Here is a 72,089-nt window from a genome sequence, read left to right as displayed (position 1 = left end):
ATTAAAATCTTTTGACAAGGCGACTACAGTACTCTGGGAAAAAACAATAACTCTTTTTTTGGTACGGCCATTAACAAATCGTTTTGCAAATTCCCGCACGGTCGCAACTACAGAAGACGGACTCAATTAAAAAGAGTTTAGAGAAACTGCACATGTTTCACTTTGTAGAAGGTTCAATATTCAAAATGGTAATAGTGAGATTTCTTCAACTATGGTATCATCATTTTTGGATCCAAGGTATAGTAACCGCAATCATGACAATATTGAGTTGAAAGTCGAAATGTATTCGTTTGTAAGAAATATTAGGACGCCACGTAAAAGTTGCTTGCATATACAAAATTTTAATCTCCCGCATTCACCAGACATTGACCCTATTGAACACATCCGGGATTTATTAAAAAAATCGTATTCGTAAACATCGAATATCATCAAGAGAGTCCCGAAAGCTGCCTTAGCGAATGGGTGGAAATTGAATGGAGCATGTGCCGACGTGTGGGGACAATAATTTCAACAAAGATGGTGGTCAAAAATATAATAACAAATACATCTAAAACTATTTTAATTACTTTTGATTTATATAAATAATCACTGGTGTATGTAAATCTTTTTGATATGAATTAAGCGCATTTTAAAGTTTTGTATTCTTTATTCTATTTATGATAAAAATATGTTCGCATGACATATTTAATGCTAAATATATGTACATTTTTTGAAATAGATATAATAAAAAACCACAAAATATGTATATTAATTTTAAAACGAATAAACGTGTCATAGATGAATAGAACTGTACACATTTCTAATTCACTGTATATCCCATTATACTTTACTTTTTATATTTCCAAATGTTATTGAAAAATTATGATAATATTCCTTACTGTATTAAAAATATATTTTAATAAACAGAAAATTTCATGGAACGAATGATTTTGCAAAATTATATTACTTAAAGCTTCACTTTTTTCAATAAAAATAAGAAAATTAAAAAACGCTTACAACTCGAATAGGCAACGAACGGTCAACCGGAAAGTCGTAATTGAGCGGCTAATCGAATAGTCGACGACTTCCGACTATCCGGATACTTCAAAGCGTATATTCATTATTCAACGTAAATTGTATTAAAATCATCCTCAAATAAGATTTTCGTATTTCTAATCAAACACCATTATGGAGTCATGTGTAGAAGGAGGATGGAGTCATGTGTAGAAGTTCACGCAAGTGAGGAAAGTTCTCTGATCGCCATTCACTTGGGAGTGGTCAGAAACGATTCTTTTACACATGGCTCACGCAGCTCACTACTTCCGGTCTTTGACCAAGTATCCTCTGTCTAGCCTAAGAACATCCGTTTGAAGGCGAGCTAAAGTGAGAAACATCCCTGCATAGGTTTGTGTGCTGGGTTTGGGACCCGCCGCGTTAAAAAACACTCCAATGAAAAACCAACAACAGCTTCGGATAAGAGACCCCCATTTTGATGACGACCATGGTAGAAGAATGAAACATCAACTTATTTTTTTATATTTATAATAATAAATAGATAAACAATAACGTACTATTTTGGTCGACCACTTTTTGCAATTATTCCGCTAGAGACATTATTCCATCAGTTTAAAACTTTCATCGGTGTATAGTACATCGAAATTTCCAGAACGGAAGCGAGCGAACCATTGTACAAGGGGCGTTCCAAAGTAAACAGGACTTGTTGAATCTAGCCATCTATATGTCGACTGGTGCGTTAAAATTTGCTATCTCTGTCGATTGTCCAGTGAGAATTTCATGACATTTCATTGATTGGAAGTGAAGTTATTGCGTTTTAAGTGTCAGTATGTTTGTGTTATCCTTGCGAAAACAAGCTTTGAACAAAGAGCCAACATTAAATTTTGTTTTAAAATTGCTAAAACTTTTACCGAAACGTTTCAATTGATGAAACAAGTTTAAAGCGATGATTGCCTATCTCGTAGCAGAGTGCACGAGTGGTTTCAACGTTTTCAAAGTGGTCGTGAGAACATAAATGACGATCAACAAGTGAGACCATTTAAAAGGCTTGCACCAGCATACTGGCGGCCGTACCGGCCAACGAGCTAAAACATGTTTTTGGATCGTGCAAAAAGCTGTATTTTGAATAAAACAAATTGATTTTGCCGAAAAAACAATTTGTTCTGTTTTTTAAAAGTCCTGTTTACTTTTAAACTCTCCTTGTATATCCCCCAATATGTGAGTTATCGCAATGAAAATAAGAATAAAATAATTCATAAGAGTGTATCTTTGTGACAAAAATAGATAAATCTGAGTGAAAACTTAACGGATATCAGGATTTTTGTATTTCCCTGCTTATGATTTTTGCAAGTTGCAAGAGTATAAAATGTTCGGTTGCACCCGAACTTAGCCCTTCCTTACTTGTTACAAGTAGCTTCGCGAAAATGACAACTCAAGTTGTATTCCTTGCTAACAGTTTGGTCGGTCGGAAAGAATTCGGAGTGCACTACACCTCGATAACTGAAGAAAGCTGTCAACATAACCTTGATTATTGATCTGCTTTGGGCTTTTTGGCTTCGGCTCACCTTTGCCACCATATTAGGCTGATTGTTCGTCTGTTTGCAATATAAGATCACAATAAGATCTCTGACTATAGATGGTCAATTCTCAAGTACCAATTTCTCTATTTTATTGATGTGTTGGTCATCGGTTGATGTTGATGGTCGTCCTGGACGTGGTTAGTCGACAATGCGTTCTCGACCCTCTTTGAATAATTTGTATCAATCAAAAACACTTGTTCGCGACAAACAATAGTCACCGAAGGCCTTTTACAACATTCTGAACTTTTCGGTACTAGAAATTTGATTCCGCACACAATTTTATGGAACTTCTTTTTTGAATAATTTCTCTCATCGTAAAAATCGCCGAATGCACTTTATGCACTTCAGAAGGACAAGCATATACATACTAAACACTAATAATTATTTTCATGGGATATTTGGCTCAGATGTCACCGACAGTCATACCACCTAGAAAAGAAAATAATTTCACTCGTCGTAATGATCAATTATACATACAAATCTGCATCTACTATATCCCTCCTGACCCTGTGAATGCTGTTTACGAATTTTGCCTTTCTTTTCATTTCTGCTACAAAACACAGACGCTTCCGTTATAGTCAATCTAGCACTTTCACGTATTGACAACTTCACTATATTATGATTGTTATAAAAAAGAACTTACAACACTTTTTTATTCGATGGTAGCTTTGCCCCAAGAATTTGAGAACACTCCGTCCCAACTAAATAAAATTTTAACTGATTATTATATCCCCTCATTTTCATATAATGTGTGAAAATTGCTTGGACGTCGCATTTTCTTTTGACGTGCTTCGACAGCGTCATAAGTGAAAAGCAACACAAAATTGAAATTTCAATAAAAGTAGTGGCGTCATAATGGAAAAATATAAGCATGTGTCACTTTGGATATACTTACATATGAAAGTCTTAAGCATTTGCTCGAGTTATGTAATTTAATGTTAAATATTTTGCTCTGTAACTCCGTTATCAATTGACCAATTTGTAGGGTTTAAGTCATTTGGGAATGGTAAGAGACTTTTGATCTTTGAATGGCATCAATGAAGCTGCAATAAACGTAATATTAGCGGCTAAAAGTTAAATAAAGTCGAAATTCATCGTTTTTCAAATGTTAATCGCCGTGGCAATGTTACAGGATATTTTCAAAAACTATGGTACAAAGCATCCCATGCATTCTTCATAATAATGTAAGTATTTTTCGTTCAACTATACTGTTAGTTAAGAACTATTTTTCACTTTTTGGTTTGAAGTGCTTTAAAAGCATTTTTTATACTCTTGCAACCAGTTGCCACAGAGTATAATAGTTTTGTTCACCGAACGGTTGTACCTATCACCTAAAACTAATCGAGATAGATTTGGGATTATATATGTATATAATTTAGCAGGACCAAGAGACGAGTTGAAATCCGGGTGACTGTCGGTCCATCCGTGTAAGCTGACTTGCGTAAACATTGAGATATCTTGATGAAATTTGGTATGCGCAATGCTTAGTAAAAAAAATTACGCGTTCGTATATGGGCGTATTCGGTGTGGACGATTTCGTCTATTTGCTCTCTGTGACATGAGAATATAACAAGAATTCACGTACTAAATTTAGACGGTAGAGCGGATCCCGAGATATACGATTTCGTCATCCTATTTTCACACTGACTCTTATAAAGCCCAGTCATACCATCTCGGGTGTAAAATTTAATGTCTCTGGCGTGTTTATCAACTAAAATATTGAGATTTTAGTAGCTTTTAACAGTACTGTTATATTGGAAGTGAGCGAGGCTTTGTTCCAATTTTATCAACTTTCACACTGTCGGTAGGAGGTTTTATAATATTTGTACTAGTCAAATTTGGTGGAATGAATAAAATCGGGTGAAAACTCCTCCTATACCCCATATAAATAACAGACCTTATGTACCTGAAAGTGCTTCCATGGCTTTAATCCTTGCAAGTAACAAGAGTATGAAATATTCGGATATAACTGACTTTAGCTCTTCCTTATTTGTTTCTTTCTGAAATCGATTCCGATGGTGACCCCTTGCTATTGAAAGTATCATGTAAATTCATTCGTTGTATTCTGTTTTAGACTCTTTCCTTTATCAGGATGTACTGCTGACCAAAAACTTAAACTGCATTTCGGTAATATGTTTGTAATTTTTTCCATTGGAAGTGACGTTCTCACAAAATTTACGATAAGACTGCAAATGTCAACAATTTATACCTTCAATGACACATTTTGATTGCTGAGTCATTCAGATTTGTTTACAATTGTTTTAAAATATAATGGAATGTATATTACTGCTAGAAAACAGTTCAGAAAAAGCAGGACTTTCAAGATACAAGATATTCGTAAATGTAATAATTAATATTTTAGCAATTTTAGTAAGATCATTTTGTAATGGTATATATTTTTTCAATTATTCTTTATTTATTGGATCTGCTTTTTTAAAGCCTAAAATAAGTTATAAAATCTTAAATCTACTTAAAACTAGAAAAGCTTAAGCACGTGAATTAGCTGTTTTAATAATACATTGCACCTTAGTATGCAGGCATATTATCTTCTTTTTAGGCGTGTTTGATAGCAGGAATGTCCTTAAACATTAGGTATTGAGTTTGGGTGATCTCGGAGCTTAGGTATACTATATATTTCATTCTGTTGTCCTCTACTTCTTTTTTTACCATATAAACGGATAAGTTTTAAACGTTTTCCATTGGAACCTTTGTATTATATCAATATTAGTTGCACAGGTCGTACCCCACAAGTGAATGCCATACATCTAAATGGGTTTTATAACCGCACTGTATAAAACACTTTGTTGTGTGGGCTAAGTTTAGAGTATTTATTTAAAAGCCAATTTCAATTTGCAGCTCTTATCTGCAGTCTGACCAGTACTCTCCGTGCTCAAATATTTTTTTTATTTCGTTAGTAATTCTATTTACTTGCTCTATCGTGTTTCGCACGAAACCCGAATTGGTGCGTTTGTATTATATTGGGTAGTCGAAAAAGGCGTTTCGTATGTCTAATCAAATTTTAATTTATTTTCTTTTATATTTATATTAATAAATAAATAAACAAATATGTACCATTTTGGTTGATTTCTTTTTGCCATTTTTCCGCTAGAGACATTATTCCATCAATGTAAAACTGTATTGTGTAATTTGAGAGTGTATAAAAATTTTAATACCTTACAGCGCGGTACCCTCCTTAACGTACCCTTTCTACTTACTTTTTTCTAAAATTTGTAGTTGAAAAAACTGTCCCACACATTATAAGACAATGTTTTGTTTTCAACGTAACTGAAATCTCTGCCAGACTCTTATATGTATATTATATTAACACATATGTATATTTATAAAAGATCATAAAATATAATGCATTTTAAAAGAAGTAAATTGAACTCTTTATTTACCGTAAACATATTCAATCTCAGCGCTATACACGCTTTCCCATTACTTTATATCACCCTATCAATATTTCCATTGAAAGCCTTAATATAATGTGATATTCCGAATAAAAGCAATTACCATTAAAAAGCCTACTTATATTTCATTATTATCAGTAACCGGCCATATCCCAGTATTGTCACTTGAAAATTACATATATAAATCTACATTCATACCAGTCCATGGTTATCTTTGTATATGCATATAAGTGTATGCATATAAGTAAACCCAAGTATTTACTATTTACATATACAATAAGAATTCGCATATCGGAGTAATTATGGATACGTATGTATGTATATTGCCAATTCACCAACCATCAGCCGCCTCAACTGTGAAATGAAAAAAATTTACGTTCGATTTAACGAAATAATAAACCCGATTCCAATAATGTCGAAGAGGAAGCTTTTCGTTATTAAGGTGTGCCTCTACTCATATACAGATGTCCTACTGTGTCGTTTTCAAATGTAATTTTACACAAACTCTATGTGCGTCCGCTTTTTTTTTGTAAAACGATTGATTTACGATGATGTTTAGATAGAAGATTGCAAAGTCTTTACATTAAAATTACCAAAATCCTTTGCGTTTCTTTTCGTTGTTATTCATGTCATCAATGTGTAAAATAAGGAATTTAATTCAAAACCTCTTTTTTTCAACGAGCCTTGTGCTAAATCGAAATCTGGAAAATAGATGTGTGGTCAGTAAACTAATTTTCTTATCATGCTTTAAACGGAAATTGAGATTAAAAAAATTTAAATAATTTTAAATAAAATAAACATTTTTAGAATTTGCTTAATTTTAAATAATATTTAGTAGCTTATAGTTAGTACCACTAGTACAGTAACCATAACAATTTCCCCTAATTAAAAAAATGGCAGAAAACACAAACCGCCAAAATTGTATCGCTTTGTACAAGGTCATCGGCGTATGGATGTTCCTGGCAGGATACTCTTCATACTGCTCTCATCCACAACTTTTAGTTTTTTATAATTTTTCACTTCAGAATCCTGTCAGTAATTTATAGTTTTTTCACATTTATCTTAATCATTTACACATATGTATGTATGCATATGCATTTTCACATGCTGTCTCATAAAGCTCCAAAATATACAATACATACTTGTTTCAATTTACGCACATAGCACATAACTATATCACACATGCGAAGTGTTTTTATACAGTACACTCAGTAAAACGTCAACGCAACCACAAAGCTCTAAAACGTCAACTCTGAATAAAACAAAACTTTGAATTTAGCAGCAGTTAAGATACACAAAATTATACATACATACATTTATTTTATGAAATCAATTCTGAAAGTGGGGATTCCCCTTATAAGTAGATCTTTTTATTTATGTTCAGTTGCTTTTTTGTTCTCATTAGTATCATATTACCAAAATGAGCTCAAAACAACCGAAAGTGCTAAAATTACAAGAAAAAAAGAAAAGAAAAAAATAAAATTCTGGACTGTGTTAATAACACATTTTCCGGTCCAGGAAAAAGAAAGACATTAATTAAGAGCATCAGAGTTGCCGAAAATGGAGAAACATCTGTACCAGTGGTTTGCTAAGCAGAGAGAAAGGAAAAGCTAAAGAGATCCATCTAAAACTGAAAGAAAAATAATGCTCGTTCAACGCAAGTGATGGATGGTTGCAGGGATTTAAAAAATATTTGGAGTTCGTCTGCTTAAAATGACTGGGGAAAGCTATCTTCGCAACCTTCGCTTATCGAACCATTTAAAGTCAAGCTGAAGCAAGAAATTGAAGAAAAGGGTCTATCCTATGATCAGCTAGACAATGGTGATGAATCTGGAATTTTGTCAGAAAAATCTTACCTACAAATGCCGAAAAGACTGCTCCGGGCGCAAAACCTGAAAAACAACGAGTCACTTTTTTATGTTATGCTAATGCTTTCGGAACTCATAAACTTAAATTATTGGTGATGGTTACCACACTTAACCAACTAATAGATCAGAACACAATCAGTATAACGATGCTGTACTACAGAAATAGCCTCTTAATAATGGTAGCGGCAAAAAATTTATATCTAGTTGATTTAATGAAAAGTGTTACATTAAGGGACGCTGTTACAATTCTAGAATCCGCATGGAATAAAGTAAGCATAAGAAATTATGAACTCAGACGTTCAGCATCAAATAGAGTTTGCAGTTGATCTGCTTGACGAACTAAACCCTCGGGTTTGTCGATTTTTAAAATTGTTTCAACAACACAACAGGTTATTTTTAATTTTTTCTTTAGGTTAACTATACAGTATCATGTTTCTAATTCGTGTGAAATTGAGGAGTTAGAAGAGCTCGATGATGAGGAGAACGATTTATATACAAAACCAAGCGAAGTCGTCGAAATATTTAAAAGGGCGTTGTATTGGGCTCAATGCGAGAATATTGCGCAAAATGACTTAAATGTATTATATTAAGACGTTTAAGAGAGAAGGCTCTCTTCCAAAGATTAGAACGGAAAAAACAGCAGAAAAAAATAACCGGCTTTTTTTTAAATGCATTTGCATGCATGTACAATTAAAAATATGATCTATTTCAAATGTATTCTTTTGGTTCTGGTTGTCTTCTATGTTTTTAGTCAGGTTGAATGACTTTTTTGTTTCCTGTTTGAATTTGTTTAGGTTTGGTTTTAGTCTATAATAAATAAAAACTTTTAAATGCAGATATGTTTTTTATTTAAAAATTTTACATTCGCAAACGTCAACAATTTGTTAAACGTCAACACCCACGGTTTTAATTGGTTGACGTTTTCCTGAGTGCATTGTTCTCTAACAACATGTTGCTACAGAGTATAATAGTATTGCTCACCTAACAATTGTATGTATCATCTAAAACTAATCGAGATAGATATAGGGTTTTAATATTCAATGTATAAATGATCTGGACGACGAGAAAAGCAGAAATTCGGGTGACTGTCTGTCTGTCCGTCCGTGCAAGCTGGAACTTGAGTAGAAATTAAGATATCTTGATTAAACTAGGTAAGGGGATCGCAGTAGCAGGGGACACTTGTGGATAGAAAATCTTAAAAAATGGGCGTGGCCCCTCCCTCCATTAAATATTTAATGTGCATATCTCCTAAACTATTAAAGCTACAACAACCAAATTTTTAGCGAAATCTCATATCTCGGGACTCGACTCGAATTCGTATTCTTACCGAAAATGTGGAGATATACAATTTATATTAAGATAGAATCCTTTACTGACAATAGTAATATTATCAAAAATGGATTGAATCTAGTTTATACTTCCCTGAGCCTGCATATACCTAATGTAAAGATTTTCGAACTTGGGGACTTTATGCTGGATATATCGGCCAATATTTGAGTTATCTCTATCAAAATTTCAGAATGTGTTACACTAATGACAGTACATCGTTGTGCCTAAAATACATTTGAGCAAAAACTTGACATGGCCCTCATAGTATAACCATTACCAAGATTTTCGAACATCCGGCTGATTTTATGTAATGACTACGTATAATGATATTGGGTTTTCTAACTGTTGAATAATGCGACGGTTTAGTTTCAAGTATAAAATAGTACGCCGCTCTGGTTGCCCAGTGCTCCTTTATTTTTAGATTTACTTATCCTAATTCATGTATGCACCACAGAGTATATACACTAGGGGTGTCCCTATTTTCAAACATCGGTTTTCTATATATTTCCGGCCAGAAATCGGTTCCTTTATGTATTTAGATAAAACGGTAAAAGTTTGGGGTCAATGCGATAACATTTAGTAGACCCGGAAGCCAGCTGAAAAATTCAATAGGTCAGTATGGGCAAATATCAATGTTCATACATTCGCCTTATATTAGACGCAGTTTTTATAGTATATTTAACAAAACATATATGTATACAAAAATAATTATTCCATTTTTGTATTCTTATTCGGGAATAACATTTAAAATAATTGTGATAATTTTGCGAATTTAAAAAAAAAGGCATGCAACACAAGCTTGATATTTTGCAAATTTACCGAAATTTGTTTCTACATTTTGAGCGCGCTGTTTGTAGGCAAACAAATTTCCTGAGAAAAAGTGAACTGTGTGGCGACAATAAGTCGTTCAGAAAATAAAATAGTAACTGCTCATAACAGGACATTTCTGCTGTGAAATATTTCCAAAAGCATGCAAGAGGTTCTTGTGCATATTGTGATTTTAATAAGTAAATATAATTGTAAGCGTTCACAAGCAAGAAATAACAATTATTTTGAAGAATAATTATTTGGTTTAATAAATAGTACTTTAAAATTGTTTGAATTTCGGTGGGCGGTTGTGTTTAAAGTGTAAAAAGTGAAGTAAGTATATAAAATAAACGAATATGTCTAGTTTAGCAACACGAATGACAGTTGCCAATTTAAGAAAAGTTAGTTTGATTGGATACACAATGCATCAAATTACAGGTGCAAAACTTCCATCTAATCGGCAGGTTTTAGAAGTTTTGTTTTACAATATGAGATTTGTAGATCTTTCAGCAAAGGAAAGCGCAAAACTTGCTATCAAAGCAGCACAAATATTTTGGGAACAAGCACGAATACCGATAAGAAAAGAAGATAAATGTGTTGAGAAGTTATTGAAACTGTACGAAAGTTGGAAAAAAATCCTGAAAACAGTTCCAGAAAAGAGATCCAATTCACAGGAAGAAGTCGTTGATATGTTTGTTGGAAGTTTGGATGATTTATTTGACATCGCCACCGCTAATGCGCTTGAAAAAATGAAGTTAGTAGAAGATAAGAAATTTCTTGAAATGCAACGTCAAAAAGGACGGCCAGGTTGCATAATGGGTGTTGATAAGGTTTTGTACGATAGTGAAGTGCGTGCACAAGAAAGACAGGAGAAAGCAGCATTACGAAAAAGGCAGTATGAAGAACAAAATTCTGAATGTTCTAATATAATCGAGGAAAGCAATGAAAATGATATAGTGGAAGCTGGAAATGAAAATGTAGTAATTCCGTTGGTAAAAAATTGTTTGCAAACTGAGTGTAAAAAGCGACGATTCACTAAAAGTATCATAACACCACGATTGTTAGCAGCATTAGACAATGCCAAAGTGTCAGATGGTATGGCCATACATATTTTAGTAGCCGCTGCTGAAGCATTGGGTCATTGTGTGGAAGAACTTGTTATTAATCGATCAACAATTCATCGTATGCGTCAACAAAATCGACCTGCAGAATTCAAAGATATTTCTACTGAATTTAAAGAAAAGGTGAGTTCCCTATAGTTGACAATGCACTTTTATTAATGCTAATTTATTCAAACACTTAACAAGGCCAATGCAAATGGAGCACTAGTTGTTCATTTTGATGGGAAGTTCATGACAGATATAAAAGGTCGTAGTAAAGTGGAAAGAATTGCTGTTTTAATTAGCTACGATGGAACATCGAAATTTCTTGGAGCACCAAAGATACAGTCGTCGACTGGTGCAAATATTTCTGAAACTGTTTATCAGAGATTAGTCGATTGGAACATTGTTGAACTTGTTAAAGGCATATCTTATGATACAACTGCTGTCAATACTGGTGTTAAAAATGGAGCCGCAGTCCTTTTGGAAAAAAAACTGCAACGCAATCTCATGCACCTACAATGACGTCATCAAATGTACGAAATTATTTTGCGCAACGTTTTTGAATCAAAGATAATGTCAAACTCAGCACCAGAAATACTCTTGTTTGAACGATTTGTGAAGGCCTGGCCAAACCTTAAGAAAACCTTGTTTAAAACTAGAGTTGATGATAAATTTGTGCCATCAAAAATAAGCCAAGTGGAACGGGACGCTCTTGTAAGCTTCTTGCAGGACCAATTAAAAAAATCGCATAGCCGCGATGACTACAAAGAAATGCTACAACTTGCTTTAACTTTCCTTGGTACAGATTGCTTTAATTTATGTGCTCCAGGTGCAACCAGCAACGCACGGTGGATGGCAAAAGCAATCTATTGTCTCAAAATATATTTATTACGTGATCAGTTTAAACTTACAACCAGGGAATTGGGTGGCATCCGCGATATTTGTATTTTCATTGTTAAAATGTACATCAAAAATTGGTTCGGAAGTACAAATGCGAATTCAGCACCTAATCAAGATCTTTTCTTTATTAAAGACGCTCTAAATTATACAGATACAGATTCAACAATTTCAGAAGCTATTATTAAAAAAATTTCTAACCACTTATGGTACATCGCCGAAGAAACAGTAGCGTTATCATTTTTTGACTTATCAGTTACCCACGCAGAAAAACGTAAAATGATAAAACAATTAAAAAGCAAGGAACCAGTTGTTCATTTAAAAAATAGCCGAAGCCACTTAAAATTGACAGATTTTCGAACTTACGAACTTAGCGATTTTAATTCAGAAAAGACAATTTTTTTTTCAACAATTTTGGGTTATCTTCAGCCTTTTTGGGCGTGGATCCATCCCAATAGGAAAATAATTCAGATTTCCAAAATAATTGGACTTTTTGCCGCAACTTACAAGTTGTTAATGATCCCGCTGAAAGAGGAATAAAATTTTTGCAAAACTACAACAAAATTTTAACGAATGATGAAGAGGAAAAGCAGTTGGTACTCCAAATTGTTGAATCGTATCGCAAAAAATACAAATCATACAAAAAAATTGATTTAATGTAAAATATAAATTTAAATATGTAATATGTATGAAAAAAAATAAAAATATACAATATTTGCCCATACTGACCTGTAAAATTTTTCAGGTGGCTTCCGGGCCCACTAAATGTTATCGTATTGACCCCAAATTTACTTACTTTAAATACATAAAGGAACCAAATTCTGGCCGGGAAACTGTAACATAAACATTTTGAAATTTCCCCTTACAAATAAGGACACCCCTAATATACACATATCTTAATCATAAGTGTTATTTTATTTCTTATTTGTTATTAGTTTAGGATCATTTGTGATCCTTTACATAGACAGTACAATATTCGTATTGCATACATTAAATATTACTATCTGTATTCAATATACCCGAAATGAACATTAATTACAGCGTTGATAAAAATTGGTATTTGTAAATATACAAGTATATCTACGCTTAAGGGGGTATTCTGGTCTAGAAGCATGAATTTCAGGTAATTTTTAAAGTGTCGTAAAAAAGGCAATTAATATTTTTACTATCCATTTTTATACTCTCGCAACAATGTTGCTAACGAGAGTATTATAGTTTTGTTCACATAACGGTTGTTTGTAAGTCCTAAAACTAAAAGAGTCAGATATAGGGTTATATATACCAAAGTGATCAGGGCGACGAGTAGAGTCGAAATCCGGATGTCCGTCTGTCCGTCCGTCCGTCTGTCCGTCCGTCTGTCCGTCCGTCCGTGCAAGCTGTAACTTGAGTAAAAATTGAGATATCATGATGAAACTTGGTACACGTATTCCTTGGCTCCATAAGAAGGTTAAGTTCGAAGATGGCCCACTGCCACGCCCACAAAATGGCGGAAACCGAAAACCTATAAAGTGTCATAACTAAGCCATAAATAAAGATATTAAAGTGAAATTTGGCACAAAGGATCACATTAGGGAGGGATATATTTGGACGCAATTGTTTTGGAAAAGTGGGCGTGGCCCCGCCCCCTACTAAGTTTTTTGTACATATCTCGGAAACTATTATAGCTATGTCAACCAAACTCTACAGTGTCGTTTTCTTCAGGTATTTCCATATACAGTTCAAAAATGGAAGAAATCGGATAATAACCACGCCCACCTCCCAAACAAAGGTTATGTTCAAAATCACTAAAAGTGCGTTAACCGACTAACAAAAAACGTCAGAAACACTAAATTTTACGGGAGAAGTGGCAGAAGGAAGCTGCGCCCAGGCTTTTTTTAAAAATTGAAAATGGGCGTGGCGCCGCCCACTTATGGACCAAGAACCATATCTCAGGAGCTACTAGACCGATTTCAATGAAATTCGGTATATAATGTTTTCTTAACACCCTGATGACATATACGAAATATGGCTGAAATCGGTTCACAACCACGCCTTCTTCCAATATAAAGCTATTTTGAATTCCATCTGATGCCTTTTCTGCATAATACGAGTATAAACATTAGGAACCAATGATGATAGCGGAATAAAACTTTACAAAAATACGGTATTTGAAAAATATGTATATGACGTATTATGAAATCTCGATTATCACTTTACCATGCGAGAGTATAAAATGTTCGGTGACACCCGAACTTAGCCCTTCCTTACTTGTTTTATTAGCTATTTGTTAATTTTAGAAAGGTACAGAAAAAAATTAAAAAACTAAAAACAGGAAAAAAGGAAAATATTAAAAAAAAATTGTGAGCTGACGAAGTGGGGGTCTCTAAAAATTTCCACGTGACCATACCCATGATTTCAACTCTCCTAGTTATCTGAAACCAAAAAAAAACAGATTATTAATATAGATTCTAGAATAATGTCGCAATGGCCGGAACTACGGAAAAGTGGGAAAACTTTTTTTTCACAAAACGGCGACTGCCTGAAAAAAAAAAGTTTTTTTGGATCACTTTTTCTGACTATTTCGAATTTTTAAAAATAATAAAAATAAAAATTTGGGGATGGGGCTAGTTCCAACCATAGACAAGCTTATAATGAAGACTCTATAAAAATTTCAAGTAAATCGATCCAGTAGAACCTGAGATATCGTGGGTATCGTTCCGAAAAAGTCAGTTTTGAGTAAAACGCGTTTAAAGTTTTGCGTAATGTCTTTTGTTCGATTAATTTCGGCCGAACCAATTTGGATGCCGGGTCAGAAAAATGCCTATATCTCCGAAAATAATTTGAATTTTGAAAAATCCTCTTGTACACGTATTCTTGAATAATTAAACTTTGAAAATATAAAAAAAAGAATTTAGATTTTTTTATTAATTTCTAGACCAGAATATCCCCTTAAGACTACATTTGTATGTTCTAGCGATAATGCACATAAATATCTGTAATATGATAGCTGTTTATGTACAGATTTTATTTTATTTACAATTGTAGCCGTTAAAAACTGTTCACAAATCTGAACATACTGCCCACGTTGAAGTGTTTACATTTCAAAATAATTCAAGTATTATAAAACTTGGGCGTTTTAATTACATTTTTCTTTACAAGATTATCGGGTCGAACTCATAATCATTTTTCTTATTCAAGCTATTTTTTTATTGTACTATAATACATTTTAAATTTTTAATATATTTTAAATTAACTAGTATTAATAACTAATTTCAAAAAATATCCTCCTACCGGATATACATACGTTCCTTGCTGCATTACAAAAGCGTCGTAGGACTATTGTTATGATTACGCCACCAGCAATTAACAGGATTAAGTTGGTGGTATTCATGCCGTAGAGCTCCATATGATAATACTCTAAGTCCAATGAAAGTCTCCAAATGGTAGTTGGTCGCGGGACGTCAGGTATTTTGAATGCCTGTATGGATTCTTTTAATTTAAAATGATTTAGGGGAGGAAGATGTGTCGTTAGGTTAGTTCCTGGTATTTCGAATTCAATTACGGAACGTTTTAGATCGTATGCCCAAAGATTTACACTCTTCGTCCTGCAATTGGTGTCTAATTTTATTATGCCTAGTCCGTCTAAGATGGTAGTTTGATCACTACCATTACAGCTAGTTTTGGTCTCTATCTTTGATGGCATTGAAAATATCCATGTATTAGGTGAGGAGAGCTGTAACCAAAATTCTTGCGTTGGCATAATATTGCCTTCACAGTTAAGTGGTATTTTTAGTGATTACATTTGCAAATGTCCTACGTTAAAGATAGGATGCACTTGTGGACATATTGTCATTTTTACCATACGTTGACATCTGTACATCATTTCATCAGTCAGTCATGCTATAAAATTATAATTTTCATTGAAAATAATGCTCCGGTTAAGGTTGTTTGAAATTAATTTTATTTGGCCTTCAAACTTTTTTTTCGGCATCAGTATTTCCATGAAGTTCCCTCTAGAGTTCCAAAGGACGCTTATAATATCTCTTTGAAGCAAAGGTCTCCATTGTTGTACTGAGTTTGATGGCTGCTTCAATGAATAACTGGCGTTTTAATTGCTCATTGAGAGTTGAACTCATTAAATAAATTGAGTCGTTTAAGGAGTAGTATGTTGACCCTATAAAGGGTAACACTGACCTATTCTTCCGTTGCATCCTCCTCCCCGGGAACGCGATGATGTCGTGCAGCTGCTGAATCATTGAACTCATTTTATCCTCTTTTAAAATCGTTGAGTCTTTCAAATACTTCAGTAAATTTGAAATTTGCTGCTTTTCAACCGAGTATTGAACTAGATCGATGTGGACAATTATATTCCACGCTGTCCTAATCAGGCCCTATTTTCTGCAGAACTATTTTTAATATAGCTCACATTTAAGATTTTACAGATGGTAAAAGTAAGCTTAAAAAAATGAATATATGTACGTTTTTGCTTTTCTTGTTTTATAGTTCGAGTCGGCCGCATCTCTCTTTATTGATTATTTACATATTTTTTCTTCAGTAGGAAAAGGACAAGCATTGTGCATCGCTCTTTTCGATGTGTCATTGCTTATCCTTACGTCTATATTTCCAACTTTCCTACTGCCCGCAGAAAATTTTTAATTATGACGAAAGTATTTCTCGTACTGTGTTTTGTTTTCAGTTTTATTAACACACAAAAATTAAAATTACAAACTTCAGCGATGCTACTCAAAATTGTTTTTAGTACCTAAGTAACCGTTCTACAATGAACCTATTAAATGAATGACTTTCAGCCCGCTAAATTGCCACACAAGTAGTCGAAACCTAGACTTCGTTCAGAATGCACGTGCTTATTCGCGAAACTCTCTATTGTTCTCGAAATTGGAAGTGTTTTTTTTTGTGTTTCGTGAAGTGAATTATGGAAAATATTTTTTATGGATTCTGAACAACATGGTATGTATTTAATATTGATGATATAAAGATTAATTTAGTTAATGTATTATTTTGTTTTTTCGGAAAAACAATGAAAGCATTTTTTTTTTCATTTTTTTAGAAATTAGTGTGTTTGTTATAGTGTCGGGCGAGGTCGAGCTTTCAATTATGTTTCTTAGTAAACTTCAGGGTTTCTACTTAACATATAAGCTTAAACATTTTTCTCGTCTTCCCCCCTTTGCAAAAAGCGCGTTGAATTAGGTTGTTCATGAGTACTGTTTTATTTATTTTTTTTATTTAAATACTTAAATCCTGCTACATTATTACATACGGGTGGTACATATATGGTATAACACCGACCACTTTCTTGTGAAATACCATATCTCGGGGCCGGACTGATCCATTTTGACAAAATTTGGAACATAACATTCCTTTCATATTCCTATGTTAATCTGTGAAAATGAGCGAAATCGGACTAAAACCACGCCTACTTCCCATATAACTCAATTTAAAATTCCATTTGGTTCTTTCTCTTACCAGTACACTAATAAAGAATTAATTAATATAACGGAATAAAATTTTGCGGTAATAATTCTCTTAAAATAAGCCACCTTTGACCAATAATTATCCAAATCCAACCAAAACTGTTCAAGCCCCTAGGTACCGAACATGTGAACCCCATACCAATAGTTGACTTTTGACCGAATATATCGTTCAATGTGCGAGATATGAAATTGAAATTCGCACAGAATCCTTTTCTGGCAATAGTATTTCATTCTGTCAAAAATGGGTTGAATCGACTCAATACTTTCCTGGGCACCCATATACCTAATATAAAGATTTTAGAACTTCTAGGCCAGTTTATGCTGGATATATCCTCCAATATTTTAGTCATCTCAATGAAAATTGCAGAACATGTTTTATTCATAGCAATATATGCTTGCGTCTAAAATAGATACAATTGCGCGAAAACTTGAACCCCCCATATAACTATTACCAAGATTTTCGGTACCTAAATGAAACCGAGTTTCCTTTTTTTGAGTATGTGGCATATTAGTAGTATGTGGGATGAGCAAAAATAGATAAAATCTAGTCGGCACTACCTCCTACTCAAATATATTCAATATAAAATGCTTGGTTGCTCCCGAAATTAGCCCTTCCTTACTTGTTTTATTTTAATTATTGCATTATTATATTCAATCATACATTTTTATTCATTATCATTCATAAAATCTCTTTAAATAATTTTGTCCGGTTTTTGAGAGCAAATGCTCCTATGTGCGCTGGTGGGGGACAAGTAAAGATCTTTCTTGAGTGAAAATATGTTAATTCTGATTTTTATTTTGTATTTTTATTATATATTATTTTAGGAAACTATAATAAATAACTAAATATACTGTGTGTATGTGTTTGTATGTATTGCAGCATTTTATTTATGCTGCATGATATGGGGTTGTTTTCAAGTGTACAATTCAACACATGTCTGTATGTGTGTGTTTAATAATAATTTAAAATATATATATTTTTTTTATAGTATTTCGGCTTTGCTGATACTACATAAATAAGTAAGCATGTTCAATGATATTTAAACATATTGCCGAGGGAAAGAAAATATTATTTAAAATTAGTGGACTGTGTGTTTCCATGATCGTAAGTGTAACATACATGTTTCTTATCTTATTTAATCCTGGTCGAGACCAACGGTCTGATACACTTAGTCGAGACCAATGGTGCTGGGCTAGGCCAAGTGGTGTTTACATACATTTGTATAGAAATACGTGTTGTATTTACGCTCATACTCGTATATGTACAATAAATATACATTTTTGAAATTTCTTACCTCTCGACTTGGTTGAAATCAAATTGACTGCCTTGTTCACGCTTGGCGTGGCAGTAGCGTTCACAAAAAATGTAACATTTTGAGAAAAAATTACATTTTTTCTTAACCGGTAAAAGGCTCTAGCGGCTAAAGTAATTGACCTAGATAAACATACAAACCAATTTGGACATGTAACGAACATGAAAACAGATAAATCAACCGTGCGAAGTGATAGAAACATACCAAAGTTCATATATTTTCATACAAAATATATGGGGTCTAGCCAAGCACCATTGGTGCACTAAGGTGTAATATTATAATATCCTTTTTTCGTCCTTTTCGATACGATTTCCTTGAATTTTTTTTCTGAATTCTATAGACAATAAAATTCTAGGAAGCTACCTGGAAGCGCAAGTCGTTTGCTACACTCTAAATATATTTAAATAACATTTAAAAACAAAATATGCCTGGCCAGACCCGAGGGTCTCGATGAGGGTTAAGATAACGGACATGTTCAATTTTGAACATTCTCCCGCGCAGCGAAAGTGACTGCTGGAAAGATGACCACAGGTTGCTATCCCGTCATGGTCGTCCACTAAGTGACTATGCGCCTTCCTGTGTTGTATCAGTGATAGTTGGCTTGTAACTAGTTGTTCATATTCGTGTTCCGAGTGTTTGTATACTCTTCTGCACTGATTCGGACCTTCGGTAATTGTTGTATATGTTTTTTCGGCGGACATCCCACCCTTTTCTTCGTCTTTGCTTTTGGGTTCCGTTCTGGATCTTCTGCTGTCATACCCCATCGTCAGCGGCTTTAATTTTCACGTCAGTATTAGTATTTCACATTGTGTTTTAACTCCAAAGTAATTGATATAAAATCCTCTGCGGCAGTGGCCACGGTCGGATATATTTTCTCAATTTGTGTATTGATAACCTTGGAAGAACTGATTAGATCTTTCTTGCTGGTATAAACAAGATATTGTTTCTCTTCAACTTCATTTTCTTTTCTGTCTTCCTCTATTACATCTGCTGTTTCTTCGGAAGATAGATGTATAGAAGATAGATAAAAAGTTTAAACTTTTGTAATTTTTTTTTTTAATTCAAGTCAAAGCGGAAAAAAAATTCTGGTTCTTCTTCTATGATAAAATCTTCTACCAGCACATCACGCTGAAGAGAACTAAAAGTAATTTCCGTTTCTTGTTCTTGTAATCTCGTTTTACAATGTTTAAGAGTCGAAATACTCCGCCGTTATTATACCCTGAGCAGGTTATATTTAGTTTGACACGAAGTCTATAACACCCAGAAGGAAGCATCGGTGACCCTATCAAGTATATATATAGATGATCAGGATGTCGAGCTGTGTCGATTTAGCCATGCCCGTCTGTATATATATGAACTAGTCCCTCAGTTTTTAATATATCGTTTTGAAATTTTGTACACGTTATTTTCTCTTCGTGAGGATGCTCATTTGTCAGAACTGCCGATATCTGACCACTATAACATATAATATATCTGCCATACAAATTGAACAATCGGAATCAAGTTCTTGTATGGAAAACTTTCACATTTGATGTGGTTTCTTCACAAAAGTTTGCACAGGTTATTTTCTAAGATAATAATGTAATCTCCAAAAAATTGTTAAGATCGGCTTACTATAGCATATAGCTGCCATTCAAAATGAATGATTGGAATCTAGTATGGAAAACTTTTGCATTTGACAAGCTATATTCACAAAAGTTTGCACAGGTTATTTCCTAAGGCAACAATGTAATCTCCGATGAAATTTTTTCAGATCGATTAACTATAGCATATAACATAAAAAATAAAACAATGCGTTTTTATAAGCAGCACTATGTGCTTCTGTTGAGCTTTATTACAAAACTGACTACACTTAACTTTAAGGTTTATAATCTAACCTATGCTTGAGCCGGCCTACGTGACCAAAGATGCTTGGTCAGCTAAAAGGGTTTGCGCGTGTAGCGCTCACCTGCAGCTATTTGGTTTTGGGGGAGAAGACATGGTTGCGCGTGTTTCGCTCACTTAAGAATTTAGCGGATGCGCGTTTAGCGCAGTTGCACTTTTGGTTGTAATAGGACTCCAAAGTATGCAAACGGTTTGTATGTTTCTAGCATATAATGTGGGAATGGAATTTATGTAGAAGTTCATAAAATATTGTGTTAACTTATAGCAGCCATACAAAATGAATGATCGGATTAATCTTATATCAACCACCCAAACACATTGTTCTGGAGTTTGTAATTAACATTTTCAATAGTTATACTATTTTCTTCTTTTAACAAATCAAAGAATATAACCACACCTAATAGTGAATGATGAGTAAATGATCTGATTTTTCGTATTTTTATTGATTGCGCTTTTTGCTTTAGAGGATTTATCTCTGTGGAGTCATAAATGACATGTGAGGCAACTTTTGCCATTACATTCTTTTATATTGTGCCCTGTTTTAAGACATTTGGTGCATAATTAGTTTTTCATTACTGCATTCCATTGTACCCAGGACAGGAAGAACTTTAAATTTATAACAATAAACAAGAAAAACGTTAAATTCGGTTGCACCGAAGGTAATATACCCTTCACCGGTGCATTTCTTTTAGTAACTATGTGTCCAGTTTGTATGGAAGCAATATGCTATAGTAATCCAGAAGCTTTATGTTATAGTGGTCCGATATCGGCAGTTCGGCAGCTTCTTGAAGAGAAAATAACGTGTACAAAATTTCAAAACGATATCTTAAAAACTGAGGGACTAGTTCGTATATATACAGACAGACGGACATGGTTAAATCGACTCAGCCAACATACTGATCATTTATCTATATACTTTATAGGGTCTCCGACGCTTCCTTCTGGGTGTTACAAGCTTCGTGACAAACTTAATATATCCTGTTCAGAGTATAAATATATTGTGTTGAGTATTATATTCCATTGTGCTTTTAAATACTGCATTTTGAAATTTTGGTTATGTGTTTGAAACTTGTGCTGCTTCTATTGCATTCCCTTCATGATTCAGAAACGAGTGTAGTGAATTTAAGGTCGATGTTTCCTTAGCATTTTTAAGGGAATTTTCATACCTTAGTCTTAAATGGTTGTCTAATTTTTGCACATGCGTATAGTTTAATAAAGCTTGTAACAAATTGTCTGCAGACAAACTAAACCCTTCCAGTGCTTGTGTACTTTCACACATTCTTGAAATTTGCGTACACTAAAGGCAGTCTCAGTCACTCATTGTGCATCTAAAATTTGTTTGAAATAATTATTTGTTAGTAACATTTTATTTGTGGATTTTTCATCAAGAAGGTTCCAGGCAACTTTTTTGTTCACACTATCCTAGAGTTTTTCTAAATTTATTATTTCTTCATTTAGATCCATTCTCATGGATCTTAAATGAATTTTTGTAGTTCTTCTGCCAATTTTGATTAATTCTCCATAGATTCTCCCAACAACAAAAATTGTACATAAGATAGTAAAATATTTAAGTAAAGATTATAATAATAAAAACATTTCTTACCTGTGCGGATGTGAATTTGGTTTTTTATTTCGAAATTTATTATTTAATTTTTTATTTATTTTATTATTATAATTTAATTTTTTCTGTTTTTACACACACTTTTTTATTTTCACTTCACTCGAGTGTTTTAAAAACGTCGGGGTCACCAATTTGTTAAATAATACAACGGTTTAATTTCGAAAGATTTATGGTCCTTTGCGCGTTGGCCACGCCGAATATCGCATTCGATGGAACGATAAGCTGTACGAGATATACGAAGGCATTGACATAGTTCAGCGAATTAAAAGACAGCGGCTACGCTATGTCATGTTGTCCGATGGATGAAAACAGTCCGGGGGAAGCAGAGGAAGAGGAAGACCTCTACTCCTTTGAAAGGACCAGGTGGAGAAGGACCTGGCTTCACTTAGAATATCCAATTGGCGCCGCGTAGCGAAAAGAAGAAATGAGTGACGCGCTGTTGTTAACTTGGCTATAATCGCGTAAGCAGTGTCTACGCCAGTAAAGAAGAAGAAGAGAAGTAAGTAGATCAGTCACAAGATCTTTCACATTTCAATGAAAAGTTTTAAAAAGGCTTTTAAAGGCACTCCAGGCTCGTATTTCAGTTTCTTGGAGCATTTCCTCTAATGTTTTATCTTTCATTAGACCTCTTATTTGCGGTCCCACAAATATGCCCTCCTTCATTTTTGCTTCACTGACTCTTAGAAATTTTTGTTTCAGTTACAAGAACCCTCTTCCATTTCTTTCTTTTGCCTTAACAAAATTCTTCATGAAACCCACTTTAATATGCAAAGGTGGTAGTAATACCTTTTTGGGATCAACTAGAGATTCACTGGTAACGTTCTAAAAGAACTCTCATATTCTCATATGATTCCTTCATATGAACCGCATGAGTTAGGGGCACTAATGGATAATTGTAACATAAATAAAAATTTTTTAGTAGAAATTTCGTATGAAAGCTATTATTTTTAGAACTCTTCTGAGCACACGTTTTGATGAAATTTAGTGTTTGCGTACTTTATTTTCTAGATGGGCCTTTGTTGCGGTTTTGCCAAATGCTTTTTTGTAAAAGAGAAAACACATTTTAACGCCGTGGGCTGTATGTTTTGGTTCATTCTCGTGTTGAAATAAAAACTTATTTTTTGACATGCCCATTTTTTCAGCTTTGAAATAAAAAATTTCCTTAAAAATGGATAAAAAACAAGATGCTTGTCCATATTACGACCATCCGATCCAAAAATGTTATATTTGGTTTTGTCACTAAATTTTAGTTTTCCAAAAGTCAAAAACTTTAATTTTATAGGTATTAGGGAACGATAATATCTTATGTTTATTTAACCGATATAAGTGGCTTTTTCTTGCAACACGGGTATGTAGGTATATTGTTATTCTTCAATAATATTTAATTATTCAATATAATTCATTCTGCGCACTGTTTCATTTGACAGTTTGGTGCGAAACACTACTCCGAGTTCATCGTTAATTTTTAGGACTGATAAATAATGATTTTCACATTTTTCCTGTAATATTTTACTCTCTTCCCTTACTGCCAATAAGTTTGGTCGTCTGCTACAGTCCGCGTTTTCTGGGTTACCGCGTTCTTTGTACTTTTTTTCAACAACTTTCTATCGTTTGGCGACATAGACTAAACATATCAGTAATCTATTATGTGGATTTCCCTTCATTGTGAAGGTGCAAAATAATTTGTTTTTTTTTTTAGAAGTAGTTAATTCTTTACCTTTAGGCATTGTTAAGTGGACAAAACCATGATCACAATCGAAATGAATGCAACCAAAACTAAATTCAATTGTAATATGTACTAGCAGCCATAATATTATAAAAAAAAAAGAAAAACAAACAAAATCCACACCAAAAACTAGAAATGAAAACAAAATCAAAATACTTTTGTGAGCACAGAATTTCGCCGAAACGCATATTTTTTGTTTGATCTGCATAACGGGACAATATCTTTTTCATTATTTTCTAATTTTTCTAAAGAAAATTTTGATAAATAAACATATGTACATCGCATTTAAATAAAAGAAATCGCCTACTTTAACCACTGAAAAGGGTTATGCATAAATACTTCTGTGAGCTACTGTATATCACGCTTAATTTTAGGTGATACATACAGCCGTTAGGTGAACAAAACTATTATACCCTGTACCAGCAGATTGCAAGAATATAAAAAAAACAGACTCGATTGATGATTGAAGCCATATCCGACGAAAAGTTCATTTAACTATATTCTATAAAAACTTCTTCTAAAACTTCTGAAGAAGATACTATTGAGGACAACTTATAAGTAGAGTGTCAGCAAGTCCCTCTGATTTAGTTTGAGTTTTATTTTCCCCGATCACCACCAATTGTTAGCTTGGGTTTCATCCGAAATTACTATTCTCCTACTAAATTATTGTGAGGATTTCATGGTATTAGACGCATATCTACAGAACAGTTACAGAATTTCTAAGGATAAAATCCAGAGACATACTTTCAATCTTAGGAAAATTTTTATAATAAACAAGTAAGGAATAATTAACAGAACATATCATACTCTCGCAATTTACCATGGAAATATTTTCAGGTGTTGACAAAACTTAATATTAACTAGTAAGAAAGGGCTAAATTCGGGTGTAACCGAACATTTTATGCTCTTGCAACTTTCAAGAATCGAAGCCAGAGACATACTTTAAGGAATAAAAGTCAACCAGAGGATCGAAATCCAAGCATATATGTATATATACATATGTATATATATTCTATATAAAACTCATATACTGCCAGATACATAAGGTTTGTTAAAAAAACAAAAATCTTTTTATGTGGTATATGGGAATTGTGGTAGTATCGACCCGATATTATCTTTTTCCCCAATACCACTATTACATTACATTACTTACTATTAACATGCCACATACTAAAAAACCAATCACGTAGCGTAAAGCTAGCGGAATGTTCGAAAATCCTCATATTAGTTATATAGGTAATAAGTTTTTACACTCAATTTTATTTATTTTAGACACAAAGATACACTGTTATGAGTAAAACATTTTCATTGGGATAACTCACCTATTGGTCGATATGTGCGGTACAAAGTTCGATATATGGGGCTAAGGAAAGTATTGGCCCGATTTAACCCATTTTCGATATACAGACAATCCTTTGTCAGAGAAGGATTATTCCTGAACTTCAATTACATATCTCACACATTTACCAATATTTTTGATCAAAAGACAACTATAGGTACGGGGGTCCAAATATTTGGTACCTAGGCGATTGAATAGTTTTTGTCGTATTTGAACAATTTTTGGTCATAAGGAAGCACACTCTGAAGGCATAAGAGTGCAGTTTTATTCCATTATATTAATTGCTTCTTGATCTGGAAAGTGAAAGAATCAAATGGATTTTTAAATTGTGCTCCATGGGAAGTAGGCGTTGTTGTTGTCCGATTTCGTCCATTTTCGTACTGTGGCAGAGAGATAAGGATAAATGTCACGCATCAAATTTATTTGAAATCGGTAGGGTGCCGAGATACGAAATTTAACCGAAAAGTGGGCGAGGCAACTCCTATCCTCACATCGGCTCCCATAAAGCTCTATTACACAATCTCGAAGGTAAAACTTAATGTCTCTAGCGTATTTACTTATTGCGCTTTCACTAGTTTTGAACAGTACCGTTATATGGGGAGTGAGCGGGGTTATCTTCCGATTTCAGGAGTTCTTATAATATTTGCACTGAGCGAATTTGCTTGTTGTACCTTTAGTTGAGATATGTAAATTATAATTATTAGGGGCGGGACCACTCCTCCTTATGCAATTTTTTTTCCTACACTTGCCCCTTGCTTCTGTTTCTACAGTTTTATATCTTACATTATTGCTTAGTTTATATGTTTTCAGTTAATGGCGTTTTGTGGGCGTGGCAGTGGTCCAATACGCTCATCTACGAAGTCGATTTTTTTCACCAAAGTATTTCAAATTTTACTTAGACAAACAGTCAACCGTGTTTCAACTCGTCTCGTCATCCCTTCGTTTTTATATATATCACCTTATATCTATCTCGATTAGTTTTAGATGATACGTAATACCGTTAGGTGAACAAAACTAGTAAACCTGTAGCAACATATTGTACGAATATAAAAACATGTTACGTAAGAATTGAACATTCATTATTCGACGTAAGTTCATCTTATCGTATTAACTTTAGTTATAGGTCATGGAACCACTTGCATTCAAAATATTTGTCTTAAAATTAACCTAATTTACTGAAATAGGAAATATGTTATACATACATACATATACATCTCAAGGGAGTTAAGGGGCTATACCAGTGTGACACTTTCAAAAAAAAAAATTTTTTTTTGCTTTTTTCGATAGCTTATATATTCAAAAATATCCTGTGAAATCGGCGAGGTCGTATTTTAAATAGTTTTTGAATGGCAGCGTTCTAAATAGCGACCGCTCAGAGGTGCAAACATATATAAGTGAAACTTTAAACGCGTTTTTCTCGAAACGACATTTTTCAAATTTGCTGACATTATAACTCAACGAGAAATTAACCGATCGACTTTAAATTAAAACTGGATATAGTTGAATACATTTGCTATACAATAGACTACGATCTTTTTGATTGGCTGAAAATTGTCAATTTGGCATTAAAAAAACGACAATTTTTTTCGTAAAAAAACGATTTTTTTTTCAAAATGGCGCCATTTTCTTAATTTTTGATATTTTTCAAAGATCGTAGTCCATTGTATAGAAAATATATTTAAGTTTAATAACCATTTTGATTTTTTTTTGTTTCAGCTACTCAATCGACCGGAATCATGCCAGCAGTTGAGGCACTTTTTTTTTTTGGCACTTCCGCAGACAGCACATTACTCCGTTATTTTTCAATATTTTTGTAAATTTTTTTTTTTTAATATAGCTAAAAATATACTTTATTACGTCCATAGAACGTCGAAACATTCAATCTAGTACTTTCTTTTAAAAAAATTCACGAAAATCGCCTAATTTTTCATGCGTCACACTGGTATAGCCCCTTAAATTTAAAATGCAAAGAAAATGTCGGCCAGAGAATTGTGAATAATTGTTAGGGATTTGAGAAATAGACCAAGGTTTAGATTTATTTCATTAGTAAGAACTTTTCATTAAAACCATAATGAATTACACACTTTAACCAATACAAATGGTTTTAAGTCTGGAGGCAAATAGGACTATATCAGATCTAGCTGAAAGACGAAAAACGTAATATTATGAAGTTAACTCACGCGAAAGAATAACGAAAATCATTACATGAATATATTCTATGGGAGCCGGAAGCTTTATGTATGTAGTGTACGGGTCTTATATTATATACAGGAGTCAAAGGAAGTATTGAGCATCCATTTTTTTCATTTCAGGCATCACGGCATATTTTTATTGGAAAAAGTTGATCTTTGAGTTCCATTACCCATATACACCCGTTTTCATGTAAACTGAGGTTGTACTTCTAAGATTTATCTAGAGCAAGCTTGTTTCAAATAGCTTTATTGGCATTACGAGGCTAGTCCGCGAGTCTTTTTAAAAAATTTTAAACCCCAAATATCTCTTCCAACTTAGATTCGCTATACCAGTTTTTATCAACTTACCTTCTTTTTCACTTTTTGAAGTAAACTAGACCTATCAAATAATATATTTCACATCAAAGAATACATTTTACCCATTCTTTCAAATTTTAATAAAATTGTATATGGCTAGACTGAGCTATACTTTACTTACTTTATATATATGTACATACGCTTAGAGTAGTTGTTCTTTGCACAATCATGGTATTTTAGTCGCATAAATTATAAGCAAGAAGAATAGATATTTTCGCCAAGATCCAAATTCTTGAAAAAAAGCAAAGTTACCATAATTTGGAAAGATTACTTCTTATAGTTTACATCATTTTATATAACTTATATAAATATCCTCTTATATTAGTTTCAGGGAGAAAAGATCCTGCAATGGTATAAGAGTAATGAAACGTTCACGTAATTGCTCCCTTTAAGTAAAATGTTAATTTGTTTCCCACTCATTCAATGTTTTTATTTGTTGGCCCAAAAGGGGTTATCAATCAGCCACGTTGGCAACACCAGTTATACGACTATATAAGAGTTGAAGACGAAAGACTGCCCTAATAACCGCTGCTGCCATCAAATTGAGTAGATAATAATGTGGTGGCCGGTGCAGTATGTGTAGCAGTGAGGAAAAACATACTGCACCTGCAACAACAAATTGGTAGCGAAAAAGAAACAGAAAAAGTGATGTAACGTGCGCCGCATTCAATTCAACCTCACAATCCATATTTTCCCTGCCAAAGTGTGTTTGTAGTCATGTTGGAAAAAATCCGGACAGCCGATAGCGCGGACTGTCGGAGCGCTGCAACGCATTCGACTGGCAGCTTCATATGTCAAAATTTTTGGCGCTTGTCCAAAACAAAACAAAGAATTACAAAAAATAATAATAACTAAACCAGCGCCGTACATCTCTCAAATTTCTTCAGTATTATCTTTTCGTTTTTGCACGAGCGCGGCCACCATCAGAGGCATAACCGTGGTTACCGTGGACTTTGTGTTCGTAACGTCAATGGGCTTGTTGAAGGCGATTCATTTATCAATATGCAGTATGTGTTTATCTGTATAAGTGTTCGTACTTTATGCACACTATCAAATACAAAAACATGTTTTATTTGTTATTGTTGAACGACCGAGTCGCCCACTTGTGCGCGGGGTTGATCGGTGAAGGTGATGGCAGGTTTTAGCCCTTGCGACATATGTTTGTCGAAATTTGAAATGAAGTGATGCAGCGGAAGCGGATGTTTGTATTTGCACTTTTGCCGATTTTCGCTAAAATGCGCAAATTTTCTTCTACCTCACCAACTCCAAAACGTACAACAGCAAAAAGAGAAAAATACAAAGTCAGAATACATGAATAAAAAATGCATATGCTCTAAATCCTTGCCAAAACCAACTAAAACAGCTAAAGAAGATTGGCGGAACGAAATTTCATGAATAACAGCTTTGTGCCACAACTGTGCTTGTTTTTGTTTTTGTTAAAACTCATACCAAAACTATTTAACAACTACCTAATGCACGGCCCGTCTGCACACATCGGAAAATATCGAAAACAAAGGCCACAAACCGTTCAGTCTGCTTATCCAAGCCCGGTAATATCCGCCGGCCCTCTGAACGGGTTTGCTGCTTTCTAATTAATTGAAAGGGTACTTTTTCTTGCACCACTGTGATGTGCTTCATGCTCTACAGTGCTTTGCTCACAGTCTGGAGGGCTAATAAAATTGGTGATGTCGATTTGTGGCGGCAGTATCCCATAGTAATGATTGTGATGCTAGTAACGGTAATGGTAATGGCAATAATGGCAATGGTAATTACTACTGCGATGACGATGACGATGCGAGGGCACAAGTAAAGACTGTGACTCTGACAGTGTTCACCATCAATGCGTTTGTGACGCGTTGTGTCAACACAGTCACTAGACCGATGCGTGTGATGTTGGCTGATTTCATTAGCCTCTTATGTCAACTGTGATTGAAAATTTGTTCGAATATTTTCAATATCGAGGAGTGGACTTCCCGTCAATCTCTAGTGGTTATGACATTATTTAGTAATTATGAGGCGAGGTCTGTACACCTTATTGTCTATGCACAAAGTCAAACAAATTTCTGTAATGATTAGTTGATTAAATTATCTTGTGCAACAACTGGGACAGCATTTACCAAAAACAATTTAAAACATGTATGTACCAATGCGCACATATAAATGGACATACACAAATAAAATTGACTTATTTATATTAGGAAAAGATTTCAGTAGCTGAAGGACAAAGTTATGATTTACAAGTCTTACAAAGTAATAGACAATGTGCAATATCGCATTTATTGAAATTATGTAAGATATTTTTAAGAACTATCCGACTTTCAAGTTACCTTGTACCTCCTCTTGGCTTTTTCGAACAAAAGTATAAGCCATTGTGCAAAGTTAATGACACCTGAAAATACTAAAAGTAATCAAAATCTTAAAATTTGGTGTAAAGGATATAAAGTCGGAAATAATGAACATGAAAAATTATGTTCGCTCATACATTCTTAGTGATAAATAACCTTAAATGATAAATCCTGACAATGAAATATATGCTACATTACTTCCTTCCGAAATCATTTTTAATCATTAAATATGCATGTAAGGAAAACGACAACCAGAACATCGGAATCCAATCAATTGTATATACCAAATACAATTAACATGCCACACAGCAATAAAATGGTTTTTCATTAAGGTACCTCACTTATCACCACAAATCATGTGGAGTAAAGTCAGCCGATATATTCGAAAGTCCTTATATTACTCATGCACTAAGATACCCTGTTATGAGTAAAATGCGCCGATATATACAGTATAAAAATACCCAGAAGTCCAAAAATCTTTGTATTAGGTATATGGGAGCAGAAGGAAGTATTGGCCCACAGACTTACCTTGGGAAAGGATTATATCTTAATTTAAATTATATATTTCACATATTGATCGATATTTGCTTGAACAGCTTTAGTTGGATTTTGACAATTTTTTCACAAGGTGCCAAATATAGGGAGCAAAAGGAAGTATTGCCCCACAGACTTACATTAGGAAAGGATTATATCTTAATTTAAATTATATATTTCACATATTGACCGATATTTGCTCGAACAGTTTTAGTTGGTGCCAAATGGGTGGGCCAAAAGGTGCCAAAGACATTATTCGGGTTAGGTAACAAGTTTGATTGAAATCGGTCGGGCGGGTCCCGAGATATGTAGCTAAAACTTGCCGGTGCCACGCCCATCGTCCAATTTAAACTCCGGCTCCTATGAAGCGTGCTTATATCATCTCGGGTGTAACATTTATGTCTCTGGCGTATTTAGTTATTGATTTGTCGCACTTTTAGTAGTTTTTAACAGTACCATTATATGGGGAGTGGATTGGGTTATCTTCCTATTTCTTTCCTCCGTCCATAGATGCCTCTGTGTCAAATTCCAGTTCAATATCTTAATTTAGGACCTAGTTTTGGTTAAGTATAGGTTTTCGCGTAATGGCGCTGCTACGGCGCGTCGTATGAACACGTGTACAATATCTCAATTTTTCCTCAAGTTACATCTTGCACAGGTTTTAATTCGTCTCATCATCCTGATCATTTATACTTTGAATGAACAAAACTATTATACTCTGTAGCAACATGTTGCGACAGTATAAAAATGTTAATTTCTGTTACAATTACAAGATATGAAAGATAATTTAGTTATATCTTAGCCGTAATCAACCGAAGAAGAGAAATGAGATAGTTTTCACGAAACCTTAAAGACGTGGAAACTTTATCAATTTATGTATGTATGTATGTGAGTATGGTAATTATTTAACAACACTGCTCAACAAATCTGAAGTAAAAATTTGCATAAGAGATCTGTGGGGTATTGAAGATATCGTCATTACGAATTTGAGTTCAAAAATTTGCCATTACGTATTCTATTTTTTGCTGTTTTATTAAATGACGGTGGACCTCTACACTGCAGCAAATTTTTTTATTGCTGTTTTAGTAAATGCTGGTGGTTGCTCTACACCACTTTACTATCATTTTTGGTTTTAGCAACCCAAAATTAGCAAGAAAATGGTGTTATTTATTTGAACGTCGGCAATTTAGTGAAAAATTTACTTTCGGTGTTTTTATTAGGACGATAACAGCATTTATCTACTAGGTAATAACACAGCTTTACAAAAATAAAAGATTTTTGTACTACCCTAGATACGTAATTTAGCTAATTTTGATGTCCTGATTACGAACTCATTTATGAAAATATTGGATGAGCTTTTATTTTTAAGATAATTGCTTATCTAATCTAAATAAATATCGGATTTTTAGTCACAAAAACTTGGTTTTACTGTCATAATTAGGGGTTTGCGCACCTTTTTCGCGCAAGCAAATGTCAATGATCGTTATTGTCAAAAACCTTACCGAAACAATGCGTCAAATTATTAGGAAAGTTTTAATATTTTACTACAAATCAGACCTCTAGATATCTACAAAATGTCCAAAAATACTGGAGTGGCCAGAAACAAGAATGTCGGCAATTACCCAGATATCGGTATAACCTACCAATCGATGTGAATATGAGGTTGAAACATCTACACCAAAGTTAGATGTGAGGTGAAATATTTGATACAGAAAAGCTAGAATTTGGAATATTTTATACAGCAAATACTATTATAAAAGATACAAATTTTATCAAAGATATAAAGCTATGACAGCTCTGGATTTCGATATTCAAAACTTTTCCAGCTGACCATTAAGTTTCACATTATGAAGAAATTGTGCCAAATATGCAATCTGACTTTTGAATCACGTATCACGTTAGATTATCTATTCCCGGATAATTTTGGAAACTATGTATAGTGAGGAGCAGAGTGGTTCAACCAGGATCTAAAAGTGAAGAATGATATCAATGTTGATGGGATCGGCAAAAAAAATCATTGTGGAAGAGTGTTATCAAATTTCCTTTCAAATCAATAAGAGGATTACAATTGTCTCGGCTTGACTAAACTCGTAATTAAATTGAATTGTGTTCACCAACGTCAGACGTTTTATACAAAAACACTCCGATACACCAATTATTTTCCATGGCCTGCAGAGTGAGGGTGGGAATACTAGAGGAAGATGATGAAAAACGAGGGTTACCACCTCCGTAAAATATGAAGTTTTTTTAAGTCCTCAACAATGACCACGTCACGACAGTACATTGAGACCGTCGTGGAAATGGCTAATTCTCAGGAAGATCGCTACTGAATAGCTGTTTTATACGGAACAGTTGAGAAAGACCTCGAAGCAGCGTTCTCGTAGCATTTTATTTTACTCTTGCTACCGCTCTCACTTTGTCGGGAGCCACAACGTAGCTTTAGCATAACAATGTAAAGTATGTGCTCTACTCTGCTCCGAGTTTTGTTAGGTAAAAAACTATAGCTGGAGCGGGAACAAAAAATTAAATTCTGCGCTATGCTCTGGCGTAGCGGTAGCAAAAAATTGGGAGCGGTAGCACAGCAAAGCAAATGAAAATTTTCATGTGCTACAGCTCCCGAATGTGTTTGTTGTTTTTTTCTTTCTGTCATTTACAAGTATGGTACAAGTTGGTATATAAAAGAAAGTCGTTTATAACTCAAGAACGGCTGAACCGATTTGGCTTAAAATTGGTGGGGAGGTAGTTTAGAAGCAGGGTAAGGACATAGGATACATTTTATCTCTTTATACTAAATTTCAATACAGCTCATAAATACAAAAATTATATTTCAAATCATAAGCATTTGTTCAAAATTTATGTAAGAATCATTTGAAAATTTTAGTAATTCAAAAATAGAAACAAATAAGTAAAAAATTTTCATTTCCAAACATGCTTAGTATTTGGGTTATACTGATTTTGCTTCTTAACCAGGTATTTTTTTTTTAAGACGAGCCCGTCCGATATATTTAATATCACAACGAAAAATGGCATTGGAATTTTCATCGTCAAGGCACTGCGGATACTTTGCTGGATTATTGGTCAAGGACGCAAATGCATTCATAACAAACCAAACGCGATATCTAACATAAAGATATAACGGAATAATTGGAGTGTTGATAAAAAGGTTTATTATAATTTTAGATATACAGAAATCTTTTCGATTCTTTGCAATATACATTGAAGTATGTATATGCGAAATTACTAAATATTGGGAATGGTAGAATAGAACTGCAAATACGCAGTGCAATGGATTAAAACTGGTACTGGTAATCAGTAGATGAATATTAACCACGGAGGAGGGGTCATGTGTAGAAGTTCACGCAGGTGAGGAAAGTTCTCTGATCGCCATTCACTTGGGAGTGGCCAGAAACGATTCTTTTACATATGACTCAAGCAGCTCACGACTTCCGGTCTTTGACCAAGTATCCTCTGGGTAGCCTAAGAACATTCGTTCGAAGGTGAGCTAAAGTGAGAAGGCGAAACACCCCTGCATAGGGTTGTGCGCTGGGTTTGGGACCCGCCACGTAAAAAGCTCACCCCAATGAAAAACCAACAGCAGCCTCGGATGAGAGACCCCCCTTTTGATGACGACCATGGCAAACGAAAGAAGGACTACGAATTAAGGGCATGCGAGGTTCTTCAACATATCGCTGATCTGCGCCCACGCTCCGACGTATGAGAAGGACGATGTGACCAAAGATGACTTTTATGAGTGCTTGGAACGCACTTATGAGAGATGCCCCCGCCACGATGTCAAAATCGTGCTTGGCGACTTCAACGCCAGGGTGGGCAAAGAAGGTATATTTGGCACTACGGTCGGTAAATTCAGCCTCCACGAGGAAACATCCCCAAATGGGTTGAGGCTGATCGACTTCGCCGGGGCCCGAAATATGGTTATCTGTAGTACTAGATTCCAGCACAAAAAAATTCATCAAGCTACCTGGCTGTCTCCGGATCGAAAAACTACCAACCAGATCGATCATGTTGTGATAGACGGAAGACACGTCTCCAGTGTTTTAGATGTGCGTGCGCTCCGAGGTCCTAACATCGACTCGGACCACTATCTTGTTGCAGCCAAGATTCGCACCCGCCTCTGTGCAGCAAAAAACGCACGCCGACAAACACAAGGAACGATTTTCTACTCGGCTTGCACTCCTGCTCTCTGAGAGCACTCATCAACAACTCGGTATAAGGGAACTGTGGGACGGCATTTCAAACTTACGTACAGCTGCATCCGAAACCCTTGGTTTTCGGAAAGTGCAAAAGAACAACTGGTACGACGAGGAGTGCCGCGCCGCAGCGGAGAGAAAACAGGCTGCCTACCTCGCAACGTTACGATCGACCACAACACGTGCGGGATGGGATAGATACCGAGAATTGAAGAAGGAAGCGAGACGCATCTGCAGACAGAAAAAGAAAGAGGCCGAAATGCGTGAGTATGAAGAGCTTGATAAGCTGGCCGACAGGGGTAATGCTCGAAAATTCTACGAAAAAATGCGGCGGCTTACAGAAGGTTTCAAGACCGGAGCATACTCTTGTAGAACCCCCAAAGGTGATCTAGTCACTGATGCCCAGAGTATACTTAAATTATTGAGGGAACACTTCTCCAGCCTGCTGAATGCCAGTGAACGCACAACACCAGGAGAAGGAGAACCCGATTCCCCAATCGATGACGATGGAGCAGACGTACCATTATTACCCAACCATGAAGAAGTTCGAATAGCAATTGCCCGCCTGAAGAACAACAAAGCGGCAGGGGCCGACGGATTGCCGGCCGAGCTATTCAAACACGGCGGCGAAGAACTGATAAGGAGCATGCATCAGCTTCTTTGTAAAATATGGGCGGACGAAAGCATGCCCAACGATTGAATTTAAGTGTGCTATGCCCAATCCATAAAAAAGGAGACCCCACAATCTGCGCCAACTACCGTGGGATTAGCCTCCTCAACATCGCATATAAGGTTCTATCGAGCGTATTGTGTGAAAGATTAAAGCCCACCGTCAACAAACTGATTGGACCTTATCAGTGTGGCTTCAGACCTGGAAAATCAACAACCGACCAGATATTCACCATGCGCCAAATCTTGGAAAAGACCGTGAAAGGAGAATCGACACACACCACCTCTTCGTCGATTTCAAAGCTGCTTTCGACAGCACGAAAAGGAGCTGCCTTTATGCCGCGATGTCTGAATTTGGTATCCCCGCAAAACTAATACGGCTGTGTAAACTGACGTTGAGCAACACCAAAAGCTCCGTCAGGATCGAGAAGGACCTCTCCGAGCCGTTCGATACCAAACGAGGTTTCAGACAAGGCGACTCCCTATCGTGCGACTTCTTCAACCTGCTTCTGGAGAAAATAGTACGAGCTGCAGAACTAAACAGAGAAGGTACCATCTTCTATAAGAGTGTACAGCTGCTGGCGTATGCCGACGATATTGATATCGTCGGCCTCAACACCCGCGCCGTTAGATCTGTTTTCTCCAGGCTGGACAAGGAAGCACAGAAAATGGGTCTGGCAGTGAACGAGGGCAAGACGAAATATCTCCTGTCATCAAACAAACAGTCGTCGCACTCGCGACTTGGCTCTCACGTCACTGTTGACAGTCATAACTTTGAAGTCGTAGATAATTTCGTCTATCTTGGAACCAGCGTAAACACCACCAACAATGTCAGCCTAGAAATCCAACGCAGGATAACTCTTGCCAACCGGTGCTACTTCGGACTGAGTAGGCAATTGAAAAGTAAAGTCCTCTCTCCACGAACAAAAGCCAAACTCTATAAGTCGCTCATAATTCCCGTCCTGCTATATGGTGCAGAGGCTTGGACGTTGTCAACAACTGATGAGTCGACGTTGCGAGTTTTCGAGAGAAAAGTTCTGCGAAAGATTTATGGTCCTTTGCGCGTTGGCCACGGCGAATATCGCATTCGATGGAACGATGAGCTGTACGAGATATACGACGACATTGACATAGTTCAGCGAATTAAAAGACAGCGGCTACCCTGGCTAGGTCATGTTGTCCGAATGGACGAAAACAGTCCAGCTCTGAAAGTATTCGACGCTGTACCCACCGGGGGAAGCAGAGGAAGAGGAAGACCTCCACTCCGTTGGAAGGACCGAGTGGAGAAGGACCTGGCTACGCTTGGAATATCCAATTGGCGCCACGTAGCGAAAAGGAGAAACGACTGGCGCGCTGTTGTTAACTCGGCTATAATCGCGTAAGCGGTGTCTACGCCAATTAAGAAGAAGAAGATTCCAAAAGATAAAGGCGAGGTATCTAAACCTGATTTTTCCACGAAATTCGCATTTTTTTGTATAACTGACAAGAGCTACAGCGTCTAAAGTCAAAGCGATGCCATAAAATACCTCTGATCTGTAGGAATTTAAAGATAAAAAACCAAGATTGTAGTGTATTTTCTATGGTAAATTTTTACATGCCTCGGTCCAGTTCTTAATGTTAATATGTAGGGCTAAAATTTTCAGGGAATTCTTTTTTTGGGTTATTTCCAAGGAAATTTCGTAACGGGACCGAACAAAATTAATAATTCAAAAAAATAAAAACACCCTAATGTATATAAATAGGGGGAAAGTACTATATGTAGTTAAAATTAATTTCGAAAATTCATAGCATTGTAATACATTTGGAATAGATGATGTTCTTGGTAATATAAAAATGGTAAATATTTTACATAATAAAAAAAAATTTATAATTCATTCAATTATTATCTAATTCACTTTATTAATATATTTCTTAAAATATTTGATTTTAGATTTATAAAGGCACTTGACGCAACAAGTGCCAAAATGATTTGCATAACATTGTTTTGTTTGAATTATTCAATTAATTCAAATATTATGCCAGAAAATAGCAAAATGAAACAAGTAAGGAAGGGCTAAGTTCGGGTGTCACCGAACATTTTATACTCTCGCATGGTAAAGTGATAATCGAGATTTCATTATTCGTCATTTAAATATTTTTCAAATACCGTATTTTTGTAAAGTTTTATTCCGCTATCATCATTGGTTCCTAATGTTTATACTCGTATTACACAGAGAAGGCATCAGATGGAATTCAAAATAGCTTTATATTAGAAGAAGGCGTGGTTGTGAACCGATTTCACCCATATTTCGTACATGTCATCAGGGTGTTAAGAAAACATTATATACCGAATTTCATTGAAATCGGTCTAGTAGTTCCTGAGATATGGATCTTGGTCCATAAGTGGGCGGCGCCACGCCCATTTTCAATTTTTAAAAAAAGCCTAGATGCAGCTTCCTTCTGCCACTTCTTCCGTAAAATAGTGTTTCTGACGTTTTTTATGAGTCGGTTAACGCACTTTTAGTGATTTTCAACATAACCTTTGTATGGGAGGTGGGCGTGGTTATTATCCGATTTCTTCCATTTTTGAACTGTATATGGAAATGCCTTAAAAAACGGCTCTGTAGAGTTTGGTTGACATAGCTATAGTAGTTTCCGAGATATGTACAAAAAACTTAGTAGGGGGCGGGGCCACGCCCACTTTTCCAAAACAATTGAGTCCAAATATGCCCCTCCCTAATGCGATCCTTTGTGCCAAATTTCACTTTAATATCTTTATTTATGGCTTAGTTATGACACTTTATAGGTTTTCGGTTTCCGCCATTTTGTGGGCGTGGCAGTGGGTCGATTTGGCCCATCTTCGAACTTAACCTTCTTATGGAGCCAAGGAATACGTGTACCAAGTTTCATCATGATATCTCAATTTTTACTCAAGTTACAGCTTGCACGGACGGACGGACAGACGGACGGACAGACGAACGGACAGACAGACATCCGGATTTCGACTCTACTCGTCGCCCTGATCACTTTGGTATATATAACCCTATATCTGACTCTTTTAGTTTTAGGACTTACAAACAACCGTTATGTGAACAAAACTATAATACTCTCGTTAGCAACATTGTTGCGAGAGTATAATATGTGAACAAAACTATAATACTCTCGTTAGCAACATTGTTGCGAGAGTATAAAAAAAACAACATACACATGCGGGGGCTGTAGCACATGAAAATTTTCATTTGCTCTGCTGTGCTACCGCAATTTTTTGCTACCGCTACGCCAGAGCATAGCGCAGAACTTAATTTTTTGCTCCCGCTCCAGCTATAGTTTTTTACCTAACAAAACTCGGAGCAGAGTAGAGCACATACTTTACATTGTTATGCTAAAGCTACGCTGTGGCTCCCGACAAAGTGAGAGCGGTAGCGATAGCATAGCAAAAATTTTAGAAATTTTGCTGCTACGGAGTAGTAAATGAGAACCCTGCCTCGAAGTACTCGGAAAAAGGTCTTTCTCCTACGAATACAGGTAACACCCTGTAACAGCCTGACCTTTATCAATAACTGCAGAACGGAAGTCCAAGATTTCACCATTCGCAATAGAAGCGCGTTAAGCTATTTATCGCAAAGTCAGGTCTCATTATGATCACAGATACTTCGACCTCAAAGTTAACGCCAAAGACTTAGATCAACCGATTTATAGAAACAAATCCAAAACCAACTATGATGCATATGTATGTATGAATGTTGCTGAAACGGGTCGTTTTCTAAGGGAACTAAATACCCTTCTACTAAATTCTCGCAGTAGAAAGTATATCGGATTACATCTTGTGAACACACATATGTAAGTACAAGCTCAACATAGCCCAACGTAGCTCAGCTTCATTTTCCTGAAGAACAGATAGCATAAGCGGAAACAAAAGTAAAAAGAATGCAGATCACATTAATGTGTCGACAACCAAGGTTGCAGGGTACTTAACATGGCGGATTCAATAAAAATAGTATTCTCAACTTAAGGAAGTATAATATACCAAAAGTAAATACATTGGATATTAAAATTAATGCCTTCTAAAGCTCTTCGAATTTGGAACATCTATTGAGGAGTTATTAACCCAATGTAAGTGCTGCGACGACGATGGGCGCTACGAAATCCACTTCAACAAACTCTCTGAAGATTATCCTTGATATCAACTGAAGTAAGTCGGCTCAAAATTTAAGTCACAGCAAGAAATAAGATCTATGTTGAGATAAAATCGATTATTTCTTCGCAGAATGGAAGAATGAACCTTGGTATCAACGCCGCTTTCTATAAATTTAGGTTACTTCCGTCACAATAAAAGCAGAACAAAATGTATATATAGTATATTATTTTATTAAACAAAATTGACACATTATAAGCCAAAAAAAAAGAAGTTCGAAGTATAAATTTCAATTAATGCTCAATTCAAGTAATAACTTCATCAACGTTGCCTGGAACTGGTAATTGGATCACATATTTTATATCCGTTGTAAATGATTTTGGAATACTCTATAAGACATGCGGAAAACATTATATATACATATATGTATGGAGTGCCCACAACTTCACAAAGATAGATTTATGTATATTTTACTAAGAAATATATTCGGGTAAATGTACTATTTATAGTATGTCTGCTTAAATGTAAGAATTTCACTTTTGCATTTATTACATTTAAAAATTTTTTAGTGCATCTGCAGCACATAACTAAAATAGAGTAGCAAACTCCTTCTCCCTTCTTCTTATACTTTTAACGGCGGCCAAACCATTTGTGCCTTTCATGCCAAAGCAGCTTGAATACTACTTAAAGCTGTCACTGAGTAAGTTAGCCCAATAGGAGGTGACGAAGTAAAGGCATTCAAAGTTACAAGCCACCATAGTTAAGCTGATGACTGTTTGCCAATGGACTAATGGCTTGGCTACGTCCCTAAGTTCTAAGTACTCCTGCAATGTCGCAAAGACGGCTTTTGTAAGCGATATAATGCAAAACTGTAAATTTATTGCCTTTATTCATATACATATATAGTATGTATTTGTAACAGCGCATTTATTCGTCATAACTGGTTTTTGGTGGGTTTTAAGGATCAAAAAACGACTGCAGTAAAATTTAAAGAAATAGGAATAGTATTTCTTAGGAATCTTTTCAATCAGAGCATTCTTTTCAATAATAATATCAGCAGCTTACTGAAACATTTTTCTGAAACTGTTTATGGTGGAAATGTATTTGGAACAAATAAGTGTGGAAATTTATACGAGTATGAAACCGAAACTATGCAAATTTAAATGAATAACTAAGCATTAATTTCACGCGACAATTGTAGCAATATAAACGCCAGCCGTTAACCACTCTGAACTGAACATAGTGAGAAAAGTTTGTCACATGTACGTACATACCACACTCAGAATAGTAAACGACATGAAGGACGAGAGCAACGAAAAAACTCACAACTGCTACATTTGAAAACAAGTGAATCAAAAAATTACTGGGGTAATTGCCGAAGGCAATCATACTCAAAAAGAAAAACATACTAGTATAAACTCATATACACACATACATTCATTGTAACTTTTCGAAATATTTGCTTAAGCGAAACGCTATGTCTTGCTTGTTTGGGATTCGTGTGTAGTGTTAGGGCTTTCGCAAGGCAAATTGTTGTGAAAAAAATTGTGACTCATTTAAATTGGCTTGAAGGAGAAAAGTTTAAGGGTTAATAAGACTTTGCAGTGACAATTTTCATGTTGCAGAAATTTAGGCGCAAGGCGTGATGTATACACAAACGTTTAACTTTTGCATTCCTGTCTCTAAAGCTAAAGTGTTCCGAAAAGCGCCAAAAGTTTTAAAACTAACAAGGAAGAAAGGGCGGATTTCGGGTCGAAGCAAACTTTTTATTCTCTCACAGTTTCCATGGATTCAGGTGTTTGGCAAAAATTTAAAATTAACAAATGTTGCGTAAGATATGAGAATTTATAATTGAAAGAAACCGCAACCTTATTAACTTATATTAAGGGTTATAAACTCACTTAGTTTCTTCACTACATTTTACTTTACGACATCGATATTTTTATTTAATTTAATCTAACAAACATAAATATTAGTCGTATTAGGGCAATACTTTTTTAGTATCGAATGACTTAGTACTAATCTAAATATTCCCGCTTAATTTTATGAAGACTCCTTCCATTCATATGTATGAAATATAAACTCAATCAGAGAGACGAAATCAGTTGTACTTATATACATACATAGTATATGGGAGGACGGAGATATACAAAATTTAAAATTGTGTTATAAGGGAAGCTTACATAATGTAAAATACGAAATGTCAGAATAACTCCACGCATCAAATTTAGTTAGAATTGGTCAAATAGCAATTTTTTGAACTTTCGCTTAAATCGGGATATAAAATTTGTTTACCTTTTTTACTAGAGGCATTTTTCTTTCCACTAATTGGAACGATGAGGAGTAAGCAGTTTATTTTTCATAATGTTTTGAATATATTCAAGTATACATATATTCAGTAACGTTCAACTTGTTGTAAATTTATCTATAGTATTTACTGTCTAATTTGTCCGGACTTTGATCTACATAATCGTTTGAAAATCACGGACTGCCAGCAATTCGGAATGCAACTCGTCTTGTCATCCTGACCGTTTTGGAATTTTTCGGTGAGCAAATTTATTAAATTCTATAGCAACAAGTTGCGAAAGTACAACAAATTTCATGGTTAATATATTTATTCACAAAATCCCCCATCATTTATATTTTTATTGCCTACAATTATATTACGAGTCCTACATATGTATGTATGTATATCTGACAAAGATATGAGCATAAGTCTGAAACACAAAAACGAAAAGAAATGGAAACCAGGAAGTCAAATGAACAAAGAGATCACCGAAATTCCTAGACCAACTTCGATTGCCAGTCGTGAAAAAACCCAAGGTTTGCGCAAATATTTTTTATGTGTAGAGACTTCTAAAATGTCCGAATGTATCCGAACTGGGTGTTTTCAACTTTACAAATCGTGATTGAAGTAACAAACCTCGCACACAGGAAAATGCACTCGTGCCTCAGTTGTTGTGCGTATAAGACAACACTTTTTGTGTGCTTCATTTTGAACAGAAATAGCGTCCTTTTAAGGATTAGTGATGCGCTTTTTATATTTAGTGTGTATTTCAACTTTTTCGCTTGTCATAATATTCTTAGTGATTTTACTACTATTATGATGCTTTTTGAACACATATATATTTTCGTATTTTTTTCAGTTTGTTAAATTTGGACCATCCAGACTTACTTAACAGTTGACAACTCAGGCAATTAAAAGTTATGTGTGGCTTGATGCAACTGTGTTGCCAACTTTCTTTTTTGCCTTTAATTAAAAGATGTTCTTTGTACTTAAAGTAAAAACAAAAATTTTTTTTCTTAGATATCGAAAGTCAAAATAAAACTTCAAATATTTTTTCGCATCTAAAATTTTTTTTCAACAGTGCTAAATTAAAAACGAAATTTCTTTCAATTTATCAATAAAGACAACAAAAGTCATAAAAAATTATATTTGGAGACTTTATTTTCAGAAACAGAGTAAAAAAAAATATTTATTTAGTTTGTCTTGCAAACTTAAAAAAATGTTGAGATGACAAAACTTTAATTAGAGTAACTTTAATTGAGTAAATGTTAGTCTTACAAGGTGCGTTCCAAAGTAAACAGGACTTAAAAAACAGAACAAATGGTTTTTTCGGCAAAATTAGTTTATTTTATTCAAAATAGTCTCCTTCTGCTTCAATACAGCAAAAAGCACTGTCCAAAAGCATGTCGAACGAGTGTTTTAGCTCGTTGGCCGGTATGGCCGCCAATATGCCGGTGCAAGCCTTTTGAATGGCCTTTACGTCTGCATAACGCTTTCCTTTCATGGGCAAATGCATTTTTCCGAAAGTCCCACGGTGCCATATCAAGTGATTACGGAAAGTGGTTGATGGTTAAAATGTGATTTTTGATCAAATAAACCTTTTTAATGATGTCCTTCGAATGATTCTGAGCAATGTTTGGTCGTCAGTCAATTTGTGCGGAACAAACCGTGCACACACCTTTCGTAAGCCCAAGTGTTCGGTCAAAATGCGACAAATCGATGTTTTGGAGATGTTCAATTCCATTTCCATGAATTTCAATGATGATTTCGGCTGATTTTTGATGAACTCACGCACAGTTTCGATGGAATTTCCGGTGATGAAGGATTTTGATTGGCTCACATGTTGATCGTCATTTATGTCCTTACTTTGAGAACGTTGAAACCACTCGTGCACTCTGCTACGGAATAGGCAATCATCGCCACAAACTTGTTTCATCAATTGAAACGTTTCGGTAAAAGTCTTACCAATTTTAAAACAAAATGTAATATTCGCTCTTTGTTCGAAGCTCATTTTCGCACCAATAACACAAACATACTGACACTTAAAACGCAATAACTTCATTTCCAACCAATGAAATGTTATGAAATTCTCACTAAACAATCAATAAAAATAGCAGATTCTAACGCACTAGCCGATATATAGATGGCGCAACTAGGAACAGTCCTGTTTATTTTGGAACGCACCTTGTATAATTTTAACATTTGTAATATTAGGTATTCACATTCATTACTATATAAGACAATATATAAAAGAAGGCAAAGTAGATATCCTGTAATAATCCACGCAGAGGACACAAAACCCTAGGGTCGATAGTCTAGATGAAAATCCCAGTCGATTTATTTGTAAAATTTGTGATTAAAACCACGAAATTACCATTTCACCGTATTGAACGAGTGTCAGGAACAAACGTTGACGTAACACCTCCCACTTTTAGATAAATTTCACGTTGCCATCTGATTGTTTTTTTTTTTTTATAAAATACCTCAACATATTTTGCAATTCAATACTATATAGCATTCGGTCTTGTCTGAGCTTTCCGCTCCCTTACTAGTTCCATATCACAAGCATATTTACTTTTGTGTATCCCTCTCGAACTTAGCACTCTTTATTTATTTTATTTGACGAAAGTTGGCTGCAATCTTCTGTATTTGGAAAATAATTTGGCCAATTTAGTTTTATCATTGCGGTCACGTAATTCACAAAGAGGAAAAGCAGAAAATAAAAACGTAAGTCACAAATTATTATCCTTTCAATTTAGTATCCTTTAACATACCCACTTAAATAAATCCTACTGGCTTGGAAAGGGCGAAATGTGCAATGTATCATACGTACATATCTTAGCAAACAACGAGGGACACAAGTGGGTTTATAAATCTATGTACTTTCGTATTCGTAGTGAGAATAAATAGATCTGCCATACACATGTATGTAAGTAAACAAACAAGCATATGTACAAGTATATGTATGTGTATATGGGAATATCCGTGAAAAATTAAAAAAAAAACTATCAGAGTACTGGCATTTTGGATGATTGTTGAAAGACACAAAAAAAGTTAATGGATGGTGCCACAACCACGACTAGCTGCTACCACAATTCTATTTAAATGTATAAGTGACTGAAGAAATACATCGCATCCGCCACTGAATTTGTGGACGGTAATCAGGCAAGACAAAGTAGGAAAGTTTTTATATTTTAAATGCTGCTTTTGAAAAACGGATATTGTATTCATGTTTATTGGTGTTGACAGATTACTTCTGTATAATGGTTTCAATTTGAGCTGTATTAGCATTGATTCCCCCATTAGCAGTAAATGTACCATTGATAACTTGCCAATTATTGTTTTTCTAAATAAAAGTACTACTTATAAAGTTATAGTGGACATCTATTCATGGTCTGTTACTAAAGTTATACTTATATATTTCTATCCAAAATTTTCATTCAAAAATATGTTTCATGCAAAATATTGGACACGTTATAAATTTTTAAAATTTCAACGTTCGATAAAGTACCTTCAGACAATTTGGGTGTACGAAGAAAAATATTTTTATAAAATAAGTAGCTGACCCCACAGCCGTTGTCCTGCGTGAAATTATGTGTTTTGAAATGAAAAGAAAGTTGAATTTATCATTTTATTTTTTTCCAATGTAACGCAGCTTGATAAACAACATTTTTTGGTTTCAGTTCCTGTGTACAGAAAAGATGGTTTTCCAACTCGAAAGCACGCCACGTATATCTGGCCGTGCGAAAAACATAGCATTTCCAAATGAATGCCACACACTATGCGACTATCCTTGTGTCCTGTTGATTGTCATCTCAAATTCAATTTTCTCTGGAAACGGAATACGTTTGAACTGAAATGGCAAATCGCTAAACCTCTAAGAAATTCGTAGAATCAAGCATTTTGCCTCCTTGTATTCGATAGATGCGTCACAATCAGTCGGGTTCCATTACACAGTTTCGGCGCATGAAGATTGCGAAATATAATAACGACAGATCCTACTTTGAGACGGAAGTGATGCGGTGGCATACCAAGCCACCATTGGATAATTCTTCATTGGCAAGACGATCGATCGATCGAGAATACAGTACTCTGGGTTGAAATACACTCTATGGCCATTCTCCAAATTAACTGCGAGATGCACAACAGTCGGAAAACGTTCCTGAATTGCAAAAGTAAATATCCTACAAAGCGCTTTATTGCAGTTCACGTATCCACCGTATCGTTCAAGACCAATAATCGCCATGCTGCTTCCTTTTGTGACGTACTTACAAACGTATTTTATTTATTTCACCAAACTGCAATACTCAACATTGAAATGAGTTTTGAATGTGAATTAGACAATAATGGTGAATTGTCAACTTCGATATTCACTATTCTAGATTGAATGCTGAATGTTCAGCCATTATGGTCTGGTGAGCGACGCCGATAGGGTGGATATCCATCATTTCTAGTTTGTGTTTCCGAAAGAAAAGCACGTCGATAGGTTTTGGTGCATTTATTGTCAGACATACAAACCAAAGTGGGATTGTGGTGTCCGCAAGGCCAATGAACCATATTGGTTTTCATCACTTCGTATAATACTGGATCTTTCTCTGGATCAGGAATTTCCGTAGAAATGATTTAATCACTTTGATCTGGTGTAACCACCATCCAAATATGTGAGCGTGCGGCAAACCTCTCTTTTGCCACTCAACAGAGTACATCCAGCATCTAACAGCACCACATATAGGTTGCTTTAAGATAAAGTTTACAAAACATCGCAAGTGTTGTTTGAAAGGTCGTGCTGTGACATTGTGACGATCGCTTGCTGATTGACCGCGATCCATAATTCCGCACGTATGTCATTGCATCCTGGGAGTACTCAGTTATGTGCCTTGGGCTGCCAATGGATGTTGATGCCAAAAAGAATGCGGACCGATATTAGCGCGACCTCTTCGTGGCATCGTAAAAAATTTCAATCTGTAATTGATCACTTTGTGTGAAACACACATAACGTTTTCACTGAATAATTTTTGAATATTTGAAAATTGAAAAACAAAACAAAAAAATTTAAAAACAAAATATTGTATGAAAAAAAATAATTTTTTGGAATTTTCCAATTTTCCGAATCTTCGTCAAGAAAAGCATCCGTTTTTTATTATTTCTAAACCTTCCCTGATCCACAACGAACAACCTCTGAAAATTTCATCAAGATTGGTTCAGCCGTTCTAGAGCATTAGCGATACTAACAAAGAAACATTCATTCGTTTACATGGGGAAAAAAGGGCTGCTTCAGATGTTTTCCGGCAATTATGCGAATTTTTTCTCGCCGTAAAAACCATCTTTGAACCTCAACGAACACTTAAAAAAAAGAATTGGCCAAATTGATCCAGCCGTTGTTGAGTTATGCACTTAGCAACACATTTTGCGATTCATTTTTACATATATACATATAAGATAGAAATAATGTTTTATTTTTCAACCGAAATAAATATCCTAACATGTAAGACTTCGATTGCACCGAAGCTAAATAACCTTCACAGGTACATTTCTGTTAGTAACTATGTGTTCAGTTTGTATGGAAGCTATATGCTATAGTAAGCCGATCTGAACAATTTTTTCTGAGATTACATTGTTGCCTTAGAAAATAATCTATACCAAATTTCGTTAATATATCTTGCCAAATGTGAAAGTTTTCCATACAAGAACTTGATTTCGATCGTTCAGTTATAATGGCAGCTATATCTTATAGTGCTCCGATATTGGCAGTTTCGACAAATGAGCAGCTTCTTGAAGAGAAAATGACGTTTGCAAAATTTCAAAACGATATCTTAAAACTGAGGGACTAGTTCGTATACATACAGACAGGCAGACGGACATGGCTAAATCGACTCAGCTCGACATACTGATCATTTATATATATACTTTATAGGGTCTCCGACGCTTCCTTCTGGGTGTTACAAACTTCGTGACAAACTTAATATACCCTGTTCAGGGTATAAAAAAGGCCAGTCTGTACAAACTGGCATTGGCCGCTTCATTCACTTAAAAAGGAAATTAAGTCCTTCAAAGTCAGCGGTCAATCCTAAAAAAATTGAAGGCGGTACACCAAATAAGAATAAACCGAAAGTTTTAAATGGCAACAGATTTGCCTTACTAAGAAATGTTCAGACAACGACCACAGTCTTTAATGCCAAACCATCTCCAATATATTTTCGCGAGCGTAGCAGTAATGCTCTTATTGCTGAATTACATGAAATTGTAGGTACTAACAATTTTCATATAGTGCCTGTGAAGAAAGGCAATATAGATGAAACAAAAATTCAGTCAAAAACTCAGTCCCTGAAAAAAGTTTTATGGAAATAGTAAAATTTTTGTCAAATAAAAACAAGAATTATTATTCGTATCAACTGAAGAGCTCTAAGGGCCTAGTTGTTAGAATTAAGGGTATAAAGCCCGCCGTAGACTCTAGTGAAGTCAAAGAAGCATTGAAAGAATGCGGTTTTGGTATTAAAACAGTGGTAAATTTATTTAATAGAAACAAAGTACCACAGCCAATGTTTAAATTTGAATTGTTGCTGAACTCAAATCAACTTAATTAAACACATCCAATATACAGTGAGCGCATTTCGTTTAGCCGAATGGTTAGTTTTTCCTATTATTTAACGTTATTCTGAAAATTGCTACGGTACTTTATGCCAGCTGCGAATATTTTGCATTTTGCTTTCGTAACCATTTATTTTTTTAATGTAATTAGTCTACATACATACAAGGTCTGTCGCAAAAGAAACAGGACTGTTAAAAAAACAACAAAAAATTAATATTTTTCAAAAGTTATATTTTTTTATTCAAAGTAGTTTCCTTGTGCTTCGCGTTAAGCCCGGTCAAGTTTTCCAAATAGGTAAAAATCACAGGGTGCAAGATCAGGTGAGTAGGGTGAGTGATTAATGGTTAATATGGAGTTTTTTGTCAAAAAATCAGTAACAAGCGTCGACCGATGACAAGGCGCATTATCGTGCAACAGGCGCCAGGACCCTGCCTCACGGTATTGTGGTCGAGCACGACGAATGCGTGACAAAAACGCTTCATAACACCAAGCTAAAACACAGCATTAATCGTTTGGCCAGGTGGGACGAACTCGCGGTGTACAATACTCTCGGAATCGTAAAAACAAATCAGCATTGTCTTTATTTTTGACTTCTGAAGACGACCGACTTCTGATCGTCACAGAGGTCCTCACGACCTTCTTGGAATCAAGTTTAAAACAAAATTTAATATTTGCTCTTTGCATTTTACGACCGATGACCAAAAGCTGCTGTCATTTTTTGATCGATAACATCGATTGTAGTTATCCAATTGTCTTAAAATGTTTACAAAATATCAACAAGAGATCAAACTTTTTATTTCATATACCCACCAATAGGTGGCGCCACCAGAAACAGTTATATTTAAAAAGTTCTGTTTCTTTTGCGACAGACCTTGTATATCATACCTGAAAAATTGTTAGTGGAAAGAGGTAATCAGTGTTAATTTCAGTGCGCTTTTCGTTTAGCCGAAAAGGTAATAAAAGTAATTTTTCAAAGAAATAAAGAGGTAATTTATAATTTTTTTAGAAAAAATATTACAACTGACACTGCATACATTTATTGGGTTCATTTAAGTTATTATGTTTTTTTTTATACCCTTTAAAGCCATGCCGAAAGGATCCTACTTGTCAAGTGAAGAGAAAGCCGTTATAACGGCACATAAAAAAACGGCATGGTAATGTTCAGATTGTTTTAAAAATTCAGAGATCTGAGAAAGTTATTAGAAATTATTTAAGATTGGGCGAGAATTATGGTCAGAAGAAAAAACCAAAGGTAACAAAAAAATTACAGAGCGCCAAAAAGGTCAAATTAAGGACATGGCAACAAAACAAAAGCTTACCGCTTCACAAATTATGGCGAAACTTGATCTTCCCATTAAAAAACGTCGTGTCCAGAAAATTTTAAACACATCACAAAACGTTGTTTATAAAAAACAAGCAAAAGCTCCAGCACTGACAAAAGCCCACAAGGATGCAGTTCGCAAAAACGCACATGAAATGGACGTCGGAATGGAAAAATGTAATTTTTTCCGACGAGAAAAATTCAATCTCGACGCTCCTGATGAATTTAGTTACTTTTGGCATGATTTAAAAGCAAAGGGGAAACCAAGGTTGAGCAGGAACTTTGGTGGTGGAAGTGTTATGATTTGGGCAGCCTTCTCTTATTATGGAAGATCCAGAATATGCTATGTTCCAACAAAAAAGAATAGCAAAATCTACACGGACATATAGGAATCAGAATTAATCTCATTTCTGAAGGACTGTCATCAAGAAGAACCAATTTTTTAACAGGATAACGCAGCTATCCACGTCTCGCGACATTCTATTCACTGGTTTGAAGACAAAAATATTGAATTGATGAAGTGGCCTGCACGCAGTCCAGACTTAAATCCCATCGAGAACCTTTAGTTTATTCTGGCAAGAGACGTTTATAAAAATGGTCGCCAATTTAGCAGTGTTTTTGAACTGAAGAGGGCAATTAAAGACTGCCTGGAAAGAATACATGAAGATATCTTAAAAAAACTAATAGAAAGTATGACAAATCGCATTTTCGATTTAATAAAATGTAATGGAAGCAAAATAAATATTAATTATTTACTAACTTTTTTAATTTTGTCTCTATTTAGTATTATTGAAACATTCGGCTAAACGAAATTCGCACCTGCTTATCGTAATACATTATCACTATTAACAAAAACACAATGAAATTCGAAAATCTTCATTTTGTTTAATAATAAAATATGTATGTATTGAGTTAGTTGTAAAAGGTTTATTTTCTTGTTTGTACTTTAAGTGGTAGAAATTTAAAAAAATACATTCGGCTAAACGAAATGCGCGCACTGTACATTCTGAAATATTTGCTACATCGTAGAGTAACTGTTGAAGAACCACATAAAAGAAACGGTCCGGTACAATGTACTAATTGCCAAGAATAAGGGCATACTAAATCATATTGCACTCTACTTAGTATTTACATGCCACTTCAAAATGCAGCCTTAAGAAAGACGAATTAAACAAAAAATGCAGCAATTGTGGAGGAAATCACACTGCTAACTGGGTTGTCCTGTATATAAAGGTTTGAAATCGAAGTTGTCACAGCGCATTCAATCACGTCGTAACCAAATGGTACAAACACAGCTTAACGAAATTAAAGCAACCGCAGATAAAAATTCGAATCCTATTACTTCTAACAATAATAATATGCAAGGAAGCTATGCAAATGTGGTGAAAGGCAACACTGTGCAAATGCAACTGCCGAAAAATTCTCCAAATGGAGGTATTGAAACTATGATTATAAATCTTACACAGTGTATGACACAATTTATGTCTACCATGCAAAATATGATCCAAGATTTAATAAAATCACAACATCAAATGCTGCAAAATTTATCAAGTAAAAAATGAGCTTACTAAAAATTTGTATATGGAATGCTAACGGTGTTAACCAACATAAATTGGAACTAATTAGATTTCTGGATGAAAAGGATATAGATGTAATGCTTATAGCAGAAACTCATCTAACAAATAAAAATAATTTCAATATACCGGGATTTAGACTCTATGTTACAAATCATCCCGATGGAAAAGCGCATGGTGGCCCGGCACTGTTGATTAAAAATCGTTTAAACTACTACGCACCAGAATCTCATGCTACACCACAGTTACAAGCTACAACAATATCACTAAAAAATCGGGGTTGAGACTTAAATCTTACGGCTATATATTGTCCACCTCCTTTTAAAATTACTGATAGCGAATTTAAAGACCTTCTTGGAATACTAGGTCAAAGATTTCAAGCAGGTGAAGATTACAAAGCAAAACACACGTACTGGGGCTCACGTCTTAATAATCCGAAAGGACGACAACTGTATCAAACTGTTATAAATAGGCATAATAACCTTGAAATAATATCTCCTGGTAAGCCGACATATTGGCCTAGTGATCGCAAGAAAATATCAGATTTAATTGATTTTGCTGTAATCAAAAATATAGATAAATCGCACATAACAACTGATAAATGTTCTGATCTACATATCTTCTGATCACTCTCCTGCACTAATAAAGTTATGTGAATAACCCATATTCGTTAATCCAAAAGTGGGTCTAACTTCTTATAAAACGAATTGGCTAAAATACGTGAGTAGCCACATACATAAATATTGAATACAAAATAAATACAGAAAGAGATATTGACGAAAGCATAAGAGAAATCAATGATATAATAACTAGCGCAGCTGTCTTAGCAACACCAAACAAAAACCTTAAGTCGCTTGATTCCAGAAAAATCTCTAATAGAGAAATAGAAATACTTGTAAATGAAAAAAGGCGTGCAAGACGAGAATGGCTGATAAATCGCTCCCCTTCCACTAAGCTTCAATTAAAATCAGTTGTAAGTAAGAAGTGACGAGGAAAAGGCTAATTGTTTTGCAAATCACCTAGAAAAGGTATTTCAACCAAATTTGCCAAAGAACAACTTTAAGCTGTCAAACTTACCCAACACAGCTAAAGAGACCCTCGAGTCTTTTAAGACTTCTTCTTCTTCTTAATTGGTGTATACACCGCTTACGCGATTATAGCCGAGTTAACAACAGGGCGCCAGTCGTTTCTTCTCTTCGCTACATGGCGCCAATTGGATATTCCAAGCGTAGCCAGGTCCTTCTCTACCTGTTCTTCCAACGGAGTGGAGGTCTTCCTCTTCCTCTGAATCCCCCGGCGGGTACGGCGTCGGACAACATGACCTAGCCAGCATAGCCGCTGTCTTTTAATTCGCTGAACTAGGTCAATGTCGTCATATAGGTATCTCATACAGCTCATCGTTTCATCGAATGCGATTTGATGACAGGAGATATTTCGTCTTGCCCTCGTTCACTGCCAGACCCATTTTCTTTGCTTCCTTGTCCAGTCTGGAGAAAGCAGAACTGATGGTGCGGGTATTCAGGCCAGCAACTGTACACTCTTATAAAAGATTACACCTGCTCGATTAAGTTCTGCAGCTCGAACTATTTTCTCCAGAAGCAGGTTGAAGAAATCGCACGATAGGGAGTCGCCTTGTCTGAAACCTCGTTTGGTATTGAACGGCTCGGAGAGGTCCTTCCCGATCCTGACGGAGCTTTTCGTGTTGCTCAACGTCAGTTTACACAGCCGTATTAGTTTTGCGGGGATACCAAATTCAGACATCGCGGCATAAAGGCAGTTCCTTTTCGTGCTGTCGAAAGCAGCTTTGAAATCGACGAAGAGATGGTGTGTGTCGATTCTCCTTTCACGGGTCTTTTCCAAGATTTGGCGCATGGTGAATATCTGATGAGTTGTTGATTTTCCAGGTCTAAAGTCACACTGATAAGGTCCAATCAGTTTTTTAACGGTGGGCTTTAGTCTTTCACACAATACGCTCGATAGAACATCATAATATAGAACATATAGGTTGTAAAAAAAGTCTTGCGGTTTTTGCGCTAGTTGGAGCTGAAAGCGCGTAGTTCTAGTTTTATTCGTCGCATCGGGTCATGCTATACCTTTTTGGAAAGCTCATTTCACGCGCTAATACGTGTTGGATTGATTGTCGTTTCTTTGAAGTCGTTCGTGAGTTATAGCGTCGCAAACATGGAGCAAAATAAAGAGAAAATACGGCATATTTTACAGTACTACTAAGATAAAGGCAAAAATGCATCTCAAGACGCCAATAAAATTTGTGCAGTTTATGGACCCAACGTTTTTCAACGTTTTCGTTCTGGTGTAGAGGTGGTCGAAGTTGCGCCACGCTCCGGAAGGCCTGTCGTCGAAAATTGCGATAAAATCGCTGAATTGGTTGAAAGAGACCGGCATAGTAGCAGCCGTAGCATCGGTCAAGAGCTGGGCATGAGTCATCAAAAATTCATTTCAATTTCAATAAAAAAAACAAAAATTCAATAAAAATACCGCAAGACTTTTTTAACAACCCATTATAAATGATCAGTATCTAGTGTTGGTATGGAAAACTTTTGCATTTAACAAGATATATTCACGAAATTTGGTATAGATTATTTTCTAAGGCAACTATGTAATCTCCTAAGAAATTGTTCAGATCGGTTAACTATAGCATATAGCTGCTATACAAACTTCCTCATTCGACGATATATCTTCACGAAATTTGGTATGAGTTATTGTTCATAGAAATAATGTAATATCGGAAGAAATTGTTCAGATCGACTCACTATAGCATATAGCTTCTTTAACATCGATTACTGCTTAAGGTAATAACATAATCTCCGAAAAAATTGTTCAGATCGGATTACTATAGCGTATAGCTTCCATATAATCTGAACACATAGTTACTAAAAGAAGTGCACCTGTGAAGGGTATATAACCTTCGGTGCAGCCGAAGTGAACGTTTTTTGTTTTCTTTCTCGATCGATTAGGCGTAAAAAATTGCCTATTCCGGATTCGGATTCAATTTATGAAATATAATTGTTATGAATGCACCGATGATTAGTAAATTATATAAGTAAATTCCGCAAAGTCGAGTCGAGATATGTGTGTGACATATGATGCAGTCAAAACCGGAGAATATGCCGAAGGTCAAAATCAGGGAATATGGTAACCCTAGTTATATGTTAGGACTGTGCCGAAAATAACTACAAACAATGTTTTATTTGTAACGCAATGAATCGTTGTAATTTTTGCTTATAACATTTTTATTAACAAAAAGAAGATTTTTATCCACATTTAGTTAAAACTAGTAAAAGAAATATTTTCTTAATTTATGCCGAGCTTTTCGTGTAATTCTCATCGTCCATTATAATGCACTCAACAGGTTCTTTTAGCAAACGATCGTACAACTTCCGTAGCCTTGTTTTCCTTACTTTTGCTTGTCGTTCACTTCTTTGGGAAACTTTTATTTTTTATAATTTTTATACCTTTGCAACCAGCTGCTACAGAGTATTATAGTTTTGTTCACCTAACGGTTGTACATATCACCTAAAACTAAAACTAAGATAGACATACATATATATAAATGATCAGCATGACGAGAAAAGTTGAAATCCGGTGGACTGTCTGTCTGTCCATCCGTCCGTCGGTACAAGCTGTAACTTGAGTAAAAATTGAGATATCTCCATGAAACTTGGTATGTTCGTTCCTTAGTAAAAAGAAAATCGAGTTTGTAGATGGGAGTAATCGGACCACTGCCACGCCCACAAATCGCCATTAACTGAAAACATATAAATTACCATAACTAAGCACTAAATCAAGATATAAAGCTGCAAAAGTACAGAGGATCAATAATAGCAAGGGGCGTATGTGAGAAAACTTTTTTGGAAAAGTCTTCTAAACTACTTAAGCTACAACAACCACATTTGCTGAGTACAACCCTTATAGAAACTTCTACCGACAGTGTTAAAATGGGTTAAACCGGAGAATAACCTCGCTCACTCCCCATACAACGGTACCGATGAAAACTACTAAAACCGCAATAAATCAATAACGAAATACGCGAGAGACATAACATTTTATTACTGAGATAGTATGAAAGAGTTTTAGGGGAGCCGGTATGGAAATTGGACGATGGGTGTGGCACCGCCCACTTTTTGGGGAAATCCCATATTTCGAGACCCGACTGACCGATTACCGAATATAGTACGTGGCTTTCACCTTACATTTTCAAGTCACATTGTGAAAATGGACGAAATTGGACAGCAACCACGCAAACTTCCCATATAGCACAATTTTAAATTCCACTTGATTCATTCAGGTTCCAGTACACATATCAAGAAGCAATTAATATAACGGGATAAAGCTTTGCACGAATAATATCTTTAGTGTGTGTCACATTATGACCTTAATTGTTTAAATCAAAAAAACTCAAGCCCCTAGATACCGAATATTTTGACCTCGGTACATACTTATATGTAGTTGACTTTTGACCAAAAATGTCGATTAAAATGTGATATATATAACTGAAATTAAAAGATAATCCTTCTCTTGTAATGGTTTGTCTGTATGTCAAAAATGGGTTGAATCGGATCAATACTTCCCAGCTCCGATAAACTAAATATGTATAAAGATTTTCGAACTTACGGATGACTTTGTACCGCATATATCGGACAATAAGTGAGTTATTTCAATGAAAATATGAGAACGTGTTTTACTCATAACAGTGTATCGTTGTGCCTAAAATAGATAAATTTGACTGAAAACTTGGCTTAGCCCCTATATAAATCTTTAATCCTACAACTATTAAGTCTTTAATTCGAATTAGTTTATATCTCTCAAAACATTCAAGTTATATCAAATTTGCGACAGCGTGAAAATGAGTGAAATCGCGAAATAACCACTCCCACTCTCCAAATAACAGTTTTGTTAAATACTACCAAAAGTGCGAAAGTAAGTTTTACATGACCTGGTGTCAAAATTGAACGATGGGCGTGGTACCGCCGATATTTAAGTGAAATCACATACATATATCTGGTCATATTCGACCAATTTTAATTTGGTGGTTTTTCACATTTTCATGTTACAAGAACTCGGAATGCAAACACGCCCACTTCCCACAATTTTAAGTTCCATCTGATTTCTTCACTTTCCATTATATAAATCGAGCACCAATTAATATACCCTATGACCAAAAATATACAATCCTCCAGATACCGAATATGTGGACGATAGTTCCTATGGTAATCTTTTTACCGAAAATATCAGTCAACTTGTCCGGTATATGATTAAAATTCAGAAAACACTTTCATCGGCTTTGATCGTTGCAAGTTGCATTAATGTAAAGTTTAACCAATACCGCAATATATAATATTTACCCCCTTTGATTGCTAAAAATCCTTTTAACCTTTTTAATATAATACAATGAATGATGCACCGTGCAATTGCGAAAATTTATTAACCACTAAGCATTCGATTTTTAAAACATTGCAAGCCGAAATGCTATTTCAACTCAGGGCGGTTTTAGGAAATTTAGTTTAGTATATTGGTTACAAGTTGTGGCAAAAACCAGCGCAACAGATTTGTGTGTACGTTCTTGGTGGAAATGTGGGTCAAAGTGGCAGTGCAATGTCCTCAAAATATCCGCAATGCTGTTGTTTGCCTTTTTACTTTCCCGACCCCTCCATACCTCCTGACTAACCTGTTTAGTTAGTTGAGTTCGGGTCGTCATATACCTACTTCTTTTGTGAGTTTGTGTGCGCATGGAAATTACACTCACGAATATTTTAAAATAATATATTCACTTCAGACTTTGCTGTGCCAGTGGCCTTTTACCCTGACTTTTCTTATTGGCTATAGTTTGTTTCGGTTAGTTGTTTATAATGTATACATAAGTATGTACGTAGCATGCAAACGCCATGCACATGCAATTAAAGCACGCATTTGAATAATAAGAATAGATATTATATCAAATAAAGAGGTTTAGGGGAGATTCAATAAAACTACGTCAAATAAACTACGTCGTAAAAAGAACTCTTCCAGATTTAATCATTGAAAATTTTATTATCTAAAAGAATTAAAAAGACCAAGTAAGGAAGGACTAAGTTCGGGTGTAACCTAACATTTTATACTCTTGTAAAGTGCCAGAATAAAAGGCCGAGAAATTCCTTCAGGAAAATATGAAAGTAACACGTACAAAGTTTTTTCCTAATATATTCATTCATTGTTGATTTGTATACCGGAAAGTGAAAGTTTCAAGTGGAATTAAAATGTTTATAAGGATAGTATGCGTTGCTTTAGTCCGATTTCACATTTTCATACTGTAACACAAAATGTCAGAGGAATGTCTCGTACCAAATTTTTTTGAAATCGTCGGTCGGGTCTCGAGATATGTGACTTTACCTAAAAGTGAGCGGTTCCACACCCATAGTCCAATTTTTAAGACGGCCCTTATATAGCCCCCTCACACCATTGTAGTCTAAATTATATATCTCTGTCGTATTTAGTTATTGATTTAGATTTACCACACTTTTAATCGTTTTTATCAGTACTGCAACTTATTTTAATTCCTAGTTATGGCACTTTATAAGTTTTCGGCATTGGTAGTGGTCCCATAAACCCATATACGAACTCTGCCTTACTTTTTTGCCAAGGAACATGTGTACCAAGTTTCATCAAGATATTTTGATTTTTACTCAAGTTACAGCTTGCACGGACGGACGGACAAAATGACAGTCACCCGGATGTCAACGCGTCTCGTCATACTGATCTTTCATATACAAGTATATACAACTATAAATCTATCTCGCTTAGTTTTAGGTGATACATACAAGAGCATAAAATATGGTCAGATGTAGATTTACTATATTCGACATGAATTGTGTGCATTTCGTAATATGTTTTACAAAGATCTCAATTTTTTACAGAACTGTACCACAATATACATATGTTTTTTGCCGATATTAGGAAAGGCTTACAACGGGTGTTGAAATTTCACCCCATATACATATCATATTTTCTACATAGTGATAGATAGAATTTAATAGGACTGGCTGAATGTGTCAACAAACGTTAACACATACATACTTGTATATGTATAGATTAGGCAATGCTAACCTCGTCACTTTTGTTTAAAGATATGAAAATTTAAGATGGATATTACAAAAAACTCGTAACTTTACATATTGTCATACAGAAGAGGTCGATTTTGATTTTATTTCCTTTCGAATATTCCATTACTCGAAATCTTAATATTAATTTTTTATAGATTCATATTTATATAACTTCACCAACGAATATGAAAAAAAAAATTTTGTGTATATTAATGAAAAACAATCACTTGTCTTAAAATACGGAGTACTTCGTACTAAAAAAGTTTTTTGGAGTATTTTCGTTACTTCTATTAGTTGTATTTGAAACCCTTTCGCAAGTGTGTAATAGACATCTAATAGTACCATATAATATATGGCATTGAGAGAACCAGGTGTTTCGCATAAAACATTATCTATATTTTTAGAAAATTTTTCTTGGGTTGGTTTTAGCTTTTAATTCATCATCTGGGCATGGACAGGCAATACATAATCAATGCGTTAAATGGATTTTAGTTTGTCCGACAGCCCTATATAAACTTATCTGTAAGACACAACATTTTCTTCAGGACTTGTTGCAATATCAAATACGGTAGGCCATATTCAAGAGTTCTCCATGGCTGAAGGCACACAAGATAAAATCCACCTCAGAAATTTTCAATAAATAATATTTACCACAATTAATTTTTAACACCGGTTTTTATTTGTACCAGTGTGACATTTTCACAAAAAAAAATTTTATTTGCTTTTTCGATAGCTTATATTTCCATAAATATCCTGTGAAATCGGGAAGGTCGTATCTTGAATAGTTTTTGGATAGCAGTGTTCTAAAGAGCGACCGCTCGTAGGTGCAAACATATACACACATGTATAAGTGAAAGTTTAAACGCGTTTTTCTCGAAACGATATTCTTCAAAATTGCTGGCGTCATAACTCAACAAGAAGTTAATAAATCGACTTCAAATTAAAACTGAGTATTTTTAAATACATTTACTATACAATGACCTACGATCTTTTTGATTGGTTGAAAATTGTCAATTTGGCATTAAAAAATACCATTTTTTACCTAAACAACGTTTTTTTTTTCAAAATTACTCCATTTTTGTTAATTTTTGATACTTTTCAAAGATCGTAGTTCATTGTATAGGAAATATCTTTAAATTTAATAAACTTTTCAAATTTTTTTGTTTCAGCCACTTATTCCGCCGGAATCATGCCAGAAGTTGGGGCACGCTTCTTTGGCACCTCCGAAGACAGCCAATATTACCGTTATTTTTGTAAAACAAACTTAAAATATAGCTGAAAATATACCTTATTACATTAAAAAAAATTCTAAATATTCAATCGCGTACTTTCTCTTAAAAAAATTCACGAGATCGCCTAATTTTTCATGTGCCACACTGGTATAGCCCCTTAAGTAGTTTACTTCTGGGAATGACCTCTCATCACTTGACTGCACTCTCCACGTATACCACATAAATAATATAACAATAATTGAATAATAATTACAAAAATTTGAAATAATACGATTAAAAGCATATGCAGACTAAATAAACATGTTTTTAGATTTTATATAACATACGAATTTATTGTCCTTACCATATCTATAGACTGAATAAAAATGTAATACATTTTACAAAGAATTCAAGGAATTGTTTTTTGCATTTAAGAAACCCGTGAACGTTTTCTTTTTAGAAACAAATGTTACATTTAAAACAACGAAAATATACATATACCCAAATGTTTAACTATAATGTGTTTGTATGTCATCAAATGTTCCTTTTCGAGGAGTTACTTGATCAATTAACCGGCCTTTGCTCAATTAAAGCACTAATTTAGTAGGATTTGTCTTACAAAAAAAGCTTATGTCGACGAGTAGGTCCTTGTGGCATTTACTACAGTGGCCATATAAAGGAGCGCAAGTTTGGTGTGGGATTCGTGGTGGGAGAGAGACTCAGTCGCCGAGTACTATCTGTAGTACTAGATTCCAGCATAAGAAGATTCATCAAGTTACCTGGCAGTCTACGGATCGAAAAACTAACAACCAGATCGATCATATTGTGATAGACGAAAGACACGTCTCCAGTGTTTTAGATATGCGTACGCTCCGAGGTCCTAACATCGACTTGGATCACTATCTTGTTGCAGCTAAGATTCGCACCCGCCTCTGTGCAGCAAAAAACGCACGCCACCAAACACAAGGAAGGTTCGACGTCGAGAAGATGCAATCACAACATACAGCCGAACGATTTTCTACTCGGCTTGCACTCCTGCTCTCTGAGAGCACTCGTCAACAACTCGGCATAAGGAAACTGTGGGACAGCATTTCAAAATACTTACGTACAGCTGCAACCGAAACCATTGGTTTTCGGAAAGTGCAAAAGAACAGCTGGTACGACGAGGAGTGCCGTCTCGCAGCGGAGAGAAAGCAGGCTGCCTACCTCGCAACGTTACGATCGACCACAACACGTGCGGGATGGGATAGATACCGAGAGTTGAAGAGGGAGGCGAGACGCATTTGTAGACAGAAGAAGAAAGAGACCGAAATGCGTGAGTACGAAGAGCTTGATAAGCTGGCCGACTTTTTCTACGAAAAAATGCGGCGGCTTACAGAAGGTTTCAAGACCGGAGCATACTCTTGTAGAACCCCCAAAGGTGATCTAGTCACCGAAGCCCTGAGCATACTTAAATTATGGAGGGAATACTTCTCAAGCCATCTGAATCACAGTGAATGTGCAACGCCTGGAGAAGGCGAACCCGATTATAATTCCCATCCTCCTATATGGTGCAGAGGCTTGGACGATGTCAACAACTGATGAGTCGACGTTGCGAGTTTTCGAGAAAAAAGTTCTGCGAAATATTTATGGTCCATTGCGCGTTGGCCACGGCGAATATCGCGTTCGATGAAACGATGAGCTGTATGAGATACCTATATGACGACATTGACATAGTTCAGCGAATTAAAAGACAGCGCCTACGCTGGCTAGGTCATGTTGTCCGAATGGACGAAAACACTCCAGCTCTGAAAGTATTCGGCGCTGTACCCGCCGGGGGAAGCAGAGGAAGAGGAAGACCTTCACTCCGTTGGAAGGACCAGGTGGAGAAGGACCTGGCTACGCTTGGAATATCCAATCCACGTAGCGAAAAGAAGAAACGACTGGCGCGCTGTTGTTAACTCGGCTATAATCGCGTAAGCGGTGTCTACGCCAATTAAGAAGAAGATGTACACTTAAATGAAAATAAATATGTCGATAACAAATATTAAATTTTCTATGCCATAGTCAAAAAGCATAATCTTATCTTCTTATACATACTTGTATATAAAAATGAATCGCAAAATGTGTTGCTAAGCGCATAACTCAAAGACGCCTGAACCAATTCAATTTCAATTTCAATTTCGGTCGCTTGCTTTTTTTTCCGGCTATTCAAAAGAAAAATTATCGAAAATTTTACGTGTGTTTCCTTAAAGTGATCAATTGCGAAAAGGCCTCCCTAATATCGGTCGGCGTTCTTGTTGCCATCAACGTATGGTAGCCCAAGGCAAGGCAAGGCAAGAAGTACTCCCAGGATGCGGTGACATACGTGCGGAATTATGGATCGCGGTCAATCACCAAACGATCGTCACGATGTCACAGCACGACCTTTCAAACAACACTTACGATGTTTGATGGACTTTATCTTGAAGCAACGTAGTATATGTGGTGCTGTTAGATGCTAGATGTACTCTGTTGAGTGGCAAAAGAGAGGTTTGCCGCACGCACACACATTTGGATGGTGGTTACACCAGATCAAATTGATTAAATCATTTCTACGCAAATTCCTGATCCAGAGAAAGATCCAGTATTATACGAAGTGGTGGAAACCAAAAGGGGTCATGAACCTTGCGGACACTACAATCACTTCGCGGTTTGTACGTCTGACAATAAATTCACGAAACACTATCCACGTGCTTTTCCTTCGAAAACACATACTGGAAATGATGGATATCCACTCCATCGGCGTCGCTCACCAGATATCAATGGCTCACATGGATCGTACCTTATTCCCCACTATTGTTTAATCCACATTCAAAACTCATATAATCGATAAAATACGTTTGTAAGTACGTCACCAAAGGAAGCAACATGTCGATTATTGGTCTTGAACGATACGGTCGATACGTGAACTGCAATAAAGCGCTTTGTAGGATATTTAATTTTGCAATTCATGAACGTTTTCCGACTGTTCTGCATCTCGCAGTTAATTTGGAGAATGGCCATAGAGTGTATTTCAACCCAGAGAATACAGTACAACCAGTGGAAATATAGCCGGCAACAAAATTAACAAATTTTGCGAGACATTGCTCTATTCGGAAACGACGATTGCTCCTACCTTCGGTTGCTATTGATTAATGTACGCGGTTCAACTTTATTTGAGTCATTGGGTACTGTGAATGGTACGGTGTATGCAAGTTAAGAAGTAAGAAGCAAGAAGTAAGCCAGCAATTACAATTGCTGGAACATGTTAATCGCTGGAATGAAAATGAAGTTCGCACACTTTTCGCGATAAACATTTCGACATATCAGCCTTCAAATCCGCGTCAATTATGGGATACGAACAAAAATGACATTGCCGAAGACATTCGTCTTCGCTAAAAATTGGAAACGGTACATTCCCGGTTGACACTTCCGGTGGTTTGATATCAATTCCATCTTCCCTTTATCAATTCACGAAAGATGAACTCATCACGAATGTTCGGACATTGGCCAAATTATCGTAACTATTATTCCTTAAGTACACGCGCAGTGTTTACTGACAAAAATATCGATGTTGTTGACTTAAACTGGAAGATTCAAAGTCAAATTCCGGGATACTTGCGCTCATACAAATCGTTCGAACGTCTGAACAATGAAGACGAAGCCGTGAATTATGTTCCGCAATCTGCGCTATAGAATACAAGGGGGCAGAATGCTTGATTCTATGACTTCCATTGAGTTCTAACGATTTGCCATTTCAGTTCAAACGTATTCGCATCCAGCGAAACGTTCATTTGAGATGACAATCAACAGAACACAAGGATAGTCGCATAGTGTGTGGCATAAATTTGGAAATGCTATGTTTTTCACACTGTCAGATATACGTGACGTGCTCACGAGTTGGAAAACCATCTTTTCTGTACACCGGAACAGAAACCAAAAATGTTGTTTATCAAGCTGCGTTACATTGAAAAAAAATGAAATGATAAATTTAACTTTCTTTTCATTTCAAAACACATAATTTCAAGCAGGACAACGGCTGCGGGGTCAGCTAGTACAGTATATAAAAATGAAACGCCTTTTTTGTATGTCCGCGCATTACGTCCGAACCACAGCACGGAAAGACATGAAAATTTGCACGGGTATTCCTTTAGTCCTGGAGAAGGTCCTAACGGCGAAAATCACCCCCGACTTCGCAATTTATGTCTTTATTAATAACTCATGAATGGCTGAACCGATCTGTGTCTGTGTTTTATTACGTGTAGTATCTGGGTTTTATCCGTCAATTTTGCAATTACATTCGATGAATGTTGAACAAAACATTACCATATGATTAGATATAGGGCGTGAGACCGACCCTCTTCTGCTCTACTTCTTCATTGTTATTCACTATAACAAGGAGCATATATGTATATGTGTGACGATATGCGATGCAGATGCAGACAGGGTGAAGATGTAGTTACACCATACGTATTTGTGTATTATTCCTTAGGTGATTTACGAAGCCAATAAAAAATATAGGTTAACTATTCCATTTTATTGTTATCGCGATAAATGATATAGTTACCAATAAAAGCAAGAAAAAACGTTAACTTCGGCTGCACCGAAGCTAATATACCCTTCACAGGTGCAATTCTTTTAGTATTGTATGGAAGCTATTTGCTATAGTAATCCGATCTGAACAATTTTTTCGGAGATTACATTGTTGCCTTAGAAAATAATCTATACCAAATTTGGTGAAGATACATTGTCAAATGTGAAAGTTTTCCATACAAGAATTTGATCCCGATCGTTCAGTTTATATGGCAGCTATATGTTATAGTGGTCCGATATCGGCCGTTCCGACAAATGAGCAGCTTCTTAAAGAGAAAATGACGTTTGCAAAATTTCAAAAGGGTATCTTAAAAACTGAGGGACTAGTTCGTATATATACAGACGCACGGACGGACGGACATACAGACAGACGGACATGGTTAAATCGACTCAGCTCAACATACTGATCATTTATCTATATACTTTATAGGGTCTCCGACGCTTCTTTATGGGTGTTACAAACATCGTGACAAACTTAATATACCCTGTTCAGGGTATAATAAAAGTATATGTTGACTTGGTTTCAGAATATTTACAAGCTTTATATGAAATTGATTAATTTTTTTTCGTGTTAGAGTTGCTTACAAAATATAAAAAACGACAATAGATTAATATCTATGATGATCTCTATTCAGTACATTCAAAATGGCAAAGATGAGTCCTTTATAGTTTTCAGCTATTTCATATATGTATGTATGTATGTATATTATTATTAGATATTTTCGCCCAAATACGAATTGAGTTGGCAATGTGAGCAACAAAACAGTCAGCTGATATTCAAATTATTTCAAAATATGTGACTTTGTACAATACTTCAAGTAACAAAAAAATCAACTGTTCAAGAATGTACACAGCTTAGATCACCTGATCAAAATCCGCCTTTTTTGACACAGAGATGTAAATAAAAGTAAGTAATATAATAGATTTTCTTCGACAAGATATTTGTAATTGAAAAATGTTAATAAAAATACAATAGTCATTTATAATAAGCGTATAGACCTAATTGCAAATATTCGCTTTTAAAAAATACAGATTAAGATAACTGTGGAAGGCGACGTATAAACATTTTGACAAATATAGGGTAATTCAGACTGACAGCCATATGTACATACATACATATATAATATATAATAAAATCCGGCTCATATATGCACATAGGTAGACAAACAAACGAGATTACAATATATTGGCTTGTCAAAACCTATCTTAACATTATATTGAACTAGAGGCATTGCTAGTTCTTCGCTTTTTTCGTACGCAATAGTTAGATTTTGCTGAAAAAAGTAGTTGGCAATAACGAAAAAGTTCACTTTGAGAGATGAAAATATAAGCAAACCAAAATTAATTATTTTTGTGAATGGGAATTGGCAAAAATTATGACAAATTCGAACATTTGTTTAAATGTTTTCTGCATTCTAGACCTTAAATAAACAAAATAACTATATTTGAATAGTATATTAATATAGCGTTTACAAATTTGAGAATTCAAACTAACCTTTTCTCCAAGTCAGACATTTTGAAATAAATTGAATACCAACTGACTGTTCCTGCCCGCATTGTCAAGACACTTTAAAGTTTAAATTATTAAATTATGACGATCAAATAAAACATAACTATTATTGTTAACATTTTGCAGAAAACCCAAAACACACAGGATATGCCCCCATGTGATCCATTGCGCTAGTTAAATTTTACATAAACTAAAAATGAGTTAAAATATATGTACATACATTTTTGAGGTGCACCGAAATGTGTCCTCTTTATTAATACTCATAAACTAACTTATAACATTGTTCTTACCTTTAGTTATACTAACTACATATTATGGTTACTAATTGATAGTTTGTTTATATAGGTATGTGCAATACTAGAGAACCCGTCCACGCTTTACTTTATGTGGCTGACACATATTGTAGATACTATTACTACTACTACCATCTATAGTATATGATTCGTCTTAGTTAGATTATGACTATTAGTTAATGAGATATAGCATTTTGTGAAGCAACTTGTGTTAGTTTAGAAAAAATGGATCATAAAGCATTTCGTGTGTTAATAAATGATTGCTTTTTGGGGGAAAATATTGTTCAATTTAGGCTCTGCATCAGGGAAATCCACCGTTGAAAAGTGGTTTGCTAAGTTGGAAAGAGGCGAAATGAGCACCGAGGACAATGACGCCCTAAAAAGGCGAAACCTCTGTGCAAAGTGTGTGCCTCGCAAGTTCATAATCTAACAAAAACAACAAAAACGAATTGCTGATTCCGTATTTTCGTCGGTGTGTGCCAATAGAAACATGACTCCATCATTTCACACTGGAATCCAATTGACAGTCATTCTAGTGGACTGACATGATGAACTTGTTCTCAAGCGTGGAAAGAGTAAAAAGTCGGCTGGCATTCATCGACTGATTACTGAGCCAGTTATAATGTATTGCACTGCGTATTTGGTTGCAGTATTCGAAATATTTAGCAATTGTATTATATTGCATAATAAGCGGAAAAAATGTAATTATTTACGACATCACATTGAAACCTTAAAAATAACAGTATTTCTCCACACATAATGGATGTTATTATAAAAAAAAAGAATTCTGTTGATGTATATGATAAGTTGTCCAATAATCGAATATAGGAAGACATTTCCCAAATATTTGCATCAATTTGAGTCTTAACTAGCAACGAAATTGGATTTTAATACTATTATCGCATTCGTTGCTGAGCTCGAAAAGCTCACTTCTAAGTCCCAAGAAAATGAGAATTTGAGGAATTTAAAGTGCATGTTCAAAAACTTAATTAATTAGATCGATAAATAAATGATTGAATGAAATTTTTCTGTCTCCTCGTTAACTGTAAAGATCCTGCTAAAAAAAGATAATAGACTGAAAGTCTATGGACAACAACACAAGCAAAAATTCGCTATTAAATAAAATTCCAATTGTAATTTAATTTTCAATTTTCTAAAGATCAACGATATTAATAATGATCAACCATATTGTCTATTAAATCATTCCTTGATAGTATTAAATCGTCGAAGGGAAATAAAAAAATATTTATACAGTTGCAGCATTGTGTATTTCAATTGCTCACAGATTTCGCGTTAGTCTGTATACTAATATACATACATATGTATGTATGCATGCGTACATGTATAGAATATTGTGAAATAAATTTGAACGAACCGTTTTATTCTATTAATTCATATAATTTTGCATAGTTCGCATGGCACGCGAGCTTGATGATTTACTGCATGCAGAAAGGTACCATACAATCGTATATATTTGCATACATATGGTAAAGGAAGTGTGTTGGAAACTTAATAAAATAAATAAATAAATTTTCCGACAAATGCAACGTTAAATTCTACAAAACTTATTTTCAAATACATTGATTTCTTAAAATAAGCTGTACGTATAGCTCTAAATGTGTAAATACATAGCTTTGAATTTTGAATTAATATTCTTGAATACAGTTTTCGTAGATTTTTTTTAGGAAATTGAATAAAAAATAACTAATACTAGTATTTTAATCGACCTCGGAGTCAAATACTATAGGCTAAATAATCAAACCCGATTAGAAGGAAAAGATCTAACCGTATAGATCAATTTAGCGAAACGCAGGTTTTATATACATATAGTATAACTTATATTCATTTTGTATGCGATTTTGTACACTCTTATACAAGATGGTACCTTCTCTATTTGTTCTGCAGCTCGAATTATTTTATCCAAGATTAGATTGAAGAAATCGCACAAAAGGAAGTCAACTTGTCTGAAACCTCGTTTGGTTTCGAACGGCTCTAAGAGGTCCTTCTCAATCCTGATGGATCTTTTAGTATTGTCCAACATCAGTTTACACAGCCGTATTAGTTTTCAATTCGACGAAAAGGTGATGTGTGTCGATTCTCTTTTCACGTGTCTTTGCCAAGATTTGGCGGATGGTGAATATCTAGTCAGTTGTTAATTTTCCAGGCCACATTGATAAGGCCCAATCAGTTTGTCAACGGTGGGCTTTAATATTTCACATCATACGCTCGATAGTACCTTACATGCGATGTTGAGGAGGCTTATTCCACGGTATTTGGCGCAGATTGTCTCGTTTTGTGGATTGGACAGATCACTATTATACAAAAAAATTGTTGCATGCTCGTTATCAATTCTTCACCGCCGTATTTAAATAGCTCGACCGACAATCCAACGGCCCCGCTTTGTTATTCTTCAGACGGGTAACTGCTATTCGAACTTCTTCATGGTCGGGCAATGGAACGTCTGCACCATCGTCATCGATTGGGGAATCGAGTTCGCCTTCTCCTGACGTTATGTTCCGGTCTTGAAACCTTCTGTTAGTCGCCGCATCTGTTCGTTTTGTACCTTTCTATGAAAAATTCGAGCCACGATGTCATGTCTTGGTTGCTTGGTTTTGTGATACGTATATATCTCTCGACGCCTCCTTGACGGCCACCGGTGCGATGTAGCTGTATGATTAACTTGCATTTAACATCGGGTATATTCTATCGGGCAGACTTCAATTCATTGATCAAGATGATATAATTATGCAGAACCTGTTAAATTTTAAGAACAGTTTACATCCCCACGACTTGAATGATTTAATACCGTCCGATCTAAAATTTCTGGTAAATATTTGCCGACGCTCTGGTTGACGCTGAGCGACTGCGAATCGTCGAGCATTTATCTCATCTATTGTCTCAGAAGCTTGCTGATAAATCATTACCTGGTCATGCTCTCGGCGTCGAGAAATTTCTTTACCAGGTATTTGAGTGAGCCGCTAAGTGAAGATACGCTTTGCGTTTTCTTGACGCCGAACAGCTGCCTCTTGAGGTATCTGTGATGTATGCAGGGAAGCTATGCGGATAGCATTTACCTAACGCTGAGCATCAGATGTTTCTGACTTCTGCTTGACACATTTTCTGAAAAATCCAGATAAATATGGTGTCACTAAACGTAGTGGTCGTATACATAGATACCATTGATGGCAACAAACGACATATTCAGCAGCTAGCAACCAATCTTTATATTTATATAAAAAGTGCGTGTCATGTCGTTTGTCCGCGATAGATTTCTAAACTACTGAGCCGATTTTAGTAAAATTTAGCACACTGTGTGCAGTTTCCAGAACCAACTTAGAAGACATAGTAAAGACAATTCATAAATAAAGAATATAGTAAAAGCTCTATTAAATTATATATACATCTCCATTAACCATGCTTGTGTTTATTAAGTACAATATATTAACCGGACAACTCTATTAACTGGATAGAAAGGCTGTTAACCAGACATTGAGAAAGCAGCCTTAAGTTCGTTATTTTTTCCAATGAAATTTATTTGTATGAACATACTATTTAAAATTAAATCTCAAGTACAATCCCTTGGATTCTTATACCGACAACAACGTTTTTGCCTTTATTCGTAAATAAAATTTTCACTGGATTTAATAATTTATTATATGAATAATAATATAAAACGTATACCACAGCAACGCGTGTCCGGATCCCCTAGTAGTCATATACATAATGCCTAAGCAAAGTCATAAAAATGCAAATTTGATTTTATGAAAAATATAAATTTTGGGAGGAAGAATTCTAGTACGATAAGGAAAAGAAATTTAATTTGCGCAGACCTGATGTTCTTTATATTGGGACAAAAACCATATGTGCGTGCTAAAAAAAACTGGTAGAGTCAACACCTCATTGTCTCCATCTGGTAAAAATACATAAGGGTATTACAATCCCTTATTGGAAAATTCAAAACTATTTGATTTACCTTATATATACATACATATATAAAAATAAGTTGGGTTTTTGTCTGTTCTATATAGCTGACTAAACCGTTGCATGGAATGAAAAATGACCTGAACCACTTTGAAGGGAATCCAAAGAGGGAATCCAATGAGGATGGTTTGTAAAAACAAATCAGAAAATGTTCAATTTCAAACGAATTACGAGCATAAATTTCCAAAAAGGAAATTTTCTATACACCATTTCTTTTTTCTATTTTTCTTTTTGTTTTGTTTTCGATTAATTTATTTGTAAATTATTTTAATCGTTCAATTTCAGTCGTTTGCTTATTTCGCCTATTCAAAAGGTAAATTATTGAAAATTATTCTGTAAAACCTTTATGTTCAGTTCAAAAGGGTCGATGCGTGAACTGCAACGAAGCGTTTTGTAAGATATTTACTTCTGCAATTCATAAACGTTTTCCGACTGTTGAGCATCTCGCAGTTCATTTGAAGAAGGCAAAACAGTGTATTTCAACTCAGAGAATACAATACAGCCAACAATAAAATCGACATTGACGAGTTTTTTCTCCGTTTGCGAGAACATTGCTCTATTCGGAAATGCTTGATATTATACGTGAAACGCATCGTCGAAGAAATGCTTACACAGAAACAAGGCCAAGCAGTAGATGGACATCAAGAATTATTCTCAACTAATGCGTTGGGACTAATTTATACAATCCACCCTAAAAAAGACGATTGCTTCTTTCTTCGGTTGCTATTGATTAATGTACGCGGTTCAACTTCATTTTTGTCATTGCGTATTGTGAATGGTACGAAGTGTGCAACTTTTTGAGAAGCATGCCAGCAATTCCAATTGCTGGAACATGATAATCACTAGGATCAAACGATGGACGATGCGATAGCTACTACGAATGCCACTGTTGATACTTTCAGTGGTTTGATATCACTGAGATGAACTCAACACGAATGTTTATCCGAACATTGTCCAAATTATCGTAACTACGATTGCTTGAGTGCACGCGCAATTTTAGCTGCCAAATATACCGATGTTAACGACTTAAACTGGAAGATTCAAAGTCAAATTTCGGGAGGTTTGCGCTCTTACAAATCGTTCGATCGTCTGAACAATGAAGACGAAGCCGTGAATTAACCAGTGGAATTTCTAATTTTTTGGAGAAGCTAGTCGCATCATTTGAGTCTCAAAGTTGGACGTCTTGGATGTCTTTATTATGTTTCGCAATCTTCATGCGCCGAAACTGTGTAATGGAACCCGACTGATTGTGACACTGCTACCGAATACAAGGGAGCCGAATGCTTGATTCTACGAATTTCTTTGAGTTCCATTTCAGCATTCCATTTTGCCATTTCAGTTCAAACGTATTTAGTTTCCATGGAAAATTGCATTTGCGATGATAATTAACAGCACACAAGGATAGTCGCTAGAAGTGTGTGGTATACATCTGGAAATGCTATGTTTTTCACACAGCCAGCCATGTCTGCAATACGAAAAATTATCGAATCTTATAATGGATTGTCGAAAACGTCTTGCGGTATTTTTATTGATTTTTTTTTGAAATTGAAATGAATTTTTGATGACTCATGCCCAGCTCTTGACCGATGCTACGGCTGCTTTTATGCCGGTCTCTTTCGACCAATTCAGCGATTTTATCGCAATTTTCGACGACAGGCCTTCCGGAGCGTGGCGCATCTTCGACCACCTCTACACCAGAACGAAAACGTTGAAACCATCGTTGTGCGGTGGAAATGGAAACTGTATGGGGTTCATAAACTGCACAAATTTTATTGGCGGCTTGAGATGCATTTTTGCCTTTATCGTAGTAGTACTGTAAAATATGCCGTATTTTCTCTTTATTTTGCTCCATGTTTGCGACGCTATAACTCAC

Source organism: Bactrocera tryoni, chromosome 3 (assembly GCF_016617805.1).
Source record: "Bactrocera tryoni isolate S06 chromosome 3, CSIRO_BtryS06_freeze2, whole genome shotgun sequence".
Classification (NCBI taxonomy): domain Eukaryota; kingdom Metazoa; phylum Arthropoda; class Insecta; order Diptera; family Tephritidae; genus Bactrocera; species Bactrocera tryoni.
This window is presented reverse-complemented; position numbering follows the sequence as displayed.